The sequence below is a fragment of the Hippocampus comes genome, unplaced genomic scaffold (genome assembly GCF_001891065.2).
Source record: "Hippocampus comes isolate QL1 unplaced genomic scaffold, H_comes_QL1_v1.1 scaffold313, whole genome shotgun sequence".
NCBI lineage: Eukaryota > Metazoa > Chordata > Actinopteri > Syngnathiformes > Syngnathidae > Hippocampus > Hippocampus comes.
In genome coordinates this window covers 378,430-437,975 of record NW_017805037.1, presented here as the reverse complement: position 1 = coordinate 437,975, position 59,546 = coordinate 378,430, and the positions used below count along the sequence as shown (strand labels likewise).

The 59,546-nt window shown below is 46.3% G+C and overlaps 4 protein-coding genes and 1 long non-coding RNA gene across 10 annotated transcripts in view; 1 reads left to right on the top strand and 4 right to left on the bottom strand.

Moving 5' to 3' along the window:
• Nucleotides 1-5,840: 5,840 nt before the first annotated feature.
• LOC109512314 (twist-related protein 2-like) lies at nt 5,841-8,550 on the bottom strand. The gene is made up of 2 exons (XM_019863930.1): nt 7,639-8,550; nt 5,841-6,201 (listed from the first exon to the last, which is right to left on the bottom strand). The coding sequence occupies exon 1, from the start codon at nt 8,228-8,230 to the stop codon at nt 7,676-7,678; it is 555 nt and encodes a 184-aa protein (XP_019719489.1). The 5' UTR covers nt 8,231-8,550; the 3' UTR covers nt 5,841-6,201; nt 7,639-7,675.
• An 8,990-nt stretch (nt 8,551-17,540) lies between these two features.
• LOC109512312 (pancreas transcription factor 1 subunit alpha) lies at nt 17,541-38,350 on the bottom strand. Of its 2 annotated transcripts, none has more exons than XM_019863928.1 (4): nt 38,306-38,350; nt 30,919-31,003; nt 19,416-20,152; nt 17,541-18,633 (listed from the first exon to the last, which is right to left on the bottom strand). In XM_019863928.1, exons 3-4 carry the CDS (start codon nt 20,005-20,007, stop codon nt 18,596-18,598), a joined length of 630 nt encoding a protein of 209 aa, XP_019719487.1. In that variant the 5' UTR covers nt 20,008-20,152; nt 30,919-31,003; nt 38,306-38,350; the 3' UTR covers nt 17,541-18,595. The 2 variants fall into 2 exon arrangements, with proteins under 2 accessions (XP_019719487.1, XP_019719486.1); XM_019863927.1 differs by lacking the exon at nt 38,306-38,350 and adding an exon at nt 37,798-37,868.
• LOC109512313 (uncharacterized) lies at nt 31,715-47,937 on the top strand. 2 transcript variants are annotated; one of them, XR_002167499.1, is made up of 3 exons: nt 31,715-31,959; nt 35,318-35,425; nt 47,849-47,937. It is a non-coding gene; the product is annotated as an uncharacterized LOC109512313 (long non-coding RNA). The 2 variants fall into 2 exon arrangements; XR_002167498.1 differs by lacking the exon at nt 47,849-47,937 and having other exon boundaries at nt 35,318-35,934.
• On the bottom strand, nt 46,696-50,598 carry asb1 (ankyrin repeat and SOCS box containing 1). The gene is made up of 5 exons (XM_019863926.1): nt 50,325-50,598; nt 49,694-49,832; nt 49,173-49,475; nt 47,873-48,255; nt 46,696-47,286 (listed from the first exon to the last, which is right to left on the bottom strand). Exons 1-5 carry the CDS (start codon nt 50,419-50,421, stop codon nt 47,156-47,158), a joined length of 1,053 nt encoding a protein of 350 aa, XP_019719485.1. The 5' UTR covers nt 50,422-50,598; the 3' UTR covers nt 46,696-47,155.
• Nucleotides 50,599-51,904: 1,306 nt separating this feature from the next.
• Nucleotides 51,905-59,546, bottom strand: part of LOC109512310 (TRAF3-interacting protein 1-like) — an 11,664-nt gene continuing 4,022 nt past the window's right edge. For 3 of the 4 annotated variants that reach the window (XM_019863923.1, XM_019863924.1, XM_019863925.1), the window contains 9 exons: nt 59,447-59,522; nt 59,266-59,286; nt 58,869-58,935; nt 58,647-58,739; nt 58,407-58,530; nt 58,119-58,155; nt 57,926-57,999; nt 53,671-53,888; nt 52,957-53,562 (listed from right to left, as the gene is read on the bottom strand). In XM_019863923.1, coding sequence (XP_019719482.1) covers nt 53,400-53,562; nt 53,671-53,888; nt 57,926-57,999; nt 58,119-58,155; nt 58,407-58,530; nt 58,647-58,739; nt 58,869-58,935; nt 59,266-59,286; nt 59,447-59,522 — 873 coding nt within the window. In that variant the 3' untranslated portion in view covers nt 52,957-53,399. Of the gene's footprint in view, nt 52,900-52,956; nt 53,563-53,670; nt 53,889-57,925; nt 58,000-58,118; nt 58,156-58,406; nt 58,531-58,646; nt 58,740-58,868; nt 58,936-59,265; nt 59,287-59,446; nt 59,523-59,546 lie in introns of those variants that run through there. The other variant, XR_002167497.1, reaches the window with a different exon arrangement.

Genomic DNA, 59,546 nt, shown 5'->3' with positions numbered 1-59,546 from the left:
CCGAAAAAAACGACCAAGTATAGTAAGGCATTTTTTGCCGAAAAAACACGACCATGTATCGTAAGGCATGTTTAGCCGAAATAAACGACCATGGATACGAAGGTGTTTTGTGAATTGTTCCTTGGTGTGAGTGCGAAGATATGTCTGGAGAAGAGGATCAGAAAATGGATGGCCACGCTTGTTTCTGAAAACACACAAGAAGCCCGGAGCCGGAATCGACCCCTGCACCTCTGCAATGTGACGCAGACATACTAACCATTCGACTACCAGGCCGCCATGAACGCTTCACACAGTCCTGATACAAGACACTTTTTTTTCAAAATACAAGCCCAATAATAGTGAAGCTTTTTTTTGTGTGTTGGAAGGCATTTTTCACAATAAAAAACGACCATTTAGAGCAAGGCATTTTTTTACAGCCAAAAAAAGACGGCCATGTATTGTAAGGTGTTTTGTGAATTGTTCATTGGTGTGAATGAGAGCGAAAAAATGGATGGCCCCACATGTTTTTGAGAACACACGAATAGCCAGAGCTGGAATTGAACCGAGCACCTCCGCGGTGGGATGCAGATCCACTAACCACTCGACTAGCTGGCTGAACATGAGCAGTTGACATAGTCTCAATATGACCCTTTTTCTTTCAAGACACCATGAGTAGGCAAGCTTTTTTTTTCTTTGTATAGAAAGGCGTATTTCACAATAAAAAAACGACCATGTTCAGAAAGGAGTGTTTATGCAGAAAAAAATGCTGATGCATCATTCGGCATTTTGTGAATATCAACAAAGCATCTTGAAACAATGAATAAAGTTGTCTTGCACGTTTTGGTAGTGTGCGTCATGGGTGTTTTATTTGCACTTTATTCACGATCGCCAAGAACAGGGTGTCAAACATATGGCCCGCGGGCCAGAACCGGCCCACAACGAGGTTTGATCAGGCCCGTAGGATAATTTAAAAGTGAAAAAATGCATATAAGACACGGAATGAATATTTTTAATAAAGTGCAATTCATGGAATATCCGCTAGGGGGACACACTGTTTTGATCAGAGGAAACGACAACGTTTTTTCGATCAGAGAAGAAGACAACAGCAGCCTCAGTCTGTCACTGAGTCAGATCCAACACAGCAGACGCTATCAAGGACATTCGAATACAGTAATCCCTCGCTACTTCACGGTTTTTTTATCGCGGGTTCAGTGCATCGCGGATTTTTTCAAACATATTCATAAAAAATATTAAAATATATATATATTTTTTTCATAGACATGGAGTACAGTACTGTATATTTTGCTCTATGTGACTCGCTGTTGTTTTGCAGCTTCCCGTGGACTGTTTGCGGACTTGTTTATTGGTCGCTACTTCACGGATTTTCATTTATCGCGGGTGGTTTTGGTCCCCATTAACCGCGATAAACGAGGGATGACTGAACCCCCTTTTTGGGGCGCAGGGGCGATAGCGAACTTTGTGAATGTTCGGTTACAGTTTTGTTTTGAGTTGTCCACTCACTAGGTAGAAAAACATCCACGACTTCTCAACAAAGACGCTACTCACCTTTAAACCCGCCTCGCAAGCGAAAACAAAACATCGACCCAACACACCCGTCAAAATGGTCTTAGAACAGTCCAACATATTCATCCTACAGCACGAGTAGCTCTCACTTTCTGAAACACACATGAGCCCCCCTAAAAATTCAGAATAAGAGATATTTTCAAAAGAAGTACATCCAAGAAGTACAAGATAATTGTTTGATGTTTTCGGACACAAGAGTGATTTGCGGCGAATGCGAGACGTCTTGGTGGCGGGTGAAAAGCAACAGCTGCTGCCCTTCCAAATTTCTCCATTGAACCTGAAAAACATTTTTTATTTTTTTTATGGCACTCGGTTCACAATGTTCGCAAAGCAAACAGGAAACATGTTATTTTGATAGCAAAAAAGTTGAGCCAATGCTTGGCCTTCTGCCTCTTGGTTTAAACAAGAACAACAACGCCAGTTGTCCAAACGGTTTTTGTGTAAACCTGAACGTGAAAATTCATTTTTCATCTGCTTGTTTCACTTTTTCTTTCAGGAATTGAATCCAGGTTTTTTTTCGGCAGTCTTGTATCTGTATTTCTGCTTTGGTAAAGAGAGAGAGAGAGAGAGAGTGTGTGAGTTCTTCTGCCACCTCATTCCAAATTTGGATTTTGGAAAGAGAGCTGGACCCGAAGACGAGGTGATGTTCTTTCCAGGGGACGTTCCACCAGTCTGACTGCAACTTGTGAGCCGCAGTCTGTTTGGGAAGCTGCGTACGCGCGCCTTTGCTTGTTTTACGACGGCGTGAGTTTAGTCTGGTGTTGCACATGCGCTGGCAGCAGAAAAATAAAACCGTCCAATGAGACTAGGAAATGAAGAGCTCACCATAAAAGTGTTGCAAAAGTTCAATTCAGATCTTTGATTTGACCAGTCTTTCGGTATTTCACAAAAGCATATCATTTGATTGGTCAGCATTCACACAAAGCCTAATGTGTTTTCAATTTCAAATTCAGGAGACAGTTGGGGGTCCCTGGAAAGGTTGGGGTGGTCATCAAGGGTTGATCTTAGGCCCCTTACTTTTTCCGATGCTTCCAGTTTGAGGAAGGCTCTTTTGTTCCACCAAGGTGTTTGGTGAATTTGATTTCAAAGAAGATGAGCCACCCCCCCCCCCCCTTTTTTTTTTTTTTTTTTTGTACTTACTGTCCACAATGTCTTCCGTTTCTTCTTCAGAAAAACGAAGAGAGTCACTCTGCTTGTGAGGTACAGATTCAAAATCCTTGCAGTGGTTCTAATACGCTCACGTTGTTATTTTGGCTTCATTTCCTGTGCCCTGCGCTCCGGGGGTGGTCCGGCACGGCCTGCGAGTAAAAGTACAAACAAAAGCGAGCGATCGGTCTCCTGAAATAGTGTGACCTTCTGACTTGTGTTGACCTCGACGGCCATCGCCGCCGCAAATAAGCCCAGGGGAAAATTTTGCTCATCGGGGTGCAAGAAGCTCTGTGGACTCCTCCCGTCGGGTTTTGCAGCCCCGGAAGAAGCGCGGTGAAAACAATGCAACCAAATAGCCCAGGAGACACTCGTGAGTTGAAGAAAGCACAAGGACTGGTTTTGTTTAGGCACTTGATTGCTTGTTGCCATTATAACAAGCCTTGAAAATATTCCCCGGTTAGATGTCGTATTTCAGCCCGAGCACTCTGCTCGCAAAAACTGTAATTATTCTTTGGCTAACAACACCGATACTTAAGTTAGATCCGCTCGGAGGTGCTCGCTGCGCAGGCGAAATTGTCAGCGCGGCCGAGGGCCCTCGCGAGCGAAAATGTGCCAAAGTGGAGGCAAACAAAGAGGCTGATGAGCTTTGATTGCTTCAGGGATGAAAGCGGCGATCGTCATGGAAAATGGAGCGCCTTGATATTACTGCATCATCCTTGTGCGTGCGTGCGTGCGCGTGCAAGAAAAGATGTGCAGTGCAACCGTTGCCAACTCCTCCCCCCGCCCCTCCACAGAGTAGCAATGTCAACACTGAGACGATGAGTCATCGTCGAACTCCGATGAAAAAAAGCGTACCGTAATCCCACGCGTATTTGGATTTTTTTTTTTGTCACCTGTCCATCCATTTTCTTTTTTGCGCTGTTTCTAGATTACTCATGAGATCTGATTTTTTAAAAAATTGATTTGCAAGCAATAATTTGAAATACGAACGCCACATGCAGCCGTTTGACAGATACTGACAGATTCCAACAAGTTAAACATCAAACAGCGAGGATGACATGTGTATTTAAAACAAACACGTCACGCTGAAAGTATGCAAGATTAATGCTAAGGCGAAATCCAAAATGCCATAGAGAGGCTAACTACTAGCATCGGTGTTGTGGTGTTATAACCCTTGAAGCAATTGGTATTTGAACACAAATGGTGCAGCAACACACATAGAGAGACAGGAGAACAACAACGACTGGCATATGTTCTTTCGAATAACATTACCGCGACTTACTACGATGCTGTGATTGTCTCCATGTATAGCCGTACGTCTGGATTAAACTGCCCCCAAGTGGCCATCAACCAAAAATGTTTTAACGGCCGAGATCATGTCTTTTGCCAAGCAGTCAATAGGGGCATCAAAGCATTCGATGTATCTCAACATTTATTTAGTCGTACTCAAAAGGTGCGAGCAACCTCAGCAGGATTTCGACAGCCGCTACCTTTGCCTCCGAATCTTTGACAAGATTGGATCCTCCTTTCGCCCCAGCCGTACTGCTATTTCAGGTGTGCCGAACGTAAGCCTTTCTTCCGTTTTACTGCAAATTCACGTTTTGTAGCTTTTTCCCATCTGATTTTACAGGAAACATCTGGATCTCTGGCCCCAACAGAGCAGCGTGGCCCCGGGTGATTGTGCGCCGCTCAGCTGCGAGGGCCCGGAATTAATGAGCGGGTATCACACGGGCTCCCACCGAGAAGCGGGGGGCGGCCGGCGGCATCCGAGACCACCGCGCCAAACGTCCGCACACAATACGCTCCCACGTGTGAATATTTCAAGCGTCTGAAGGAGACTTTTGATGCTTTTTTTTTTTCACCAGTCGAGCAGGTCCCAGGTGGTGTCTGTATACGCTGCCCCATGCACTGCCGGGCCAATGGCGAACCAGGCTTTTATTAGCATGCTCGGGTGTTGCATCAAGGCTTCTACTTTTTGAAGAGGAGGGCAGAATGTTGAAAACAATGGCTGTGAATTTTCAGTCACGGAGGCAGCACTTCCCACACTTGTCCTTCAGTGTTTCGGGGCAACGTTAGCATGCTACGATGAGGCGATTGGCTTCTATTTGCTGAAGTGGAGCCAGGACTGCTGAAAAAAAGTGATTGCTTCTGACTAAGATGAGAGTATTTTCATTCATGGAAGCAGCACTTTATATACATTGATCGACTTTGTACACCTCAATCGGTGATGCGAGGGTGTTGCGACAAGGTGAGCTGCCTCTCCTTGCTAAAGTGGAGCCAAAAATAAAAGCATTTTCATTCATTGAGACAGAACTTCACGAACTTGTCAATTAATGTGCGGGGGCATGCCTGGGCATCGCAACGAGGGAAGCGGCTTCCGCTTGTCCAAACAGAGCTCAGAATGTGGAAAAAAGTGAATACCCGTGAATGGAATACTTGCGTGTTGCCACAATCCAACCTTTTTTACTCAGGGAGGCAGTTCTTCATGCACTTGTCAATCAGGGAATGCGGCGCACGCAGCAGTCACATTACGGCCGTGAAATCCAGCAAGCCAGATTGTCATCGATTGTTTTTGTGAGGATCTGAAATGCAACCGACACACTTGCAGGCTTCCCATTGGCCGGGTGGCCTCACCTCAACAATGAAGTCCTTTCAGGGGTTCCCGATTGCATCAAAGCACGTCTGGGAAAACAAGATGCCAACAATTTCAAGTTGTTTTTTCTTGTAAGCGCCTAAAGAGTCATTTGCATTGTTGTTTTTCTCTTGCTTGGTTGGGGGGGGGGGCGGGGGTGCGGGGGTCCCAGCTCATTTGGAATGATTGCCAAGCATTTAAGCAGACAAGCTTTTTTTTTTTCATGTATGCGGTCAGGCTTGAAAGTGGCTCACATTCCCTCTGCTGTTAATGAATGTGACTTTTATGATCTTTTTTTTTTTTTTTTTTTAGAGGGGGGCTGGAGAAAAAAAGAGGGGGTTGAGGGGGCTCCGTTATTCAAGGCCATGTTGGTATTTTGGCCAATCATAATGAATGCTCGTGGAAATGTATTCAGCAGAGGTGCAGGCCAGAAATTGTTTCTCAGCTTACAAATTCTGCTTGTCATATATACATTTAAAAAAAATGATGCACAACATTTCCTTCAAAAATATGTTTTAATAAATAAGCAAAAATGTACAAAAAAAAAAAAGACTCGAGGGTGACCACGTGTGGGATTGCCTCGGTCCCTTTGCAGGCTATCGGCGCACTTGGACACATTGATGTACACGACGCATTCATTTCGACATCGACAATTTGCCGGAAAAAGTCTTCAGAGGGGGAAAAAAAAAGAGAAAAAAATGGCGATCCTACTGATCGCCTTTTGCCGTCACAGCGTCCCAACGACAGCTCGTGCAGTCTGCAGACAAGCGCGCACGCGCGCAGCCTCCTCGTCTCTCGTGAGCGCGTCAAATGACGTCATGGGCTCTTCCATAGTCCGTTTGGGTTTTGGAGACAGTCTGCAAGAGAAGAATGAACGACAAAAGTTGCTCATGGATGATTACTTCGATGAGTTCGGTGACATTCACACGACATCAAACGTGAGCATTTTCTCATCCAATGTTAACGTGAAGGGTGTGTGACGTCATCGAGAGAGCAATCGTATTTCGTGCGAAGGGGGCCTCTGAAATATGGTTGCTTCTTTTTTCTTCCATTTTTAAAAAGTGTTGTTTGTTTACCTAATTGACTGCCTAAAAAAGGGAGCAACAACAGGCATGAAAGGAATTTACAAAACAAAAAAAAATTCAGGAGCATTCATGGTTGGGGAGGGGATAAATAAATAAATGGAGTGAAAGCTTGTTTATTTATTGTTCTTATTGTGATGGAATCATGCGTTAGATTCACCTTGTTGACTATTTTGATGTTCTTAGAGCGATTCTTTCTATCTCGCCTCGTTTGTTGAACGCGATCCTGCGCTTTTTAAAAATGAGGATATGATTTTGTTTTCGCATTAGTTCCTGCGGCGTGCACACGGCGCAGAGGCCCGTTGCAGCAGCAGCAGCATTTGAGTGCAGGCCACCGCCATGCACGCGAGAAAATGTCCGAGTTGGAATGAAAAGCAAGTGGCTGTGGCAAGAGTTGTGGGAAAATTGCCTTTTCGCGATTAGTCTTGCTATTAGCCTGAACTTAATGGACTCAGACCGAAAGAGAAACAGTTTGTCTCAGTGTTCTCCAGATTCTTTGCGATATTTGGCCCCATTTTCCGTTTTGCCTTCCGTAAATAACAGACACCAATGCCCAATAATATTTTCCCACACTATAATCGATGAGAAAATTGATGTGAAGCCCATGGCTTCAATAACCGTCTCAAAAAAGAATTTATTTGAAACATTTTTGAAATGATTTGCCCCCCTCCATATTTTTTTCTAATTTCTTCTTTTTGCATCCCCGCAAGAAGCAAGCACCGATGCCCCAAAACGTTCCAAACAGGAGACATAAGATGTCTCGTGATCGAAGATGATCATGTTGCTATGAAAGATGCTGAGGTTACCCGCATGTGCTTTGCAGTCTGATAATCAAAGCGCGACGAGGACAAAAAACAAATGTCATGTAGCTACACAGGGGCGTTACCTTCGAACAAAATACTGCCAAAGCAAAAAACCAAATAAATAGTACACCTCAAGAAAAAAAATGAAGGGATTCAAAATGGGTAAATGTATTTGACGTTGATATCTGAAGCTTGAAAACAAATCTATGAACGAATATCAATATAACGGTTATTTTCTAAATGACAGCATTGATTTGCGGAACATGAAAAAAATGGTCAAAATACCAAAAAGGTCCTGTGAGTAAAAAAAAAAAAAAAAAAATCACTGAACCTTCTTTACGACCGCTAATCAAAGAGAAGCACTCGTGAAAAGGGAGGATTAAAAAAAAAAGTCTCGTGCGTTACGCACCTTTTTGGCATCCCACCTGGCTCGCGCCGGGCCCCTTTTAGTGCGAGGCGGACATGGACCAGGCGCCCTCCATCCTCCACACGGAGAAGGCGTAGCTGAGTCTCTCGTGGGCCACGTAGCTGCAGCTGGACATCTTGTTGTCCATCTCGTCGCTCTGCAGCACCTGACACAGGAAGTCGATGTAGCGCGAGGCCAGCTTGAGCGTCTGGATCTTGCTCAGCTTGTCCGAGGGCAGCGTGGGGATGATTTTGCGCAAGGAGGCGAAGGCCTCGTTGAGGGACTGCGTCCGCTGGCGCTCGCGCACGTTGGCCAGCACGCGCTGGTTCTGCAGCTCCTCGTACGATTGGGCCCCGGCGGTGCCGTTCGCGCCGCCGCCGCCGCCGCCGCCGCCGGGGCTGGGCTTCTTGCTGCGCTTCAGGGGCGCCGGGCTGCCGCCGCCGCAGCCGCTTCCGCAGCTGTCGTCGCCGCCGCCGGACTTCTTGCTGGGCCGCCGCTTGCGGGCGCAGCGCTTGCTGGGCCGGCGCTCGGCCTCCTCCTCGCTGGTGCCCAGGCTGTCCGCGGGGGACACCGGGGAGCCCGAGCCCTCCTCCATTTCTCGCTTGAAGAAATGCAAGGGGAGCGAGGAGAACGCGGCGTCCACCTTAGAAGCCGTGGTGACGAATCAAAAAGATCACCCCCCCACCACCTCCGAAATAAAGAAGAAGAAAAAAAAAAGTATCCGACAAGACTGGGGGGAAAGAAGCCGAAGCCCTCCGCGCGCGCGCCCTGGGCTGACTTAAAAGGCGACTGCTGGCGTCCGAGTGCGGCTTGGCATGTCTTCTCCTCGCGCAGGAAGTTTTTCCTAATTTTTGTTGGAAACCTCATCCCGGATTGGGATGCTAAATAGTTTGGAGGCTGGAAGGGGAGGGCTCTTTTTTTTTTTTTTTTTTTTTTTCGTGGGGGGGGGGGGCCGCCTGGACTTGACGAGTCACTTTTTTTTTTTTTTTAACACTTCGCTGTGGCTGATTGTGTGCAAGTTTGCCGCATTTCTTTGGAGTTCACCTTGACAAAGTGACACTGCAACAATACCGTCGGCAAACTAACGACAACAAAGCTCACGAAAGGAAGATATTGTCATTCCAAAGGAAAGACGTTCCACAACGCAAAGCACCTTTGGCTGATTTTGAATGTAAACCTGGTCTACGCCGAGGAGAGATTTACATGCGTCGTCAGCGTCATCGGTGAATCGACTTTTACCTCATTGTTCTCAACTACAAAATTCTCGAGCGGGTCAGTCACGTGGCCAGAGGGGTCGATCAATGTTAGATCTCCAAGCTTGCAAAAGGCATCGTCACTAAAGCAAAGAACACTCGAAGGCCCGTCGCGACGTATGCTGTACCTCGAGCAGATGGCGTCCACGTTGTTTGTCAGAGATCCAGCTCTTCATCTGGCATGTCATGTTTCTTCGGCACACATGGCTCACGTTAGAGCGTCGACTACAACCGCTGCCAGAGTGCACGGTTGTCCAAATCAGCTGACCGGACTCCCAAAAGGTCCGCGTCACGCTTAGAAGTAGCTGACAAAACAGAAAAGATAAAAAAAAGAGCAATATATTATCTTTCTTTGGTTTGCGGCACGAACGACGACGCTCGCTTGACTTTGACGACGACAATGCGACAGCTCGCTTGACGCAAAATGGAAATGGGAGCTTTCTTATTGCGACTGAATTACACTCATTGGGTCTTGAATTCAATTGGTCGCCCACGGAGCCAATGAGCCAAACGCATTAAGAAGCCGTTTGGCTGATTGACACTCTCGCCTTTGCGGTAGTTCAACAAGAATGACAAATTTCGGTTGCCCAAGAAGACCGCCGGCGATAAATGAAGCGAAAAGCTGCACTTTCGACTTGAAATCTCCCGTCGCCCCTGCAGACGGGGGAGGAACCCCCTCCGCTTCATCTTTTACTCGGCCTCTTTTTAGTGCGAGCCAGAAGTTCCAAGAGGGCCCTGAATGCAAAGCGTGTGGCCGGAATTCACACAGGTAATGTTTCACACATGTAACCGTGCAAGGGAAAGGTCTTGCTGCTCCATCGCGTGATACGCCCATCCGCAGATGACGCTCGTGGGCTTTGGTGAGCGGCAAGAGGAGGACCTCCTTGCCCGGTGGGGGGGAGCCACATTCTGCGCAGTGTCGATCAGCTGCGGGCTTCCCGCGCCTTCACCATTGCAGAGGATGAGAAGAAGCAAAGTGTTACTCCGAAGGGGGCGGCGGCGAAGAACGACAACGGCGGCATGACTCGCTTTTCACGTCGACGATCCGGCACAGGGGCGACGCCGCCCCTGTGCCGGATCAAAAGGGACATTTCTCAAAGTTGTTGGGCAATTCAGAATGTGAACACGAAGGATTAGACGGACGGGTGGGTGGCTGGATGGACGGAGTGACTGATTAAAAGATAGCACAACCAATGACAGAAGGACAGATGGATGGATGGTTGGTGATGGAACAATGGATGGATGGAAAGATGGATGGATGGCTAGATGAAGGATGAAAGATGCAACAATGGATGAAGGGCCTGCATGGATGGATGAATGAATGATGGTTGGAGCAATGATGATGGATGGATGAACGGATGGTGAACACTAGATTGAATGATAGAAGGATCAATGGATGGATGGAGCACTGATGATGGATGGAATGAGAGAATGATGGGTTGGTGGAATGATGACCAGATGGGTGGAGGGAATGACAGACCAATGGATGGTTTGATGGACGGGTGCAAAGATGGATGAATGGAATGATCGACAGATGGATGGGACGATGGATTGATGGATGGGAGGAAGGATAGATTGAAAGATGTGAAAGGGACAGGACGGTTGGATGAATTATGGACGGACGGACAGACAGACCGCTCGATAATGGCTGGATGGATACCTGGATGATCAAAGGTATTGGATGGACAGCAAAAGATGAGAGAATCGATCTGTCAGACGAAAAACAAATTCAAGTGGAGCATTACGACATCTCGTGCCTCGAAAGTGAGGCACGAGATCCCCTCCGCCCCCCACCCCACTTGGTCTTTTGCTGCCTTCCAGAAAGAAACGAGTCATACGAGAGGCGGCGAAAGATGACAACATGGAGACCAGCAAGACCTAAAACCCCAAGTGCCGACGATTCGCACCGAGGCCAGACGGCCCATCGCGGAAGACTTTGAACTGGACGGAGGAACACATTGCATATGTGAGCGACGTTACGGAAGAGATGATTTGTGAGCTGCCCGCCGACCATGGACCTTTACCGTTGTCGGCCTCGCCGCCATCACTCGTTTCCGATTGGGCTTGGACTTCGACCCCTGGCAAAAGGCGGGCGAGCCTCGCCCCCCGAACGCTCTTGGCCGGGGGATCTAAAAGCCGATGCGTGCGCCCGTTCTGCGCGGACATTATCACCTGATTATCTCCACCTGTCTCTTCTTCATGGCTGCCCTCTGCTGCGTGTGTCTTTTAAGTGTTTCAAGATGCGGCCCAAACGCTCCGCGGAGGAAGCCGCCAGCTGCTTCTCGTTGCTCACGATCCACACCGTCTATTACCGGCAGCCCGATCGCTTTGCGAGCTACTTGCGGCCTCGCGGATGCTGTTACGTCAACCATTTTGTCATTTATTTATTTCAGTATTTATTTAGTTTTATCCCTACCGACCATCGCATGCTGTCAAAAAACATTCCTTTGACTTGATCATACAAATCAAGATCGTCAGACATTTGTCCATCTACCCGACTCAAGAGTGAGTGGTGGGAGTCCAGTCTGGTACACACATGACGATAATCCGTCCGATTTTCTCCCAGTTTTGCCTCTTCCCGAACCAGGATGGCAAACGTCAGTCTTTCGAAGGCAGATTATTATTATTATTATTATTTTTTGTCATCATAAAATATTGTTCATGTGAAAAATCTCATGTGATCACTCGAAAATGAAGACGAACGAACACTTCCATATGTCTCGATTTTACTCGAGTGTTTCCGAAAAGGTTCCGCGGGACTCCAGGGAAGACTTGGTGGGGAATATTCGAAAGGCGTTTCATATTTCAGATTGTCTGCACCAACCTGTTTTTGGACTCAATGATCAGGACAAACTCGGTCTTAACGCACCACAGACGTTAGGGCAATCTTTTCGGGGATAAGATCGTTGCGCACTTGGCACCCTTGGCTGCGAAGCGGCAAACTCAGGACGAGGGATTATCTTGAGGCGTTTGCTCACCGTGGCAAAAATCAAGCGAGTTGGGTGAAGCAAATCCTCTTCTAAGTGTGATTTTTGACAGGGTGAGTTGGGCAGGGAGGAGAGACTGAAAGGAGGAAGAGCAGTGTGCTTCTTTGACTTTTTTCAAACAGTTTTTCACAAGAATAATGTTAATTACTGTTCAAATTCCTCTGCGCTGTGATCCAAAGGGGCTCCCGAAACTCACACCCACGGACCGTCTTCTCCCTTCCCGGAGCGAGAGCATTCGGCTTTTGGTTGTCTGCAAAGGCGTTTGGGTGTCCGAATTTGTGAGGCGAAAACAAAGAGACGCGTCTGTTTTACTGCGCGTTGCTTTTCCAGTAAAATGTGACTCACCCGAGTCATTCCAGAATAACAACTCGCGCGTCAGCCTTGATTGCAAAGCTAATTTCGAGATCGGTTGACGTGGGAGGATTACATCACGTCAAAGCAATAACGCAGGATTGAAAAAAAAAAATAAATCGATCAAATAAAAGACATTGCCGGCTTTTAAATGCGCCGCCATAAACGTCCCCGGTCCTTTGATATCGCGAAAGCGCCATTCGACATCAGCGGCCGTGACATAAAACCAAAACGGTCTCGTGTTAAGGGGAGGCCTCGGCGGTGAATGAAACAACAGGCAGGTACCCGTCGGCCAATAAATCGACACTCCCGGCCACTCGGCTCGACTGTAAGCGAGCGGCCATTCGTTCCGACCCGCGCTTAGCTCGGGCTTGATGACAAGGTGTTTCTGAAATGGCATTAGGGGCCCTTTCATAAAGCTTTAATTGGCACCGGGGAGCAGCTTGAAGCATTTAGGCTTCGCTTAATGCCATGCGGACTCACTGCTTTGTCTCCTGCGTGGAAGGGGGCCCAGGATGGCGGGGACCCCCACTGTCAGCGTTTGCTTTGATACGTGAAGATGGAGGGGGTTGCGTGGAAGCGGGGTGGGGGGGGGGGCATAGTCACCCCTCCCTTCTCCTAAACACATATAAACATGCACCCCGCCCCACCCCTCATCCCCAAATACGACATAGCTTTGCTGGCCTACAGAGTCACGGCCATCCAATCCAGCCAACATACCAAGACCGTCTCGTTTTACATTAACCCTTCAAAGGTGACAATAGTAGAATAGTACCAAAAAAAAAAAAAACACACAGGTGGTGACACACCCCTAAAAATGTGGCCTATATTTAAACCATAAATATGCCACAAAGTGTGATTCCAAAAATATCGGAATGACCCTTATCAAGAAATGGTTTCCAGATTATTTGAAATTCACTTTTTAATAGCAGAAGAGCAAAAATCTGTACGCATGCAGCAAAGACTCGACGTAACCTCCGTTTACAATCCAGGCCAAAATTGGTGGTGGTGGGGAGGGGGTGAGTTCAGGATTGGTCAACCATGGACAGAAGCGGCTTGAGAGTCGCGGTGATTTGCAAGAAGTGTCAAGTGACAAGAGACAAACTCCTGATAATTATTATGTAGGGGCAGATGTATGGACCATGTTCTGTGGCCTTCTTTAAAAAAAAAAAAATTATTTTTGGGGGGGGGGGCTCACATTCAGGAAATCTCACCAATTGTGCCAAGTGCTGGTAAAAATTCACTTCCTGGCACAACCTACAAAAGTTTTATCCATTGACGTGACATTTGGTGGATGTAATTATTGTAAAGAGGAAACACAAAGTGTAAATTTTAAAGCAGCCCTTTCTGGTGAATTCCAGGGCGTGTCCTCCGATAAACTTCTCTTGGCAAATTTCTCCAACTGAGCCGCAAAAAGCAGGCATCCTCGACCGAAGGGCCGTCCAAAATTTGCAAAGATATGCCCCGAAAAAAAAAAACCCAGGGTCGTCGCCATTCGCCGCTTTAATTCATTTTGGCTTTGGTGCCGTAAGAGAGCAGCAACGTAACCCCAATCAACTCAAATACACTTCACCGCCTTGACAGTTACAAAAAACAGTGTCTGTGGAGCAATTATTCTGCTTATAAAGTCATTATATCCATTATGATGTACTACTTCCAGGATCTGAACTTTAACCGGACGCGAAGAACGGGGGAGGGTGCTACACTTGTCGATCGGGTCAGAGTGAATTTGTTGAACAAATGACAGAGGGACTGTGCACTTGGGTGCTGTTGCTGCAGCCTCCTGCACAAATAATGTCGCGTAATTAGCGCTGCACTTGTGACCCGGGTGCCAAGGTTAGCATGACGGTCGCTCCCACTTTCACAGCGCCATGATGGGGGGCCACGGCCAGGTGCACCCCCCACCCCGCCGACCCCGAGTGGAGAGGAGCCGCGCCAATGAATGCGTGCTTAGACCGAGTTCGGGCTCTTTGGAGGCGGGCTCGAAGCAAAAGGGTGGGCAAACAGCAGCCGTGTTGATTCTGCTGATTGAGCTGAGGACACGCGGGGTGAAGATCGGCAGATGTCAACAAAGAGGAGGCCTTGACACTCCCCTGTCACTCACTCAATGTCACCTGTGTCACCAAAAATATCCTCGTCTTCTCAAGCCTGCGATGTTTATTTCGACTGCACGTCATGGAGATCTTTAGGAGTCTTGTTTTTGACAGTCACGGTAAAAGTAATGGGACTGATTCAGTGTGCAAGATTTACACAAAAAATTAAAGGGGTGCCACATGGACCAATGTTAGAACCCATAACATTTTTCACACTTTTCAGTTACTCAGGCAGCAACAGAAATCGGACGTCATGCCACACCCACATCTCCAATTTGCTTACAGGAGCCCCCAGCCCCCCCAAAAAAAGATGGTTGTTGAGCCATTAATATTGCATTGTCACGGAAAGCAAGACATTAACGTTGGTCAACAATTTGTGAAATGTGAAAATGAATAAATTTGGAAGTATGAGGTTTCAGGATACAGCCTACGGTTACCGCTTGTAAAAATGGCGAATATTACGGCAGCTTACTAAAGAATGAGGAGTCTCCATGTGATATTTGCATGTCTGTATTATACTGCCTCCAGGTGGCCAAAGGTTGCACACCAAAACGAGCAGGACAATGTCCATTGAATTGGAGCAAAACGTGTGATTAAAAATGGTTCAATTATTTACATCCAATTTCATTCATTCATTATTGTAAGTTTTGTTGGAACAGATTCATTGCATGTCCACCAAAAAAAGAGGCCTTTCTTGCCTGAACTGCATTGACAGGCTGTTTAAGGCGGAGACTGATGGCCCTGCAAGCTCACGTTTCTAACACCTCATCGAATCCGAGAGGCGGTTGGTGTTTACTTCTCTCCATGTAGTGTGTTTGCCGTGGTTGCCGGGAGGCCTGAGTTACTCGAATCATCCAAGGAATCATTCAACGTTCCAGGGTTCATCCCAGAGGGCTTCAAATGCGCGGCCCCCCACCGCTGGAGGTCCTTGGATGCAGGCCCCCGGGGACACATTTTGAAGACGACACCGCATTTTTGCCTTGGCGCGCTCGCGGAGGCTCAATGCGTGCTCTTGTGAAGCCTTGTAATGAGAAAAGCAGGTGAGCTTTTTAACAAGGCTTTCACAGCTCTTAAAGTACCAACACAGTGGGTCACCATGGTGATGGGAGCCCGATGCTTCTGGCGAGTCAGCGTTTTTCTTCTTTCGGAGGGACAGACGTGGTTTCGCAACAGGGATTTTCATGCTTGATGTAGATTTTGAATTTTTTTGTGTGTATCAATCAATTTGATTGGATAAGCGTCATTCCATTAGTGTTGTTGTACAGTACAACAGGAATGAACCTTGAGGTACTGTGTCACTTGGCCTCGCAAGTGCTCTCAACTATTCATTTGGCAAACATGAGCAGCGCGTGGGTTAGGCCAAACGATTTTACGAGAACAAATTCCTAATTCCTGAAGTCGGCAATGAAAACCGCTAGTCCGGGCTTTTCATCTCTTTTCAACAAGCCTGACATTTTTTTTAGGTTTGTTTTTGGCCAGAAGATGAAAAACAATCGCTCTTGTGTCATCTTCTTCAATGGAGTTGACAAAAGGCAAGTTGGAGCCGAGACGAGCAAGCGACTTGGCATGGCCAGTTAATCATTAAAAAAACAAAAAATAAAAACTGTGAGAGCCGGTGTTTTCTGACGCTCTTGTTTTAAATATGGGGAAGGCTAGTTGTCCCGTTGCTCATTTCTGCTAGCTACATATCAAGCGATTTCTTGAAACCTTCCCAAGCGAGCATGAAACGCAAAGAACCCGACACACGGCTGGAGTAGAAATGTGACACAATGTACACTTTGTCATCTGGTAGATGGCGAAAAATGGGAGACGTGAATGAAATCAACGAGAGCGCGCCGTGAAGCTCTCGAGTCGGAAGCAGTTAGCTAGTTAGCTCAACAGCTAGCTGGCTAACGGCAGCGTTCATCATCATCACCGGTTGAGCGAAACAACACAGAGGGCGGTTGCGCCCCCTCAAAATTGGCTCGTTTCAGCGCTGTCGTTTTTGAAAACGGATTGCTTTGAGGGTAATCCGCCCTATAAATCAAGTGAGCTCCAGTGAGTATTGCCCCTTTTGAGGAAGACGTTTCCTTTGTTTTGAGAGATACTGTAGCTATGTGACCTTACAGCAGGTCTGTTGAACACATTTCTCGAAGCAGACGTAAATTGTTCCAGCAGGATGTGATGCATGTAATTGTATTTACAAAGGCTAGGCCCAGACTTAGACACGATAAACACACCTGCCTCGCATGTTTCTCGCTGCAAATTGGGCTGAATGCGAATCAATAAATGAGCCCAATGCACAAAAGAAAGAAGCCCGCCGCTCTTCACGTTGAAAGAATTTGACTCACTGTGGTCTCCTCGACAGCGGATTTGAAATAGACCAATCCAAACGCATTCGTGCAAACGTTCAGCTTTAATGGATGTTTCATTTAAAAAACAAAACAAAAAAAAAACAATTTTTGAAAAAGACGACAAAGTGCACCGTCGCAGTCAACGACGTGCTTGAGTTTCCGCCCTCGAGATTTCTTTGCAAGGTCCACAAAAACATTGCCACGCTGCTCGTTGGTTCATCTGGCTACCGTCACTTTTGTCAAAGGTGTTGTTGAAATCAGGCCACTGACTCGGAATATTCCGTTTACGTGCCCTTCGTAATAACTTTCTTTCGAAGTATAATCAGGGTTTGTTGGTGAACAAATGATCAAACTTTGATGCTCCGCCCGGCTGGCATAAGACGGCAAAAGCAAAAAAAAAATGCTCGGCAATTTAGTGCTTCCCATCGCTTCCAAATGGGGATCCTCTGCACAAATTCCTTCGCAGGAGTTTGTTAATGTATGACCTCTAGAATTGGCCCAAAAGGCTTTTTCCAGATAGACTCTTATGATGCACCGTATTTTCCACACTAAAAGGCGCACTGGATTATGAGGTGTACCTTCAATGAATGGCCTATTTTGTAATTTTTTCATACGGTGGGCGCATCGCATTAGAAGACGTAATCTACAATGCATCCACTAGATGGAGCTATGCTCAAGGAAACCCCAACAGATCGATCAGATGTCAGTAAAACTTATTTAATAAAGCGGCGACACGGTTCATTTAACCAACAGCAAGTTACAACATTGACTCATTAATGTTGAACTCTCTTGCCGCTGTTCTATTTCCGTGTTCAACTGCGTAACCGATCGCCTTCAGTTTGAACTCTGCGTTGTCAGCACGTCTCGAGCAAGGAGCCATTTTGGGGTCGAAATATTGCCGTAATGACCATACACAAGGCGCATCGGATTTTAAGGCACGCTGTGAGCTTTCAAGAAAATGCAAGGCGTTAAGGTACGCCTTTCAGTGCGGAAAATACGGGACCCAATTTTGTGTATATCGCTCCAACTGGAGCCAGGGAGCTCCCGAGTGAATTATTTTGGGGTTTTGAGACATGCTTAAATATACAAACAACCCTTTATACCAAAATACACACAATTGCAACATATTTGAGCAGATTTGAGATCCCCCAAGAGGCGATATTCCTTGTTGGACTTTGGGTAAAGGATGAGTCTTGGCATCTGCTGCTCCGAACTAAAATGGCCGATTGTTACATTTCAATCATGGGCTATTGAGTTTTTCTTCCTGGGTTGTTACGATGGACAGGCGCAACCATTTTGGTGGGGATCATTCAAACAGGTGTTCGTAGCACTAGGTGTGGGTTTTGGGACGCCGAAAATACAACCAAACCCCTACCAAAATGGATCCATTTCTGTGCATGCGACAGCCTACAAAAAGACGATTCGGGATAACAATAAACAACAATTCCAAAAGAGCCTTTGCACTGGCGAGCAATATTGTGCACATGAGTTTTTTTAAGCATAAATTAGCCATAATTAGGTTTCAATAAATAAATAAATAGATAAATGAGGCGAGAAACGAACAAAAGTGTCGACAAGCTGCCGTCGTGCCGTCATCTGGGTCTCACTGTCGTCTCATTTACATGATCAAGACTCTTTTCTCACACACTCCAGCGCGGGATGGAAGGGCCCCGGAAGTCTCATGCCAGCGTGCCCCCCCACCCCACCCCCTCTCTCACTCACTCTCGCTGCAATGTGACAAGTGGCATCCATTTGGGCAAACAATGCCCACGGCCTTTCCGTCCCGCCAAGGCCTCGCTGGCAAAGGTTCTCAATGACCAGTCGACCATAAATTACAATATTAAAAGCCTGAGGTGCGTGCGACCCAGTGAGAAGTCTGCAGATGTCGAGGAGAGAGCAAGACGGAGATCTCCGCATTCGGGGGGGTGCCCCACAGCCCTCAACTAATCCCACTTTATCCACGAGAGACGAGCTGTCAGGTCTGGGGACACAAAAGCGGAACAAAAAACGTGAGTTTTGATACGTTTCAATGACTGTTTAATGAGTTCTATATGGAGGCACACTTACTACTCAATGGCCACAAAGAGAGACTCGAGAGCAGAATTTTTTGAGTAGGGTTAAAAAGAGAAAAAAGAAAAGACAGCCAGAAAACGATTGGATGAAATCTGGAGTACTAATAAAGGAAACACACCTGGGAGTGGAAGTTTGCAACTAGCACGACTTGAAATGACTTTTCCATTTAATCACAAAACTCCTCTTTGCACCTAATCCTTCAATTAATTTTTGACAAGCTTTCTTTTGTAAACATTCACAATAATGCGTCAAAGGTCAACCTACATCCTCAGTGACATACCCAAAAACATTTATACTGTACTTTTGTTACTGTAGATTTTTCAGGTATCTGCGCATAAATTGAGTGTATATTTTTCTGGTGACTTTTTACTTTTACTTCCTGCACTGGAAAATTGCGCACTAAGAAATGTCATTTAGGTACAAAAATAAATTTAAAAAACTTTTTCCCCCATATAAGATAGTTGTTTTGATCATTTACCTGAATGGAAAAAAAAAACGTAAATGTATACAAAATGGTTTCCCTTTTATTAAATTGCCTCGTGAGAATAAACACACACACACACACACACACGCACGGAGGTCAGGCGCGTCGTAAACCGAGGACCCGCTAAGATTTGTCTTGCGTCACACGAAAAAAAAAAACGAGCCTCATTGTCATTGGGAAGGCAGAAAGGGATGACGATCGCTCACCACTCGTGTTCCAAATGGCGTTAGTGTGGTTCTTGTATCCGCTCTTCATGCACTCGTCCACGTAGGACTTGGGGTCGCAGCCGGACATGAGGATCTCCCTGAGGAGGGCGATGTAGGCTATGGCCAGCCGCAGCGTGTCGATCTTGGACAGCCGCTTCTCGTACGGGAAGGTCGGCACGTGGCAGCGCAGCTCCTCGAATGCCGAGTTGATGCTCAGCATCCGCTTCCGCTCGCGGATGTTGGCGGCGTGCCTCTGCACCTTGTACGGCTGCTGGGACACCTGCAGCCGGCGCGCGCGCTGCCGCTTGGCCGCCTCCGACGACTCGTCGGCGCCGAAGTCGTCGGCCTCCTCGTCGCCGGGGGACTGCGCGTCAAAGTCGGCGAAGGTGAGCTGCGCCTCGGGGAACACCGACTGGCAGCCCAGCGAGGAGGACCAGGGCGACAGTTGGCCGCCGGCCGCCGCGGCGCCGCCGCCGCAGTCCAGCAGCAACGTGTCCAGCTGCGTCTGGAACTGCAGGTTTTGCTCCATCTGACCCCAGAAGGCGAAATCCGGCGAGGCATCTTGGTCCAGATCGAACAGAACGTCCTCCATGGCGCGGTGTGGTGATTTTTGAGCAGGTGGCGCGGGAGGCCGCCGCGCTCGTGGGTGACCGAGTGACGTTGCGCGTCACCGCGGCGCGCGTTAAATACCTCCAGGGCCTCCGTGTTTTCTGAAAGGAGCCTCTTGAGAACCCTTGCTAAAAAACAATTACAAAGGGATCGGTTGATCTCCAAATGACAAAAAGAATGGGGGGGAAACACGTGTCCAATTATAGACCCCCACCTTCGCCCAGCCCTCTTCCAAGTAGTCCCGCTAATATTGACAAAACACTATTTAGTGAGTTGAGGACTTGCGCCGCTCATTAAGTGGCACAGCAGGCCCACGCCGGGCCTGTGAATGAATGGACGCGTTTGGATCTATTTAAGCTCAGCTGACTACTGTCAAAAACACACGGAAGCACTTTCAAAAGTCTTCCACATCTCATTTCATGACCAAAAGTGGGGTGTTTGCATTTATTTTAGCACGCGCAATGGATGGACAATTACATCGATCAAGAATCAAAAAAGAAGGAATTAAGAAAAATTAAATCAAGCTTTTAGCAAAAAGTGCTCTTAAGAAAATGCACTGCGTTTGTGTAAAACTGCACAAAGTTGGCTGAAATTCATGTAAATCATTGAATTATTCCCAAGTGAAATGAATATATATTTTTTTAAAGGCACGCAGTTCTTTTGGGTAGTGGGGAGGCAGCGGGTGTACCTAATGAGGTGTCCCTATCGCGTATTTTCGCACGAACAGCCCCAAAATGGATTCTGTCTTTATTATTCGTTCCACATGAATTACTGGACATAATCTGATCATGATTTGCCCATAAAAGATCGACTTGTGAGGTGCAAAATGCAAACAATGTTAAGAAATGTGGATTCGAACGTAATCCACCCGTGGGTGCTCGCAAACACGCGCTTTTTATTTCCCAAAGTCCTCCACAAAGTTAATTCTCGGCAAACCTGTTTACACTCCTGACAAAAGAAAGAACGAAAGCAAGAAGGGGGGCCGTTTTCTTCACAAGCAGCTGATTCGAAAGCAAAGACGGGTGAAGCTTGCCGCCCCCCCCCCCCAAAAAAAAAGAAAGTGAGAACGGGCGTTTGGAATTTTGAATAATTTACACGATGCAAAAGCCATTGTATTTTGAAATTGGGATGTGGAAAATGTGTTGTAATTTTAAACGAAAAGAGACAAAAGCCACACGACCCCAATCAATGGTTTGATGACGGGTCGAACATTGAACGATAATTATATTAGCATTCTTCACCCCTCCATCCCCCCCCAGTAGTGAAATGTAGGCTCCAATCCGAGCCAAATCAACACGCGAGTGTTTATTTTGAAGCCGTTCCCAACAAGTGACGATGAACAGCGATGCTAATTTGCAGCCAGCATTGGGGCATGCAACGTGCTTTTACCTCGAACGTCAACAGAATGACGCAGGAATGCAACAATAGTGAGGTCAATTTGATTTCAGTTGTTTGCTTGCTTCGAAGTTTGGCAAAATGCCGTCGTAAAGACTCGAAAGAAAAATGGCCCTCTAATATTGTGCGTTATAAAAACATTTGGAGAGACACAACAGAATGTGAAGCATAAAATCGTTTTTTGCTTCATCTCATTGGACAATGGGCTCCGCCTTCTGGTGTGAACATGTTGGCCACCTGGGGGCAGGATAATACAGACGTACTGAGGCATGCGAAGGACTTTGTTTCAATTACTCAGTAAGCCGCAGTAGCGCGTCGTTCTTCACAGAGGATAAAGAATATAGACCTGCAAGTACCGTAATATTGTCTGTCTACGTGTTGCTCCACTATTTGTAATCAAGGAGTTGTTGCTTGAAGGGCAATGAGACAAAAACATAGATGCAAATTTTTGTGATTGTTTAAACCGACAACGCGTCATACTCTTTGTTCGTAAACTTCAACCAACAGCTTGAAGCTTCTTTTTTTGATGACCGTCTTCCAAACTGCTGCTTGTCTTGAAGTGAGCGCAGTTCCCAGCCACCATAGAGCGGACTTAGCTCATATCTTGAAAAACTCTTGAGCCGGGTCACTCATATCTCAAGTCGTCACTGTATTCGGTAATTAGAAGTTTAAATAATCGACCTTAAGAAACAATGGCCACACCATCAGTTTTCACTGAGGGTTTGTTTTCGTAGGCTCTGCCGCATTGAACGAGTGATGAAGACAGAAGCAGCCAGACCGGACCACTCTGGAGTGCCCCGAACCCCCCCCCCCCCCCCCCCCCCACCCTTTTTTTTTAGCCGCCCTGTCAGCACCTTCTGGCTCCTCTCTGCCAAAGACAGCGCAACCCCAGCTGACGCTCCACGCTTCGGGTCTGCTCGGGTCCTGTCACAGCCAGCCTGGCCTCATTGTTTGTCTCACAATTCATCCGCTCAGGAGGCTCGGCGTTGCGCAATCAATGCTATTCGCACGTGTGTCAAGTGGAAAAGGCGGCCAAAACAAAGAGGGCGTGTGCTGTCATGGTGCTAAAAGTAAAATCAACACAAGACGATGGAGCAACAGACAAGCTGCCCGGGGTGGCCTGGTGAACACAACCATAGACAGTTGTGAATCTTCACTTAAACCGAGTTGGCTCTTGGCAGTCACTTGTGGGGCTACCAACCTTTCACGCACACACATTCTCACTGGGGACAATTTATAATCTTAAAAGAATCTAACATGCAAAGCAGAGTCAAACCAACCCAGAATGCATCAACTGTGAGCCAGATGTCAAAGCCAAAAGGTAAGCAGAGCTGCACCAACTATACTTCAGATTAGTCTCCTGAAAACAACTAATGGGGTGTTCTTAACCGTCCGGGAATTTTGCTAAAAACACATCACAGACATCTTAAGACACATAACGGCTATTCTAAACTGCGGGGGTGGGTGGGAAAAATAATTAGTAGGGATGGAAATTGAAAACGGCTTGCCGTAAATATTCCTACTGTAAGAACAACAAAACACACGGGTTTGAAGTTGAATTGTCGCGAGCGACATAAAAAGTCAGAGCGAAAGCAAAACTCGGCGCCAGAATGCACACGCGTGCTCACAGCGAGGAAGAAGCACGGCAAAGTCTTGCGGCCCAACAACAACAGCGCTTCATTCCAGAGTCGTGTCCTGCGACGTGCGTCGCGTTTGTTTGCGTCCGAGGATGATAAGCATCGCGCTTCCAAAGGCCTCTGGGATCCGTCTTGGCGGCCGAGCGCAATCTTTTGGCCGCTTTGATCCGCACTCGGCCATTAGAGTGTCATGGCACATTGACGCGATAGCTCAGAGCACAAGTTAGCCTTGACTACACAGCAGATTAGCATTGCGATAGGAATGATTGTTAGCCTTACACCAAGTATGGCTCGGAGCTGAGGTTGAGCCAGTTCACTACACAAACGATGTGAGGGAGGGGCTGGGGGGCTTGCTGGTCACATCACGAATCGAACGCCACGCACGGCGACAGTTTTTTGGGTGACTATCGTAAAAATGAAAGTCCATCGTACTTCAAGGCAAGAAGCGGCGCTGTTTTCATTGCAGGCAGCGAGTCTGGGAAAGGCATCACGGGAAGGTAAAGTGGGCCCAAAGCAAACAGGCCCTCCAGGGGCGCCGGTTCTCGCTCGCAGGGCTTGCAAAAAACCCCCCAAAAAAGCCTGGCGCTGTAAGCAGCCTCCGCTTTAATAAAAGCACTTATAACATGGATAACAGGTGTAAGGCCCAGCACGTGACTGCGACCGTGTCCTTCTAGCGCTGCGCACGCATGAATCAAAGCAAATGGGCAAAAGTATAAAAGGCAAGCAGAGGATGTCGCGCTGTCGACACCGTTGTGTTGGGCTTGTGAAAAACAGCAGCTACAGAAAGGATCTGGGCTGTCTCGGTTTTTGACGGCAGAGGTTCGGTATGTCGAGGGTGGCGCCGGAAAGAACGGTCACCTCCACGCGATGGCGAGGAAGGAAGAATTCATGCCGTCAGGCGGACTAACACGGGAGGAGTGTCGCAGTATTGGGTTCGGCGTCCCGCGCAAGACTCCTTTTGACGGAACAAAATGTTCTTTTTAATCACAAAAGATGGCAAGCAATTCGACGAGAGCCGATTTGCACAAGAGCGTCTTTTCGGCAAAAAAACAGATTTCAAACGGTGGAGCTTTTCACACGGCGAGGAATGCATTAGCAGACACCCAACTATGTCACCGATCAGCTCAAGTTCTTATTTGGTGCGAAAACGGGGAGTCGTGCCCGACATCCGTGCGGCATGACAGGGCACAGAAAGCCAAAATCGGCCAACATTGCGCCCGATTGCACTTTTCCCGTCAAAGTCAAAGTGACTTCTAGCCATTTTTGCAGTTGAATGAATGAATGAATGAATACTTTATTTTCATTGCACACTTGTTACAACGAAATTCTGCAGGAGCCTCCACCCCCAAGTGCGTCGAAGTATAAAAATATAAAAAAAATATATAAATACATTGCACTCCCCTAGACCCACACACAATCACACGCACACGTTAAAAATTGATAGTCAGCGTTATGGAATGGATTTTTTTTTGTTTTCAGTTTAACTTTCACATTTTGACCGGATCATTCTGATGTGTATTTCCCTGAAAATTCATTGGCGTCAGCCCGCTTCAGGGGGACGCGGACCAACCGGAACGTTGACGATTTCGCCGTGAAGCCTGCAGGTCACTTTTATGAGGACACTGAAAGCAGATGGAAATGTCCTCAGTCTGTGACGGATTCCTGAGACGAACACACAAACACACACACACACACACACACACACACACACACACACACGGATGGGATCGTACTTTCAAAAAGCTGTCTCAGGTCACTGCAGAGACTCCTAAAGACCAGCTGCTATCTTTGTCATAGTCTCATCTCTCTGTGTTCTCTGACCCGGTTGTCTCGATCATCAAGGTAGGGGAAAAAAAAAAAATACAACTTCAGCCTGTTCATCCTTTCTCCTGCATTTTCTTTTTTTTTTTTCTTCTTTTTTTTTTAGGGTGGACCCTGTCCAGCGTGGAACTTGCAACTGAAAAGGAATGCTTTCATTTCGGACCTTCACACTCTCGACGACCTTCCGCATTGACGCCGGACGGGAGGCCGTGTCCAAATCGAGCTGGTGAGGCACATTTTCCAGAGGGTTGAATTGAGGAGAGAGCACGCAGGGAGCGAGACGGTGAAAGCAACGGCAAGTACGGAGAAAGCGCCAATCCAAAAACAAAGAATGCAAACGCCGAGCATCATCGGCCAACTCGGCGCTCGACTGTGGGGAAAGAGCTGATGATCTCTTTTCTGCTGGGCGGATGAATGCGTCCACTCTGGTGACACGTGCTGAATGATCCACGGTGCGAAAAAGAACCTTCGCATCGGATCTCAAGAGAAAGAGGTGGCCAGTGGAGGGAAAACGCCAAGGTGTACAGACAAGAAGCTGTCCGTCACTAAAATAACGCGAATCTTCCCCGCTTTTTTTTTTTTTTTTAAGTCATCCTATCCTAAAATGATTTATGAACTTCCTCTTTCATCTAATATCGACATCATCGAGGACTGTGGAGTTGTTTCTAAACTGGGCCAGGGGTATGTTTCTTATTAGCCCCTGATCAAAGACACGAGGAAACAAAGACTCGGGTTAGCACGACAGCAAAACGATCCAAATCAACTCGACTAACGGCCCATCGCAACAGAGCAAAGCACACAAGCATTTCGAGTTGGGAGTTGTCACGGCGTTTCTATGGAGGACCAATCACAGAGCTGCGAGGTTCATCCTGTCCTCGCTCCAACGTCCATGAATATTGTTCTTTCGAACTTTTCATCGCAATTTGAATCTGTATTCCATTTCTTTAGAAATCAACCACTCGTTCGATTCTGACCTTTCGCTCCAATCGACACGGAGCTCGCAAACTCGGCGTCCATTCAGAAAAAGCGAAACGAAAGACTTCAGAATGACTTGGACTGCCAGTCGGGTTGTTCAATCGGAGCTTTAATGAGCTAATCATCGAATTTAGACAGCCTCCAAAATGGGACAGGAAATGCTTTGCTCATGCTAATGCTAATGCTTTGCTAATGCTAATGCTTGGCCTAAGACCGAAGCCTTAACTCCGCAAAAGTGCTCAACTGTCACCGCATGGCTCGCACAATCGCCTCCTTCACATCAGTCAGCAGAACATCTTCACGCAACCAAGAAGTCATGTCGTTTTCCCATGAATAACATGCGCCCCATTATAATTCTTGACCCCCACCCCATCACCCTTAAAAAGCGTTTTGTTGAAGCCCGCAATCAGCCGGCATCCTTTCTTCCAATGGCCCACACATATTTTCATGGTTTTGATATTTTTTGACAACGAATAGATCGATCATTCATTTGGGGATAGCGAAAAAAAAATTCTGATCGTTTCTTCCCTCAATAAAAGTGCAACAAGCTTATTGTTTATTGCGGAAAAAAAAATTTTGGAAGCGTGCCAGAACCCTTGTGGACTTTCCAAGTTTTGGAAGATTCCACGGTGGGTGTGGCGAGAATTGCGCTGTGCTTTGAATGGATTGGAACAATTCCCGGGGATCCAACAGTCACGCACGACGTCTCGTGTTGAAGCTCAGCCTCTTGTTGACTCGTCATATATCCTCTGACTGCTTACTACTGCGAAAACGCGGCCGCGCTATTTCGGCAACTTGCTTTCGCAAGGTTAGGTTTGTCCCGCCCCTCATTCGAGCGGGATGCTACACCCCAAACATCGGACACCGCATACCCAGAGAACCAATCTGGGGTATGCCGTCAAGTGCTTGGAGACCAATGGAGTCATTTAGCGATGCCTCAAGCTCAAAGTCTGCAATGGCGAGAAGCAATAATGCGTCTTTTCACGTCAACATTTACAATTTGATGTGTCAGTGCCAACTTTGCTTCTCAGCGGCACACAAACATCACAACATTCTTCTTCGTCTGATCGACAGCCAAACACGGAACCGAAAGTCAATTTGTCACGGAAACGTATTTTGTTATCAATGTTGCAAATATTTGGCCCGGGCCCGACGTGCTCCCCCTACGCCCATTTAGACGCAACGGTTGGCGTAATGGAGGAATCCAAGCGGAGTGCACAGTCACACTCGGCGTCTCGCACACCAAACGCTTCGCCATCTGAGAGCAATTAAAGGTCTGGTTTCCATGAGCGGCTGACAGTTGCGGTGGGGGTGGAGGGGGGGCTTTGGAGCGCTACCTACCCCCCGCCAATCGTACCTCCGCATGCACCAAAACATTGCGGGCGAGCTCTGAGAAAAGAAATGTTGAAATCTGAATTACACAACAAGCAGTATTCAGATCCTCCCACGCAATCCGGTGCGGGGATGGCACCGGGCGGGATTCGGACGCGGGGCTCTTTGCGGCACGAATGAACGAGCACTTCATGGATGTTGATCTGGCAAATTGCCACAGGAACTAAAACATACGAAATCCTAAAGGAGAAAGTATAACCTGAACCTGAATATGCTATTTTTTTTATCATTCTCTGTTTCCAGCATTTTGGGAAGGCCTTCTCGTTAGTCATCTGTTTCCCTTGACTCCCCCGCCGCCAAAAAAAAAAAAATCCCCTTAAATTAGTGGTTGCTACGGAGGAATAATTGCATTATGCTGACTCAAAGTGTGAACCGATTCCACCTTGCCTTGAGGCTCCAGTTGAGTTTATGCAAATTTGAGCCCGAACCTCACAGAACACGCTGCACGACGTGCATCTTAACATTCTCACCTTCAGTGGGAACTTGAAGTCTGATAAAAAAAAAAAAAGGAAGGCATTTTAGAGAGCTAAGAGCATTCACCGAGCGGCAGGCTTTCAAGTCGCCGCCCTGATGTGTACGTCGCATTTCGAGACGCATATTGGAGGCGTTGCCGTTGTCAAACGGGTTCAACTGCTGCCAACTACTCAATCTGCTTTTGTATCCTTCGATACGTCGAAATATTCCGTGTAGATAATGGCGAGCAAATCGGAGGGTTGGGGGGGGGGAGACAAAGAGCTGGGTTTGGCGGAAAGAAGGTCTAAAGAGTGGAAAACAGAAACAGATTGTTAAACATAAACATCAATCAGTTGACGGGAGCAGAAACAGGAAATTAGATTCCCAGGAGTTGCGGGGGGAAAAAAAAAACTAAACATCCATGAGCGAAAAACGAGAATCAATGATTCATTGTGATTCAACATTTAGCCGAGGAAGGTGGAAGGGTGGGCCGGGGGCAAATGACTGAGGCGAAATGAAACTGAGAAGGACACAAAAAGACACAGCGGGGAAAGGAATCCAAATCATAGGAAGAAATCAAAAACTGTATCAGGTCCAGGGCCTGAAGATAGCAAGCTGCCCAAACATTTGATGAGCTCTGGTTTCACAAGAAGCACTTCAACAAAGTTCTTCCCTCTGCTTGAATTTGTACATAAATTGAACGGCACCGTAGTCTCTCACTAGCCAAGTCAGAATTCAAAGTAAATTTTTGTTTCAGAAACTGCCCATACTAGTCCATGACGCGCCATTGGTCACCTTGAAATTTCCATTCCAATAATCTGTTCCAGTCTTCCAACCCCAAAACAAACATACACACAAAAAATGTCGATATTGTACTTTATAAAAAGACATTGTAAGAACATACTCAAAAGAATTGTAAAGAATGAAATAGTATGCGTCATGGGGAATTCATTGCAGCTCCTTCAGGTGTGCCCGACTTGGCCACCGGGTTGCACCGTCAGGCAGACAAATGAAGCCTTTGACTCAACGACTGTAATGTGTGGGATTCAGTAACCTGCAGTGAGACAATCATTTTTAACAGAGGATAAAGAATATATGCCTATATGACTATTATGTTGTCTGTCTACATATGCTACACAGTTTGTATTGAAATATCTGTACCATCAAGTGGTATAACACTGCCATGTAAATGTCATTCGTTGTATTTCCCATGACGTGTTACCTTCAATCCTCAAGAGGCGGTCTAGCCTCATGCTGTGTGCTTTTAAGAGCAGGCGCAATTCTCTTGGTTTCCTTTGGTACTCAGCTTAAATGTCTGGCTTCAGGCTGCATAGAAAAGGAATGCAGGGATATTTCAAATGTCAAACCTTTACTCTTTTCTTTTGAGGAAAGTACAGCATCACGGGTTTCTTTTTCAGAAATGGACAACGCAGACAAGGGTGACAGGGGAAAACTGACTTTGAACCCTTGTCTTCAGGAAAAGTGTAGGTGTTGAAACACCCCCATAACCCCGACGGGTGAGATGTCCCTGGCTAGACATGACGTCCGCATATTAGAGGTTGAGCTGCACTGTGTTTGTTTACAGATGAGATTTTCTGGGCTAACTTTAATGGTCAGAGTGATGCCGGCCCCCAGCCGGCCGGCCGTCCGTCCGTCCATCCATCCATCCATCCATCCATCCAGCCATTTCCTCGTCTTTGGTTCATCAGTGAGCTGGATCCTATCCCAGCTGACTTTTGGCAAGAGGCTGGGTCCACCCAGGAGCGGTCGCCAGCAAATTGCAGGCCAGAGTGACTCAGGATTCCAACAGAAATGCATCCCGATTAGCAGATCAGGTTGCCCTGCAGCTTCGGGAAGCAGACGTTTACTCAAATTCTTCTCGGGCCTTCCTTTTCATCCTCCTGCTTCCTTGTTTAATTTTTGGCCCTTCTGAGGAAACTTACAATAAAAGCGAGCTGATTATTTCGGTTTGCGCTGCGTGGCCACTGTGATCAACGAAGTCTCGAACATTACTGCTGAGTCACCTGAATGACAAGAACCATGTAACCACGTTGATGAGTCGCAACATTCCCAAAGCAAAACTCATTCAGCTTTTTCTCCGAAACTTGGGAAAACTGCTCCAAAGCAATCGTTGATGTGCCTTAAACGGGTCCAGGGTGTACCCCGCCCTGTCTGCCCCAAGTCAGCTGGGATCGGCTCCAGCAGTCTGTGACCCCGGGACAGGATAAGAGCATATTGAAGAGGGACGGATGTCTCCGGGAATCCTAAAATGGAGGTTAGTCCAACGCAAAACAACACTTTTGAGGGCCATTATGGTCAAAAATGACCACAAAGCTTGACAAGCGTCGCTTGGGTGAAGATGGATTGGACACCCCCATGACTTTAAAGAAGTCCATTTAGGACCTTTACTGTGATATACAACCCCAAGTTGCTCGGTGGAGTCAACAACGGGCTCACGCGATGACCTTCCGAGTGCCACCTCACGGGCGGGAGGAAGTATGACCTTACAACCTGGACGGCCATCGCGAGGGCCACGAGGCCAAGCCGGCCAAAGTCGCAGTGTTTTGGTGGTAATGAAAAATAATTTCCTCCTGAAGATGAGCCCCGGGGGAGCCGGCCTGGCCCGCAGCAAAAAGGAATGAGACATGCTGGAGGAATTTGAGGGCGGGGTGACTGAGAACATCAGAGGGAAATGGCAAAGACAGACGGCCGTGTCAGGCGGCCGGACTCTGGACCTGCTTATGCGATCCGTGATTGAAGTGCACATAGAAAGACCTCCGACGCTTATTTGTGATGCAGATGCAATAGCTTTTGGAATATAGCAGCAGTGTCGTCATGTCAACCAGCGGTGACTCCCCAACCAAACGGCGATGTTTGTTTCTCGTCGCTATTTTTATGGGTACGACATAATAAAAACTGGGATCATCCTTTCATCATTTGTGTTTCTCAGTGATTTCCTAAAGAGTCATTTGCCCTCATTGGGCCTTCTTGGAAGTTGTTTCGATAATGCTAATCCGGTTCGGTTTGTTGCGTTGGGCATTTCGAGTCAACCACACACACACCAGAAGAGCAATTGGAACATATTGCGAGCAATGTTAATGTCACATGTAACAATTTGCTTCAATGATTATTTTTCACAAATCAACTGTTTGTCAGTCTGTACTTGAACCAGCAGATGCAGCTCAGGAGCTCTCTCACGACTCGTAGCTTGAAAAACTTACCAGATGGTTGTTGAGTGAAATTCCACTTCACTTGGGTAAATTTGGCGCCCTGCTCCTCTTCCATGTGGGTCCGGCCATCAGTCCCCTGGGATGCAATAAAATAGAGAGACCAAAAAGTCACATTGATGGGAGGGATAGATTGATACGTGGATAGATAACCGGCAAGACAGATACTAGCTAACTCTCTAGCTAGGTAGCCCGCAAGCTAGCGAGATACTTCAGTCATCCACGAGGAAAATTCACTGTTCCAGTCGTCTCCACCATGAAAACACATCAATAAGGCATAGCAAGCATGCCAAATTATTAATATCAAAGATATGAAAACATGGAAACATGAAATATCAGCTACATCAAGATACGGAAAGTATAACATTATATTTCAAGTGTGATCTGAAAGTCCAAAATATCTATCATTACACAATACATGAACTTTCTCAATGGAGGAAAAAAAAAAAAGTGCGCCTGTTTAACATCACTCACTGTCTTATGTTTCCAATCAAACCAACCGCCCCAATTAGCTAAGTCAAAGTAACAAAACGAAAATATTTTTGCTAGAGCAGCAGGAAGAATTCAACTGGTCTGAGTGACCTTGGCTTCCGTCTTCGAAATGGATGCCCTGGTCTGCTGCTGTTAAGACAGCTTGGGGTGGAAAATGAAAAGACCGGCATGGAAAATATTTCCCCTCCTGACCATCGCTCTCTCTAACTTTGTTATGAGGAAATGGTGATTGGTGTTTTTACAGAGCACTACCATCGTCTTGAGGTCTAATCAGGCCTGGCAACAACACGGGGGGAAGTTTTGTTGTGCAACACTACCAGCCAAACGGCGCCGCGTTCATACCGTCTGACGGGGGTCCAGGTTGTGAGCTGACTTCATGAAATGGAATGCAAAGAATAAAACAGTTTTGGCTTCAATTCGACGGACATTGCGCTGCTCCGTTTGGGTTCGTGTGTCATAGAAGAGACACAGGAACATACATGCAGACATCAATCCCCTGTAACTTGTAATAATAGTTGTTCACAGAGGATAAAGAATATGCAGGTGAGTATTATTGAATGTGCTGTCTCCATCTTAGTTAGCCTGCCTGTGCCGGTTTGCGTTGTTTGTTAGCATTAAGATCAACGGATTCATCAAACGCAAAGCTGTCGGTTTGTTTCAAATATACAAATGTGTGATTCTCTTTGTTTGATGTTTACTTTGACAGTAAACTTCAACGGTGTGGCGACCAGCAGCTTTTTTTTTTGAAGAATTGCTCACCATCTGCCAAATTGGTGCTTGGGAAGTGAATTGACTTTACTGCTGCCCGTACTGCACAAGGATCTCAAATTTTTGCTGGCAAGTCATAGCAAAAAAAAAAAAAAAAAAATTGCCGAAACGACGGCTCGTAGCTCTTAAATCTTGTAAAAAAAAAAAAAAAAAATTGCCTAAACGACGGCTCGTAGCTCTTAAATCTTGTGCGCCAGGTCACTTATATTTCGAGCCACCAGTATACAGAAGCCAGAGCTCCGGTGTCCTTAAGTCGACATCTTTCATTTTCCCAGAACTGCGTTTTAAGGTCCAGACATCAAAGCGCACTTGAAAAGGTAGCGCTATCTATCTCCAGTACCCCCGACTCCAAAATCCAGAATAGCGCAATGTGGTTCGTATTATTTGATAAGCACCCCCGTCTTCGCAGAAGTATTTTAACGACTGCGGCTTTCATTCATCTCCTCGGCGGAGACGTGCTAAGGTCTCGACTTTATGACACACGACTAGTCCGCGCGCGGACGTTGTTGCGTACGACGGCTCGGCTCGGCTTTCCTTTTGCTCACAACACTGGAATTCATTATGCGCGCTCCCCGCCTTCTTTCCGTTTATTTTTCACTGTCTGGAGATGTCAGCGCAAGCGTGCGCCGTTGCCGTGCCACGACTGTACAAGTGTGTACTGATGGCCGTCAAGAGGGACGAGCTGTGTATTATTGTAGGCCGCCTTGCATGCCAGCTGCCACGGATGACCTTAACCGAGGTTTTCCTAAGGCCTCCGTGTCGTTTCTCACTTGTTCTAAGTGCAGTCTGTGAGGTCCGCAGCGCCCTTCCAAACAACATGGCGATAAGTTCAGGCGAAAAAAAAAAAACAGCAGCGAGAAGCCGTGGTGGGGTTTCCAAATGGCGGCAACGGCCACCCAGGATCGGCTGCAGCGCACGTATTGCAGAACACGAGTTATCCACGCAAACGCGGATGAACACATTTGCATATCGCTGTTTTCTTTTCAAGAACGGTTTGCTTCCAATTTGCTAACGTTGGTATATTATTTTAGTCAACTTTTGTTTTGGGGGAATCATTATTTCAGTCATGTCGGGCTCTCGTGCATTTTTGAAATCGGTTTGTGATGCTTTTACGACAGCAGCAAAGTGGCTGTAAGTGATGGGCCGTCTGACACTCACGATGTTCTGTGCCGCTTAGTTTGACCCAAAATAAATAAATACACAAAAATAAAATAAAAAAGCGATCAATCTCGCTTCGGATCGTCGGGCATGTTTTAAGCCCACTCGTGTTAATTTTAAGCCAAGTGTGTCATCCTTTCCCGTTTGCGGCATGGTTTTCCTTCCTAAAGCGAAACCACAAAAGCTAAGTGTCACCCTTGGGTGTTCGGGTTTCAGGGGGGGAGGGGGGGGCTCTTTTTTTTTTTTTATAGACATGGGAGTTTGTGTTTGCGGTTGAGTTATGGACTTACTCAGCTGCTCTGTTCTTTTGCGGTGATCTCAAAAAGCCCCATCGTCCAACTAGGGCGACTTCCTCTAAACTGTCACACAACAACTTCTTTGTTTCAGAGAAACTTGAAGGAGGTTCTGATTGACAGTAAACGCCTCGCGTTTCTTAAATGGCAAACCAAAGTGACAATCTCAAGCCCTTGCGGCACCTTCGGCGAACACTAAAAGCTTCCCATCCAAACATCGGGGTCACCCAGATCTGGGATCTGGAAAACCATTTCTCATTGCGGCCGCTTTTCAATGACTTGTGGGAATTCAAATTGTTATTTCTCCAGAGAAGCATTTGGCCAGGGAAGCCAAGATTTCTCATGTTTTTTTTTTTTTTTTTTTTTTTAATCCTGCCATTCTTTGAAGTGTTTCGAAACATTCAGCATTGTTCAAGTGTGGCCCAATGCGCTCTTTAGAGCTTGCCGCTTACTTTGTTCTTTGTTTTATGCGGCTTTGTCTTCTGGATCGGCCCCGGCAGCATCCTTTCAAAACTAAATGTCAAAAATCGACGCGGTGACGGATTTGCATCGATCGAGAATAAACAGCTCAACGCGCAGCTTTGGGAACAGACGTCCTCGCATAACGGTGCGTTATCATCTATAATCATATTTACATTACACCATGTGATCGGTTCTGGGAGGATTTAACGTGGCCAAAAACTTTGTTTCATTGTTCACCATTAGCTTCACTCACTAGCGCCTCCTGGAATGTTGGGGGAAAAAAAATCTCTGTGGGGGAATTCGGCCACATGGTATCCTCAAGAGCAAATTCGGGAGGAACTTTTTTTTTCCTTCGTCTAATGTGGGTGGCGCACGGCATCAACGTTTGATGATGATTTTGACCATTTGCCACCTAAAAGTGGGTTACAAAAAATTTAAAAAAAAAACACCCGACACCACTTTCACAAATGAACAAGAAATTGGGTGGTCATGCCATTCATTTTTTTTGTGGAGCCACGCCAAAATTTCAACAGGACAAAGTCCAGGTGTCGTACTTTGACAAACTCTTACTCGGGAATTTGCCCAAACGAGCCAAAAGTTGAAGGAGGGCACGCGCGCGAATTGTGAAGCGTTTTGCCAAGAAAAAGTGGGAGCCAGGGCCCATTCGCTGCCGCTTGACGATTTGATTTTTTTATGATACGCTAGTAGAATGGAAATCTCTTTCATGACATCATTCGATTGCAAGGATGATCAAGTTTGGTTCTACGCGTGGTACACAAATGGAAATACAGCCTGAGAGAAGCCGGGCCATCTGCGTGTTGTCTCGCGTTCCAAAAAAAAAAAAAAGAAGACACTGACATGAAGCGTTCCGCTAAATTAGACCGCAAAGTGCACTCTGACCGTAGAATTATGGAGCTGACACAGCTGCGTGGTGTGATCCCGCTCGCAGGGAAGCAGGTGGAGGTGAACTCCTTTTGGAAGCGAGCTGCCGGAGCCGCGTGTAAATCAAGCGGGCCGCACGTGCGGCCGATGAGCCGCTTCATGAGCTGCAGAGTTCGAGACTTTCTTCTTTCTCCTTTCATCCTTCCGTCCGCGCCCTGCGCTCAGTCTGTCTTGACTTTGGATTGCCTTTGTTTGATGCCGAGAGCCGCCATGTCCAGAAGGAATAGATTTGCACGACTTCTTTGATCCTCCTGTTATGATTCTTTTCTTTTCTGCAGTCACATCCTACGCTCATCCCCACAAGATGCTTTGAATTAGGCGGCGACACGAAGAGAGGCCAGACGGACTCGGTCCTCCGCTGGGAGCGTGAGCGAGGTGTTGCGCAGGTGAGAGCGGCATCTTCCTGGCCTCCATCAACAGCCATCCTCAGTGCGATTGATTATCTGTGCGGGCGGCACGGCAAAGCAGCGCTGAGCATGTTTGCCTCGCAGTCCTGCGTTTCGGGGCTTTGAATCTCGGATCGGGCCTTCCTGCGGTGAGTTTGCTGTTTGATGATCCCCAAGACATTCTGTGGACTGATGAGTCAAAAACTGAACATTTTGGAAGATGTGCGGCCCGTTACATGCGGGGTGAAAAATGGCACGGCGTTTGATAAAAAGAACATGATGCCAACAGTGGAGCATGGTGGTGGCAGTGTGATGGTCCGTGGCTGCTTTGCTACCTCAGGACCAGGACAACTTGCTGTGATTGATGGGACAATGAATTCTGCTGTCCACCAGAAAATTCCGATGGAGAACGTCCGACAACCAGTTTGCGCCCTCAAACTTAAACGCTCTTTAATCATGTAGCAGGACAATGATCCAAAAGGCTAAAAAAAAAAAAACCCAAAACAAAACAAACAAACAGCAAAATGAGGGTTTTGGAGTGGCCAAGTCTAAGTCTAGATTTGACTCCAATTGAGATGCTGTGGTGTGACCTTAAATGGACAGTTCATGCTAGAAAATCCTCCAATATGGCCGAGTTGAAGCAATTCTGCAAAGAAGATTCTTCTACATCGATGTAAAAGACTTATCACCAATTATCGCAAATGTTTGATTTCAGTTATTGCTGCCAAGGGTGGCACAACCCATTATTCGCTTCAGGGGGCAATTACTTTTTCACATTGGGACAGGTAGGTTTGGATTGTTGTTTTTTTTTTTGTGCCTTAAGAAATTAAATTGCCATTTAGAAACTGCATGTCCTTGGATTGTCTTTGTATGATTTTAAAATTGTTTTGATGAACTGAAATCTTTGTGTGTGAAACATATGCAAAGAACACAGAAATCAGGAAGGGGGGGCAAATAGTTTTTCATGACACAATTACCGAACTCCAATCGAAAGAGGAAACGTCTTGCCCATTCGTGGCTCAAACGCATGTTGAAAGTTTTGCCATTCAGCTCCATGTGAGAGAACAGCAAGTTCACAACGACCGTAGAACCGTTTTAAGTTGTGAAGAGCGAGCACAACCTTTGAAACCAGACATGTGCGACATCTTCAGAGCCGATCAAAATGGCACACACGACTTGATGTCCCAAAGAATGCTTTGCAGTCTGACATCACACAAAGGGACTGAGGAGATGTCCTTAAGTGACTGTTGACATGCGTGGTGATCCTAAAAGTGGACTTGTTTGGGTACAGATGTGGCAGTAAACTGGAAAGACGAAACCGCAGCTGGATGAGTGTTTTTTTTTTTTCAGCTATGATGATGCGCAATGTTGAATTTGCCCTTCGGTGTGGTTGCGCAGCTCTGACGTGTCCTCCTCTCACTGGATCTGCATGCAGAAAAATCCATGTGTGTTTGTTTGTTCGTTTGGCGGGTGATTGGGATGTTCTTGCTTGTTTTCGCCTCCTCTTCTTTATTGTGTGCATGCAACATGTACAGAGTATTGTACAGAGCCACAATGTGGAATGCAGACTATAATTTAGAATGTCTTATTGTTATGAAAGAGCAACAGGGAAAAAAACAAAACTTGCTTTCAGGTTCATTTCAGGTCTCGGTGTTCCTCAGGGACGCCTTTTAGTTCCTCTTTTAAAATGAACTTGAGGATCAGGTGTAGGGAGGGTTTGACTGACGAGAGCAGGGGTAGCCAACGTGGCGTGGGGCCCGTGGGCTTCAATACCGCATCCACGTCCTCCAAAATGTGTCTTGTCACTGTTTACACTGCCCCGCAGTTTATCAAACGCTCCCTTACAGACCTGCAATTTGAATTATGCTTATTGGATACAATTCAAAGATCAGCCATTCGAGTCCCAGTAAAATGAAAATAAAAACAGCGCGTTGTAATTCGGCTCACCACAGAAAACGGCGTTGCCAACAATCCTGGCAAATTGAAGTGATTTACACACAGAACTATCGCCAAGTACTTAAAACAAGGCTTCAACTGCAGCATGTTTGCAGCACTTACCTTCAAACATTTCGACGCAAAAAAATGAACGCACGTTGGAGGCTCCTCAACACTCAATCAAATTATGAAAAGAAGGCAACGTATCTAACTAAGAGTACTGGACCATCAGGGGAGGTCTACAATGTTTGCTTTTGAACATTTTTTTGTGAAGCTGACCAAGGAGAAGCCCATGTCTCTTTGAGACATGCGCTAAGCTAAAGCGTATGCTAAGCTAAAGCAAGTCTTTAGTTGTCACAACTTTGTTCTGGGAAAAGAGGTCAATGGCAAGGAACCTTTTTGGGCAAACAAATGGATCAATGTGGACGCGGGCTTACCAGATTTGGGCATTGAAGCACTTGGGATAAGAGGTGGTAAGTTTCCAGGTCGAACTGACAAACTGGTAGTGGACTAAACCAAAGCGTTTTATAGCAAAGGTGACCTGGACTGTACCATGTTCAGGCAAAGTGGAGGGAGGTATCTTTTGGCTTCATTAACAGGCTACAATCCGGAGAATTCATTTCGGTTGAAATATACATATGAACGGGACACATGTCTGTTATGATCCGTTTACAGGATTGATATGGGAGTTTGACATGACTTCTTAATACGTAGTTTAATATACATTTTCTTCATAGAATATTCCATAACAAAATAATGATAAGAGTCATGAAAAGAATAACAACATGCAAAACAACAACGACAAAATTAGAATCAAATCAACGCTAAAATCTCCTGATAGATTTGGAAAGCTGCTTTGAATGTTCTCAATTTCATTTATGGTGTTAAATAGGGAGGTATTTCTTATGTGTAACATTAAGTCATGTTATTTTGACGCGGGCTTACCAGATTTGGGCATTGAAGCACTTAAGCTGAGAGGTGGTAAATTTCCAGGTCGAACTGACAAACTAGTAGTAGACTAAACCAAAGCGTTTTATAGTAAAGGTGACCTGGACTGTACCATGTTCAGGCAAAGTGGAGGGAGGTATCTTTTGGCATTTCTTTTTTATTTTTGTGGACAGGGGGGTATCACTGAGCAACTCACGTCGGCTTCAATAATAATCATAATTATTATTAATATTATTATTATTATAAGAGTATTAGAAAATGGATGGATGGATATATGACATAACTTTTGTGTATAATACATACAATACACTTCTGGGATGGTGTATGAGTCAAGACTATCTCTTAAAAAAAAAAAAGGCTGCACTTCATTCCTCTATTCACTCACACACAATCCAAAGCGTGAAGGTTCATTATCGTCGTGGCCGTGCACGCAAATATGCTCTCGAAAAGCTCAGCCTAAACGCGACGCCGTTTACTTTGGGGTTGGGACGAGCCGCAGACTGTAAATAATTCAACAATTCAAAGGTTTTTGTGAATTAACAGATTTTTTTAAAAAAGTATTATTTCTGGTATTCAGACTAAATGTAATCATTTTAATTGAGGGGATTCCAATTATAATAAATTAAGCAAATAAAAAGTGGACCGAACAAAATCAGTTCCAAAAGATTAAAAACAAGCGCATTGCATTTAAAAGGCAAATAGAACTGAACTGTATTTCATAAATGTACTGCAATGGATTCAAACAAAAAAAAGCAAAAAAAAAAGTAAGATCATAAAAGAAGGAAAAACTGTACCAAGAATAATTGTTTAAAATCAAACCGCACTTGAAGACCAAATGCCAATGTGTGAACTTAAAAGTGAAATCCAACTTAACTGTGCTTAGGCAGTGTTTTTTATTTTGCGAACCTATTTCATAAATGTACTGCAATGGATTCAAACAAAACAAAGCAAAAAAAAAAAAAAGTCTCATCCACAGTAAGATCATAAAAGGAAAAACTGTACCGAAAATAATTGTTTAAAATCAAACCGCGCTTGAAGACCAAATGCAAATGTGTGAACTTAAAAGTGAAATCCAACTGAACTGTGCTTAGGCAGTATTTTTTATTTTACGAACTCCACACTTGAGAATCACTCGGCGACACAAATTGACAATTGGACTGAGGTGAGGAAGTGCTGCCTCCGTCGGTGAAAATGTCTGTCGTTTGTCAGAGTCTGGGCTGGTTGGCTTCGGGTAGTTACAATGCCCGGCGGTCGCCATTGCAACAACAACAAAACAAAACTAGAAATCGTTTTTCGATTGACCAGATGGCGACAAGTTCCTGCTGAATCGCCCCTCGGGAATAAGCGCAGTTCAAGGCCACTTGGTCGACATGGAAACAACTCACGAGCTGAAATAGGAGCCCGCTGTCGTGGAAATGTAAACCAAAATGTCTGTCGTTTGTCAGAGTCTGGGCTGGTTGTTGTTGCAATGCCCTGCGGTCGCCATTGCAACAACAACAACAACAAAACAAAACTAGAAATCGTTTTTCGATTGACCAGATGGCGACAAGTTCCTCCTGAATCGCCCCTAGGGAATAAACGCAGTTCAAGGCCACTTGGTCGACATGGAAACAACTCACGAGCTGAAATAGGAGCCCGCTGTCGTGGAAATGTAAACCGAGCGGCCCAGGTGATATGTTGCGACCCGCTTGCCAGCTTTTATTGCGATAGAGTGAGAAGCGCGCGCGGGAACGTGGCTTCCTTGAACCCCGTCGAATGGGCGCTCACGCCCCGAGCGGCAGGCTTTTCGTATTCTCGCCGCGTGACTCATCACGATCCATCTGCTCAATATCACGTGCAAATAAACAGCCTTGTTAAAAACGTGGGCTTATTGTTTCTGTCAGATTTTCTGGTGCGCGGCAAGCCACAGATTCCCTTTCATCTTCTCATATTTGAATGGTTAGTTACGCCCCGATGTTTCCCAGGAAACAGTGACTAAATTGCTAATCCAAAACAGGTTTCTTTGGAGAAAAGTTGCCCCGAAAACACGAATGAATTCTGAATGTTGTTTCGTCCGATTCGAAAAGGAACATTTTAGGGAGAGCAAAAAAAAAAAAAAAAATCACTGTGCACAAATGGAATGTTACATGAACCAATTCAATTCTTTTGTTCTCCGCCTGTTCCCCACAAATAAGAGCCGCTTCTTATGCAACAATAAGCGCCGCGACATCATTTCTCCCCAGGTGGCTATACATAAAAAAAAAGTTGGTGGTGGCTTCACCCGAGCGCAAAGAGGTGAAACACAACACTGAAGCCCAAAGGTATAAGCAGAGCTGCATTGCATTTTGTTGGATGGCTAAACGAGCATTTGCTTCCCATAAGTGAGTACAAAATGTACAACGAAATGTTCAAAAGAACTCATGGAATGAATCTAGAAAGCAAAAAGCATTTGGAACTTTTGACTCGTTAAAATATCCTCCTTTGGGAAGATGTTGTGTGACAGCCGAACACACTCGTGACATTTTTTCTACAATGAAAATCAAATATTGTGTGTGTGCTTTGTGTTCATGTTTCTGTCAGTTCATCCCAAATCAGCTCGGTGGGGTTTAAGTCTGAAGATTGTGCCTTTTTGTTCAATTCTGAAATGTACTTTATTTTTCAATTTGATGTAACCTTCTCTGTGTGTCTTATTTTGAACTTGTAGCGGTTCACCGCATGTCTTTGTACAATTTCAACTGCGTGACTAAAAAGAAAAAAAATAAGGCTGCTTTAAAACTTTTTAGTGTACTTGATTGTTCTATGACATCGGGGCCATATTTTTATTTGCGGATGTCTCAGCTGGATCTGATGCATTCATGGATCCACACACACTCCTTGACAAATGTGGCTGCTTGCTGATGAAGTGCTGCCTTTACGAGGGAAAATACAAACCACGCTGTTTTTCTAGAAGCTACCATAAGGTGAGCTTTTTTGCGGCCCATAAGCGGCAAGTACTCGGTATTAGCGTTATATGGGTTGGGATGAGGGCTGGATCACTCACATGAGACAAGGCCGCCCCCCCCCAAAACCAGCTAATTTAGGCTAAAGTGTCCTGTAATGTGAAAACAAGTACCGTAATAGGCATATTATTAGGACACCTGGTGATTAAAAAAAATTTGTCGACTACTCATCACGGTCCACCACCTGTCCACCTGCTGCATTCAGCAACCCCCCCTGCCCCCCCCCCCAACAACCACCGATCACCCAACCCCTGCCCCTTCATCAGTGGGTGTGGCGGCGGCGGCGGGTGAGAAAATAAGAGAGGAGGCATGGAGTGGCATCCCTTTCAGGCAGGCGGCCGATTAAAGAGACCAGCTAAGCTAATTGGTACCTGGCAGCAGGAGCGCACAGCAGTGGAGCTCGTCTCCGTTGATTTATACATGTCGCAAACTCCGCGAAACGTATCTCCTGTTAGCGGTCGACTGGAGATAGCGTCCTCTATCATTTCGTGAGGTGAGCTATATCCTGAGTGGGCGTCGCTTGCACAGATGTACTAAACATAACTGGCGAGGCATAAATCGAATGCATGAGATGCTCTCGGGGAGCTCGTAAACACACGCACGCACACACATGCACACACACACGCACACGCACACACGCACACACACACACGCACACGCACACACACACACACACACACACACACACACACACACACACACACACACACACACACTCCCAGTAAATGCTTCACAAGCCAAAAGGAGCCGCAGCGTCCTCTATGGAATCGAAGAACAGGAAGTTGACGTCATCCAAATTTGACACTCATGATGTTATGACGTAACGCATCCTACGAGTATCTTGAAAGCCATTTTGTAGAAAGGAAAATGGACTTTTGAATTGCTTGTATGCAAAGTGAGTGGTGCCTCGAGAGTTCAGTTCCATCCGTTCCGTGAGCACGTTTGTAATTCAAAACACTCATATCTCAAATCATCTTTCCCCATTGAAATGAATGTAAATGCCACTAATCCGTTCCTGCCACCCCCAAAAATTACCGGCAGGGGGCAATATAATACATCCATGCACATATGGAATCATAAGAAGAGTTGCACAACTACTGTGCATGGGACAATATCGAGGATCATTAGTTCTAAGCACATTCACAGCTCGGGGCACAAATTTGAAGTTGATTTGTGCTTACTCATCCTTTGATGACGCACTTGGAGTTTTGTGTGTGCGTGTGTGTTTATTGTTTATCCCGATAAAGAATTTATTGCTCGCGTTTGTTTAAAAATACATTGTAAGAAAAAAAAATAATCAGATATTTGAATTCAACCTCATTCAGCCCAAGAACGTACACGTACTGCCTCTCCTGCAAAGTCATCTGAAATGGGCTCCAGTTGCCCGCGACCTACTCAGCAGGCGGTTTACAAAGTGGATGGATGTCGTCGATTAAGCTGTTACCACATATGTGTGAATTGAAATATATTGAGTGACTGATGGCTGCCCCCCCCCCCATGGCCCCCCAACCCCACTGCCTTTACCTTGAAATGAATGACACTTCCTCTCATCCGACAGGCAAACATCCGGTGCTTTGTTAGCCGTAACCCTGAGTTGGCGAGTCTATGGATTCCTTAATGACCTCATTACAATGTCCATGACAGTAAACCACCCATGTTTAACTACTTCCGTCGACTCGAGTTACCCATGGGGAGGATTTTCCGCAACCAAGATCCCGCGGCAAGGAAAGCGGGTGGACGTGGACCAAAGCTGCGAAGCTTGCCATGCACCGTGGAGTGAGAAGGTCTCGGGGTGGGATTGCGAGGAGGAGGGGTGGGTGCTCTTCCTCCTCAAACTTGCCCCCCCCCCCCGATCCCCCTTCAAAAGCGTTGGGCAGCTTCCCAAACCGCTGACAACAAGACGGCCAAGCCAAAATCCCAGCTTAACAGCCGACCGAAGAAGAGGAAGAACGTCGTCCAGTGGCCGCCACTGTGGGAATGTTGTAAACTGCGCTTTCCTGAGGGCTTGGGAACCCCACACCAGAGACCCAACTTGCGGGCATGGAAAAACGGGGGCCTGCTCGCCCCTCCCGACCCCACAAGACCAAAAGCTTGAAAATAACGACGATTCCTCAGAGCGAGGAGGGAAGCTGACAGTGAGACGCTTAACACGGTCGAACCTGGTCACAACGTCTCTCGAGGGACATCACGAAACGTTCTAACGGTCGTCCCGTCGTCACCATTTCCAATAAAATGGCCGCCAACTACAAGGTATCAGGCAGTATGAATATTTAGAGACGTTAAAACATGAACGTGTAATACGCTGTCAACATGTCAGTGGCAAAGGTGAGTATATGAAAGCGAAATGATTTTATATGCCACGAAACAAACAACTGGAGCCTTCCGACTTCATCCCAGCAAACGTTTAGCCGCCTGATGAAAGCGGCCAGAGCGGAAAGGTACGCTCACGTGTTTTGGGTTTGTTTTCCGACCGCGGGAGCCCAACCTATTCATCATGTCTGACGGGTTACTTCTAATTTACAGTAGTTAACATTGACACCACTGGAAATGGCACTTGTTAAAAGCGTTTAACCCCCCCCCCGTCCGCAGCTGTTTCCCAACACTTTTCTCTTTTGTTTATAAAGCATCATTACTCGTGCCAGGGGAACGGCCATACCGGACAGACTTTATTACGTGCACAATAACGACGACAGCAGTCAAATGGGAGGGAACCAATTAAGTATAAGAGCTGCGTTACAGACGGCAAGAGTCATTACATAGGCAATCACTTCACATCCTTCCTGCCGCATTTCACTATTACTGGCTCTTTTGGAAAACAGTCAAATTAAGTCTCATTAAGCCGCTTTGAGGTTTTTTTTTTAAATTGAAACGCAGTCTCCCTATTCCCTACTATATACTTTCTAATTAGATCAATAAAGTGGAAGGAATTTGCCTCGTGTCGCATCAAGAGCAGGAAGCGAGCCGTCACTCTCGCGTGCAGACTTACAGGATGAAAAATAATGGGCAAGATTTCCAGGCCGGCTAAATCCACGCCGCTTGAACTGATGCGACACGAGCGCAAACGGAAAGAGGATATTTCGCTTGGAACGCTTCACGACATATTCACTTTTAAGTCGTCCGGAGTTTTTTCGCAAATGGGACCTCGACGATTTGTTTGGACAAAGTCCACCAAGCTTGCTATGTGGTGAGAGAAAAAAAAAAGGGGCTTCATGACATAATTGCAGCAGAACAACCGCGTGCATGCATTTGTGTGTGTGTGTGTGTGTGTGTGTGTGTGTGTGTGTGTTCTTGTGATGCTCTAATTGGGGTGAAACGAAGAGTTCCGGACTGCCTTTGGAATGAGATCATTCGAATTAAAGCACATTTACCAAATTACAATTACCAAACGGTAACAAGTTAGTGTACGCTCAAAACGGCGGCTTGATGAGAGCAGCACAAATGAAAAGTAATCAAGTTTGCAAACGCAATTTATACGTTTCTAAAATCTTGTGCGTGTGTGTGTGTGTGTGTGTGTGTGTGTGTGTGTGTGTGTGTGTGTGTGTGTGTGTGTGTGTGGTTAACAGCAAGTTTGGCCAATGTTATTGCGCAAGGCCTAATATCTTCCTGTCCCTCCAGTTTTTGGTAGTCTGCACACACCAGAAACAGTCGAGACGATCGAGTTCATTTGCAAACTTGTGACAATGTTACCTCAATCGCAATGGGGCTGTTGTGATTGTCTTCGAAGACGTTTTGCCTGTCATCGGTTCATGGCTTAAGGCTTGATCGGTTCATGCCTCAAGGCAAAGTTAAGACCACGTGAGCCTGCTAGTCATGTTGTGTCTTCCAAAACAATCAGAGCAGCCCGGTTGGGATCGCAGTACGTACATCGCAGCCTGTACAGTCGAAGCATTTGGAAGCATGTGCAGTTCCACTCCAACCCTGTTGCTAGCAGCATTGAGCATCAGGAGCCGGGGTTGCTTTGCTCCATCTGGCACGGGGTGTCTTGAATCTGCACAGGGTACAATGAAATCACTAAGATTAATTCTGGAGCAAAATGTACTGACCAGAGACAGAAAGCTTGGCCCGTTTATGATCTGGGGTCGCTTTGCTCCATCCAGCATAGGTTAGGGTTTGTATCTGTACGGTGAACAATACAATTGCAAGACTATCAAGGCAATTCCGTAGCAAAATACGTTGCCCGGTGTCGTAAAGCCTGATCTCTGTTCTGTTCCGGGGCTGCTTTGCTATTTCCGCCACGAGGTGTTTTGAATCTATTGTGACCACAAAAGGAACATCATCAATGATGAATCACAGCCTGCGGTTTCTTCTTTAGCCCGTACAACTTCCCCGCAGAAGTTATCAACATTAAATGTTTGTCATCCACAACGAGCCTTGAAGAGGATTGACTTTTTCACAAATGGACCCAAAAATTTCCTTTCGACATTCGCTGCATTTCTCTTCACTGCCCTCTAATTTAGCTGTAATGAACGCTTCCACATCAAGCAGCCTCATAAAACCTGTTTGAAAGCGAAGCCTTCCCACAGGAAAACAGCGGTTTATCAACCACGCACTCAGCACTGGTGCAGAGTTGCTGATCCTGTTTCGTGTCTGGGCCGTCCTAAAAAAGTCCGGCGAGCGTGTCACTTTGTGCCTCTTCAAGACAGATGCAGAGTTCTTTCAACATGAGTGGCAGTGCACGAGTGATGACGGGGAGACAGAAGGGGACGGGAAGCCCACAAAAGAGAAGACAGGCAGAGTGTCAAGTGATGTGGCGCAACTCGGAAGGAAGACAGTGCCATCTAGAGACCTTGGAGGACCTGCCACCAAGCAGACAAGCATCTCGCCGATTTTTGATGAGTTGTAGAAATGGAACTGGAGTTCTGGCATTCAGCGCTGACTGCAACGTGCCAGTCACTGTTCACATTGTTCCACTTGCTGGCTACCATGTACTTCAGTGTCTGTCTTAAAATATTTGCACGAGTTATCATTGAACTCATAATATGCTTGTAAACCAGAAAGATCTTTAACGCCAAGGATATTTTTAATGCCAAAATAATTAACTTTAAAAACTAAATAAATAAATTCAAATAAATGGAGAAGTAAGCCAAATTATATTCTGGGGCTGCTTTGCTTATTCAGGCAAAGAGTGTCTCAAGAGATGCTTGATTTTTCAGTAATTAAAAAAAATAAAATGATTGTGAGGCAGCTTCATGTCGCTTCTGTGCCCATTGTGGGTTTTCGTTCTGTAAGGGTGGTACGAGCAATTTCACATTTGCATGTTGAGTTGAAGCAAATCTCAGTAAGTGCCCCCCCCCCCAAAAAAAGAAAAACAAAGAATGCCAACTTACTTGGGAAGAATTATTTTTCATCCTGGTGATGCCGAGAGCCATCCGTGTCAATTTAGACAACGAAAACAAATAGTAGCAAAGATAGCATTAAGATGGGTTTTACTGAATATAAATAAGACAGACAAGACAACATACAAAAGAAGAGTCGGAGCAGCACACATTCAGTAAACACACTAAAAAGTGATATGCTGCACCTTTCATAACCATTGACCTTAGCATAGTATTAAATGTGCTTTTCAAAAACAAAAAAAAAACATTCATGGCTACATGAGCATGCGATAACATTTCAAAGTAATGTATATATAAAACTGAGCTTCCCCATAGCCACTTTTCTTCCAGGTCCACACTTAATTTGATGATTGCACTGCTTTTGATTGCTTAGCTCAATTGTATAGCGTGACTACATACTGCACATACATACATTCATAACCACGAATTTTACCGACAGTCAATACAGTAATAAAATGCATTCAACTAGAAATAAATAGTGTTCGCCAGAGTGAGAAAAGTCACGGTTAAAGACAGCCAAGAAGCCCCGGTTGTCAGTTTCGGTGAAGCAGGAAATTCTTGATGGCTTCCGGAAGCGGCAGTGACGGTATATGACGCAGACGCTTCTTGCCCATGACTCTGCGGATGGCGACGCGGCACACGTGGGTCAACCTGCGAGGGTAGCCTGGCGGAGACGCCAACAAGCACAGATGCACATGACCAATCATACTACTTTAAATTCAGGTTCAAATAACTGAAGTGAAACCTTAGCGGAGTTCACCGTTCACCCGGTGAGAGACGGGCTACATACTGGAAACATGTAGACGCCCATGACAGGGCTTATGGAAATCCAGCTCAGCCGCTGAGAAGATTGAAAACGCGCCAGACCACAGACCACTGGATAAGATAGTATGACACGTAACTCTATTGTGGTTGAGGGTGGCAATGCAGCCAAGCACATTGGTCTTCCGTTGTCAAATGGGATTTAACATTGCCGTATAGACAAATAGGCTCAAAATCAGGACATTTCCCAAGAGCACTTTGGTGTCGATTTCAGTCAGCAGCAGGGGGCGATAGTGGTAAAAATGAGCAGCTGATTGATGATTTAATCATCTGCATTCTTATGCCATAAGCGCAATATGAATTAACATACTGTATTTAAATAAGCAAATTGATGTCCTGAAAGCCTCTCTGGATATTATTTGGAGGTGATGATTTTTTTCCCCACTTCCGACCTCCCCCCACAGCATTAAGTAAACAATTTGACTCACTCCTGGCTTCCAGGAAGGTCCCGAGGGCTTCGGGATCCACCTTCCTGCGGTAGGAAGCGTCGGCCTCCGACTCGTCCCAAGCCACGTGCGCCGGCCGGGCCCCGTGGTCCAGCAGCAGTTGCACGAAGGCCGCCTCGCAGCCGTGCCGCAGAACGGCGTCCAGCAGGCAGGAGGCCAGGCCCCGGTTCAGCGCGTCGTGGCAAACGGGGCCCGTGTAGTTGAAGTCGGGCTGCGCCCCGGCCTCCAGCAGGGCCCGGAAGCAGTGGAGGTGGTGGTAGGCGGCGCTGATGTACAGCGGGCACACCACCAAGGTGTTCAGGGTGCGGGCACTTAGCAGGAGACGGGGACCCAGCAGGTGGTCCATGTCCACGTCGGCGTTAAACCTGAAACAACATCACGTCACTTACTAGCAGGAGATGCGACTGACACGACTTTCATCTTTTCAAAATACAAGCTGCTGTTTGGGAGATTTTTTTTTCTTTGACTTGTGAGCAAACATTTGAGATAAGCACTACATAGTTTACTGTCGAGCTAAACATAAAACAAAGATAGCAACGCTTATATTACAAACAACCAGATAATTCCGCCTTAAAATACACTAGCTTAATGCTAGCACATAATGAGAAATGCCATAGACTGGCTAAGGAATAGCATCTGTGGCGCGGGGTTAGGCAGCAGATATTTGAATACAAACTTTGGGGCAACACATGTACACAGATAATATTACAGCACTCACACAGGCATCGACCGTATTCTTTATTCCTTGTGAAGAAGGACTAATATACCAGCGGCTTACTGAAGAGCTCAAGTTTACCCGTATGTCTGCATTATACCGCCCCCAGGTGGCCAAGGCACACACACCGGAGGGGCGAGCACAATGTGCATTGAAACTGAAGCAAAAAAAATGTGGCAAAAACTGTCGAATTCTTTACATTTCATTTAATTATGAAATTACTATTTGTCACAATTAGTGCAGCTTTAATATTACTAAATATAATTTTGATTTAATACAGAGTAGAAGTTCAATTGCAGAAATACTGCAACTTGGCTCATAATCGTGATTTTTTTTAAATTATTTTTATTTAGTACAGAGTAATTTTGTTGTACTACTCATTTATATTTGATACAGACTCGAGATTCAATTACATTGATAGTTTAACTTCGTATGATTTTTTTCAGCAAATGGAGTCCATTTTATTTTGAGAGTGTACCTGCCAAGCTCTCCCTATCCTTTCTCTGCTATGCGGTACAGTGGAGTGAGTCTCTAACAAATGGAACCCCGACCCTCTCCCAAGCGAACCTGATGAGTTCCTCCAGCACATCAAGCCGCCCGACCCGAGCGGCGTGGTAAAGCGGCGTACTGCGGTGGTGGCGGCTTCCGTTGGGGTTGGCCCCGGCCTCCAGGAGGATGCGCACGCAGTCGCGGTGGCCGTTGACCACGGCCACGTACAGCGCCGTCTGGCCCTTAACGTCCACCAGGTCCACCTCGGCCCCTCGAGCGATCAGGTAAGCCACGCAGGCAGCGTGGCCTGCCGTGGCCGCGATGCGCAGAGGCGTGCAGGGCAGACAGCCACAACACCACACCGATTTCTCATTGATACGCCTGAAAAGGGAGAGGCTTGGATGATATTTGGTTGGAGAAGCAGCAATTGGTCGCCAGCTAATCGTTTTCAGTGATTGCACATTAAACAACAACATCAAACCGGTGACATTTCGTTTTTTGGCAAAACTCTGTCATAAACAAATCTTGTTTGCAATGTAGCTGCCTCGGCTAACGTCAAATCTTGCTAGCATCTACAACACGGCAAATGTCACACTTACTGGCGAAAGGTTTCTTCCTGTAGCAGGTTCCTGAGGGTGTCCAGATCCCCCACGTAGGCGGCGTTGTGCAGCCGCATGTCATCCTGCTCCAGAGGCTTGTCACAGAACTGCTCTTCCAGCCATTCTTTCAGGTTGCGACCTGTGCCGCCGGACACATCATTCACGTCCATTATTCGTCAAGAAACAAACTCATGTGCATGACAATAACACTCTTCACTGTTAACAGGAGTAAGGCTGAATGATTTTAAAACATTTTAACAAACAACAGGCAATAGATTATTACAATAAATCATTTTAGATTATACACACGTGTTTTGGTTTTATGAGTCAGGCTTATGCTAAATAAAGGCAAAAACACTATGCGTTCACTAGGACGGGTTCACAAAATTTTTACCAAACACGTGAGGCGGAAAATTAAATAAAATGGGCCACATGACAAAAATAATGCAAACAATTCAGTGTCTTTATACCTTCATTTTTTTCACGTTTCATGAAACAATGCTATGTACAGTGAACACGAGCATTGTGGTCGTTGACGTCATATTGTGATTTGCATCTTACATCGTCTTACCAACTTCAAGTGACTAAATATCTTGCGTGAACATCTTGTGGGTTGCTGTCGCCGAATTACCTGCTGCGGTGGCACCGGGCAGATCAGAAACTGTAATGAGCGGAGCTAAATGACAACGAGGCGGCTCGTCCACATCGGCCTCGGGAGTCTCGGCCATGCTTGGCTGGTGCGAGTCGAATTGCTGCCGTGGGGCCTTGGCTCTTTTTCGGTGGATGATTGAAACGGGGAGCCGCGGACGAGACGATCGAGGGACATGAAAACAAAGTTGACGGTGCGGGGGCACGTCAGCCGAGCTCACGTCGGTACTTCCGCATCGAGCTCAGCTGCATTTAAAGAGACAGCGCGCGCCTGAAAACAATTAAAGCGTTTGGGGATCGAAAAGTGAAGGCACGCTCGGTTACAGCCGTATAACGTTTTTTTTTTTAAGTATATTGAGAAACAATCAAGTACACTGTTTTACTCAAGTGTTTTATGATATAACGTTTTTTTTTTTTTTTTTTTTTTTGTGGGAGATGGGGGGGGGTAGTCGTGTTTCTCATATAAATACTGCAATTTTGACTGTTATTGTGTTATTGAACGTGTCCGGGCGTGGGTCGTAGGAACGACACAACGTCGTAAACCGAAGACCACTGGACAATCGACACGCTCCAATGAGAATCAATTCCGTTTTACATGATCGGGTGGGCCACCAGTCAGCAACCCCTTTTGAGTGTGGCCAAGTTTGAGAAAATTCTACATTAAAAGTATCCCAAAAACGAAACACGGGTTTGTCCTAATTTTTATCTCATGGTTTGGCACCATTTATCTGCATGCTAACACAACTCGAAATGTGGAACTTAAGAATTCATAATTGCGGCGAGAAGCTCTCCGGTCACCACCAAATTTCAGGTGATTGGTCAACCAAATCGACCACTATATTCTTTGTGTAGTGTGGCCTGTTCACTACGATGGGCGGTGAAAATATACGATGCAAAATTCCCATTTTGCAAAAAAACTATTTACACTTTATCAAGAAAATGAATGTAAATCAGTGCGGATGGTCATAAAACAATTATCATGACTCAATAACAAACGGATTTTTTTATTCGGGTGACATTTCAACAACCGTCTACGCGGCTTTTGGAGAAAGTAGACATGCAGTTGGGGTGACCTTCGATGACTTCTCCGCAGAGGTTGTTCATTCTGCAGCAAATCACACCCACAAAGCAGGCTGTTACTTTGAAGTGAGGGCCATGTTGGGAGACCCAAGTGGAAGTCAAGATAAACGCTTAAAGGATTAGTGCGGCTGCTTTACTGGAGACCAGATGCATTGAAAGGTGTAGTCGCTCATTAGCAACCCGAAGCATTGTGGATGACCAAAAGGCCAAATGAGCTTTTTTGGGGGGTCATTCGAGCGGCTCCGAGCCCTCAGGGTTCTCGCTTCTGTCTTCCACTCCACCTGTTGAGCTCATAGCAGGTGGACATTCACTTCAATCTTTGACTCGCAGGTCAGGATCTGCTTGAAAAAGTCGCTCAAGTGGCGTTTCACTCCGTTTTGTGCGTGGCAGCAGATGTTTTGTGGCTCGCTCGGATGAAAGTTGAGGAAACAATATTTTGCTCAAGAGTTCTAAGGGTGGGTTGAAAACGAGTCAGATATTTAATGTAGCCATTTATTGTTGTACTTCACTACAAAAACAAACAAACAAGCTAAAATACAATCTCCACATGTACATAATATACAGCCGAATTTCTTCGCGATAGACTCGCTGTTGTTTCTACCAGCAACTTTATGTACATATAATTTATGACGTAAGAGAAGTGAGTATTCAAAGTTATGAATCAGCGCTGTGTTGACAATATGAGAATAAAGACTAAATTATGAAAATAAAAACGACATATTTTGAAGGGGGGGGGGGGTTAGAAAACACTTGAACGCGCACGCGCCATTCAACGCCGGGTATCAATGCTACAGTATTTGAGCATTCATATATATTCGGTATGTAAGATAGCTTTTAAGTTTATTTTTTTTCCCATAGTTCATTTTTCATCAGTTATCGATCCTCTACCACACTCTCACCACGATGACGCCGACTTTCCCTAAAAGCACATTTCACTCTTGTTTTAATATGGACTCCAACGCTGGGTTATTTTAAAAACATGAACACGCCTTCAAAACACTGCGTTCACTATTTACACACAAGCACATTTCACTCTTGTTTTAATATGGACTCCAACACAACACTGGGTTATTTTAAAAACATGAACACACCTTCAAAACACCGCGTTCACTATTTACACACCTCAAAGTGCAGCTGTGCCTGAAAAGTGGACCCGCAAAAACATGACATGAACGCAATGTGAAATATCGCCGAGGAAAAGGCGTGAAGTGAGAGCCTATTTGGAAGAGACGATGAAATTGTTTTGATAGCTTTTTACATGACGAATATATGTGAGAGCACATTTAGGAAAAGATCCCTGCCAGGTGAGCTATTTGGATCTCAAAGGGAGCAAGTCAGAGTTGCCCATCCAAGTGGATACATTCATAAAGATCTGATAAATAGCAAAGAAACTCTCAAAAACGGGAAAAAAAAAATCATTATTGCTGATTTTGGAATATCCGTGACTTGTGCGCATGTGGTAAATCTGACTTTCAAACCTGAAGATCGCCCATCCAAGTGGATACATTCATAAAGATCTGATATTGTATGTTATTGCTGATTTTGGAATATCCGTGACTTGTGTGTATGTGGTAAATCTTACTTTCAAACCTGAAGATTAAGATTTTTGTCACTCAAAGGCACCAGAATATGAGAAGAGTGAAGCGGGCAATGAAATCTTGCAATATTTCGTTGTGTGAAGATGCTAACCCTTCCCAGCACAACGCTATTTCTTCGCCTGCAACTTTTTTTTCTTCTTGTGTATTTTCCGGCAACGTGGATGCCCCTGTAGCACCACGCTGCCTCTCACAGGTCAGTGGTGGTACTACGATGACAGATATTGTCTGTGTGAATTGCAATTGAGTATTCATCAACTATTTGTGGCTTTTCCACTTCACAAGAGAATGGCGCAAAACCTCCAAAACCGCGATGGGGTCGGTTGTGTGTTCCATGACATTTTCCTCTGTAGTTTTTCAAAGACGGTGAAAGAGTTCTCACTTCAGGTCGAAGAGGAGATGATTCCGGTCAACTTCTTCTGAATCTTCTCTTCATTTCTCAGTATATTGGACCTCACCGCACAAATTTTGTCCTGGTAATCCTTGATCATTTGGTCCAGTTCATAAAGTTCAGCCTTAAGAGGTTCTAACGCCCAGTCTGTGGCTCTGTACAAAACACAAACGCAAGTGAATCGCATGCAAAAAGCATCTCGGGCGAACATTTACGTCCGTTTGAAAACAAAAGACGTTGCATCGCTTAGCGCGCTTCCTCACTTCTGCTCCTGCAGCAAAGCCTGCGCGTGCTCCTTGTTTTCCTTGCGCCAGCTCTGCAGCTCGGCCTGCATGGCGTCGATGTCCTCCTGCACGTAGTCCATGATCTTGCCCAAAGGCAGCGCGCTCTGACACACCGACTGGATGGAGGCGCGCAGACGCTCCACCTCCCGCGTGACCAGGTCCTGCTCTTTCTTCAAGGCTTCCCCCGACACCGGCTTCTGGATACGCAAGAGAACGTAAGAAAACAAGGGGTGAGGTTAACGGCAACGCTTCGGCGCAGAAGGAAGCAGTCGGCCACGAAGGTAAGTGTGCGCAACTTCATTTGCGCCGAACGTTATTGCTTCCTCATTGAACGTATTCCATTCGTTGTGGCTCTGCGACCTGTGAAAATGACGTCACCAGACGTTTGCGTCAAACAACGCGGAGGCGGGGGCTAAGCATAGCCTACGTCGGGCCTATCAAAGCCACGGCTCTCTTGCTGTAATGCGGAATGCCAGACTAGGGGGCGCCAGAAGTTAGGCGCTGCAGCTTCAATAGCGGTCATTTCGCAAATGTCAGGATTCCCTCCACAGCGCACAATTGAAGTCGAACAACACGATTTCCCAGGCGCTCGTATCTACTCATGGGGAAACCCTCTTTCCAAAGCAACCGCAGCAGCAGCAGCAGCGTTTCAACGCCCGCTTAGAGTGAGCCCGCATTTCGGATTTCAAGGTTAAAACGTTGGGCAGGAATGTTACAAAGCTCGCTGTTAAAAATACATGAATAAAGATCAAATGTTTTGTTGAAATATGTGGGCAATGGGGCAGGGGGGAAGCGGGCGGCGAGATGGCGAAGGCCTCCCGGATGCTGATTGGTTGAGTGGGCGGGGTCGGGGTGGGGTTAGAAGTCGAGGTGCCTCTCTTAACACGCAGCAAACCCGAGGATGTTTGCTCAGCTGGCCTTGGCCAAAAGCCTCCGCACTGTCTAAGTGTGTGTGTGTGTGTGTCATGTGAAGCCACACGCACACGTCCAGGCAGACATAAACACTCATTTGCGCAGACACACACATGCCCCGCCTGCACTCGTCGTCCTTGTTTAGTTTCGTAACGAGCTGTGGCGGCGGGGTTATTTTACTCCAGTATTGAGTAACAACTGCCGCACTTAGTCCTCCTTTCAAGGCGGACACGTGACTCGGTTCCGCCGCTGCGCGACATCTGCCGGGACGAAGCGGTGGACGCTGGGCTTGGGACAGCCCGCCCACTCGGGGGAAAAGTCGACGTTACGGGAGCCAATAACGCCGCGCTTGCAGAATGGACATCGAGCTTGGGAGTTGTTTTTTTTTTTTTTTTGTGAGGGTTGAAAAGCCCCAGCCCCGCGGTCCACCTCCGAGGTGGGTGGCTTTGCGCTGGGTGACGAGAAGCCTGCAGCTACACAAACACCGTGGTTCCGCCAGGTTTTTGGTTTGGTCTGTGTAGCGCAGACGATAGCCAGGTCCTCATTTCTTTATTTGCTGGCACACGTTGACCCTCTTTTGCTAACAAGAGTGAGAAAGCATCAACTTCACTTCAAAAGTCTGCCTGGACCAAGGTCACTCGAGGTCTACATCGGGGTTGCCTTAACGGGTTCCTCCAGAGGGCTGTGAACAGAAAAACTGAAGGATACAAAGGCTGCTTTGAAATTCTTCAGTCGGTTTTGGGGGTTCCCCACGGCCCTGTATCACGCTAGAATAGATCCTCGCCTGCACTACTGTTTCATTCATGAATATTTTTCAGTCTTTACAACAATTTCTTATCAGGAGCAGTAACAGTCGTCGTCAGTGGTGCCCCCCCCCCTCCCCACTCCATGCCGCTAAAATAATGGGATGGCTGTCCGCCAAAGGTCCCCAGGCCCGAGTTTGGACACAGCTTTTTCATAGTTGAAGAGACAATATTCCTTTTCCTGCTGTACGCTATGCCATCAAATGCAAAGCCAACACTATTTCATACATCTAAATGTATTGCAGTCATTTTTTTTTCCCACCATGACTATTTGACAAGAAAAGGAGCAAGAGAAGCCCGGCAACTAGCGTGTGACCGAATCACGTCTAGACGGTCAAAAGAAATCACTTGATGAATTCAATGTCAAGTTCATTTCCTTTCGTGCACCCCAAATTCAGAAAAGGTCTGCCCCTCCATATTTATGAAGTGTTGCAGAGCAGAATATTTGTTTTCTTGACAAGTCGACAGAGTATTCTGGGCCCTCTGCCCTCGCTCTGTGGCGTTCATTCAACAGCCTTCCACTTGTGTGCCGCGGGGTTTATTTATATGTTGCAAACCTTCATCAAGTTGAATTTGAGAGGGAGTTAAAAAAAAAAAAAAAGTACACAAAATTCTTCGGAAAATCCAGCTGCTGCCAGGCGCAAATTTTGTGTAAATAAAAGAAGTATTTTGAATAAATATACAAAGCGGCCAATAGGGTCAAGGCTCGGCCAGCTCCCTCAAATCTGCAAGAAATGTCTTACGACGTATGGATTTGCGCTCGTGTAATTGAATTAGTGCAAAAGGTACAATGTGGACTACTTCTTAATTAAAGACACAAACGTCAGCGTTTCTGCTCTCAAGTCTCAGCAGTCAGTGGGTCGGTTTGATGAACTGCGGCAGCTGAAATTTCAAACCTGACACACAACATGGAATGAGCAAGTTCAATATTTACATTTTTCAGCCGCCGCGCTCGGCCGTGATTACGCGAGGAAAAACGACTCCATTAAACTGACCTTGGTGCACTTTCATGTCAGGAAGGAAGTCATTTGAGTTCTTTACGCAGCTGACGAGGGCGGGGTGGCCCCAAAGTAACCTGCGAGTGCACATACCTGCTCCGCTCTATCTTTGGAAACCGCACGGGATCGTCTAAGAGGTGTGTTTTGACTCTGTGGAAACTGAGAAGCTTGAGTTAGGGCAATTAATATAAACCCTACGTGGTTACTTCACATTTAACAGAGGCCTTTTCTATTTTGGCGATGAAAAAAGAAGCTTGGTTGGAAGGTAACTTCATATTTAAAAAAAAAAAAAAAAAAAAAGATGTTCCTTGGTAGCTCACATTGTGTCTTATGATGGTTGATGTCAGAGGCCGTGGTCTGGGTGTGCGGATTCTCTACATGAACGACAGTCCAAAACAGCTCAGCCATCAGTGTTAGGGGTGGGCTAGACAGCGACGCAGAGGACCACCCACACAACGCGGCCTTCCGTGCCCACAACGCAGACAAAACTCTCACGCGTACAACAACAATGAAATAATGCTGACAGAGGCGCTCACGCGCGAGTCCAGACAATGATGCAGAAATATACGACATCTTTTTTTTTTTTTTTTTAAACACAACCGGACATGCAAAAAGCAGCAGAACCAACAACTACACTGGCAGAAAACATGTACTCTAATGTCAGCACATGGCAGAATATCAATAGTTTTCAACAAGGCTTCAACAACGACACTTTTCACCGCTATGCTCATCCACAACCTGGACCAGCGCAGACGCAGGCAGAGTGACGCCTTTTTACCCAGACACTTCTTCAGAGCACCCTAGTCTGACAGATGGGCTTTTTTCTGTTTTTTGTAAATTGGCCAATAGGAAGACAAGAGGTCAAAAGCTGGATTTGTGATTAGTTGACTGAGATCTGAGCATTGATGCAGAGTTGTGATGTCACTCACTCACACATCGTTAAGTGTCAATGCACAGCACGACCAACGGCCACACCATCCGAAAATGTGTCCACTTTCATATCCATACGTGGAGCGCGACGAAGAAATCACCTGCGAGAGCAGTTAGGAAACTCGAGGCCAAATTAGCAGAGATGTGATCTCACACACTAAGCAGGAGTGTTTTTATTTGGGCCTTTGTGAAGATATTGAGCAAGCCCAGAGCTTATTTCGCTCCAGACATCTTGACGTGCGTGTGTGTGTGTGTGTGTGTGTGTGTGCGTGTGTGTGTGTGTGCGTGTGGTCTGCGTGAAGCCACGCTTGCTTGTCAGGATATTAGACCTTCGGCTTGGGTGAAGGGGAACATTTTTGTGGTTTCAAGGCAGCGTAATTGCACCTCGACACTGCTTTTGTTTACATCTCCCCCAGTGATAATAACCAGGGTTGCACGGCACATTTCAAAGCGGCCCAGGCAATTACCATCGGGAGACTTTTTCACAAAATGTCTGATTCAAGTCATCGATAGGCCTGCCGCAGCACATTCATGGGTTAAAGGAGGCCCTCTAGTGGGCAAATAAGGAAACGTGAGAATATGGTACGCTACCTCTTTAGATTTCGTGGAGGATGGTGGCGGTTCGAAGTCTTTTTTGGTCTCAAGGATCTTTTTTACGAGACCACCTGCATTAATGGAAACATTCATTGGACGGCATTCATTTGGGAGATAAATATTCATGGATATAAACACTAAAGGAGGAAAACAACATGGGAAAGAAAAGAGGAAAACAACTTAAGCGTACCGTGTTTTTCATCACCGGTGAGGTCTTGCGCATATTCCTGGAACATTAAAAAAAAAAAAAAAAAGGCAATGTTAATGTGGCAGCAAGTTGGCACAAAGGTGAGCGCGTATGCCAGGAAACGGCATTTTTAATGGGGGGGAATTCAAGATGGCATTTTTGATTGCCTGCGATGTCGTCATTCAAGTAGTTGCAGGTGGTTAGCGACTCATGAACCCCGCTTGCAGAACAAATGTTTGAACACAACGCTGATGTTTCCGCTTTGCTCGATTGGTTGTGCTTCTCACTCGCCTTCTCCTGAGCTTCTGCAGGTTCAGGGGCCGCCTCCGCCACGAGAAACTGCTCGTCTTCCTCATCCTCATCATCAGACCGCTTCTTCCCCTCTCTGATGACCGACGACTTGGCACTTGAAAGTCTGCAAAAGTGACAGCAACAGAGTCCATAAGGTTGCCGCAACGTAACGAGCAAGCAGCATGTAACAAATCATATGTGACAATTATGTTGGGGGGGAAGAATGTGCAGAAAGATCACCTCTCAGCTGGGACGCCGTCATTGAGGCTCTCCTGTTTCTTGACTCGAGGGGGGGCTGCACGAGCACTGCTGGGCCGTGCCATTCGTTTATTGCTGCACAATCAAACGAGCATCAAGTCCACTGCATTAATTAAGATGGCGATAGAACTTGCAAACTGTCCAGGTTGTAAGCGCTACGCAGCACTGTTTCAATCAGGGGGGTCCAAACGTGCTGCTACTGACCTGGAGGGCGTTTCGGGTGGAAACGAGGCACCCGCGGCATCTCCGCTTTCCTTGGGGGGATCGGCGTCTGTGAAAGGCCAACGCCTGCTGTTGAGTTCACCACCTCATCAATCTTGGCAATTTGACACATTGACTGGAAATTCCCTCGGGGATCAATCGGATTTCTTATTTGGGTGGTGCGGGGGCGATAAGCGCTGTAGGTCATGACGCGGTTGTCGTATTACTTTGGTTGAGACAAACCGTTTGCTGGGGAACGCAAACGAACTTGATGACCACATGCAGGCTCTTCTTTCATTTTGGAATATTTCAGGCGCGTTTCATGATCGAACGGTCGCACGTCTACTTGAGCATCGGTTGATGTCCGAAGTGAATCTCGTCTGAAAATAGAACCACTTACTGCCCTCGCTGTCAGATTCATCTGTAGGCCGGGAAAGAAGGAAAGAGCAAGAATGAGAGGCGGCTTTAGACCATCTTGGAAAAACAGAACGAAGCAAACGAATGAACTTGCAGCTGAAAATGTTTTCCACAGTCAAGCCTCTAAATTCAAAATGTGTTTGGTGAGCGGGATGAGCGCTCACCTTGTCCTGCGAGTCGAGGTTTCCTCCTTTGCCCTTTGGCAGAAGACGGCCGCGGGATTCTGGCTGGACTATCAGACTGCGAGGGGGTGGAAAGAAAACA

Coding starts and splice junctions, on each gene's coding strand:
- LOC109512312 (XM_019863928.1), bottom strand. CDS start 20,007: ATGGAGGACGTTCTGTTCGATCTGGACCAAGATGCCTCGCCGGATTTC. Junction 18,634..19,415: donor CGCCATTTGGAACACGAGTG/GTGAGCGATCGT, acceptor TTGTGTCCCCAG/ACCTGACAGCTCGTCTCTCG.
- LOC109512314 (XM_019863930.1), bottom strand. CDS start 8,230: ATGGAGGAGGGCTCGGGCTCCCCGGTGTCCCCCGCGGACAGCCTGGGC.
- asb1 (XM_019863926.1), bottom strand. CDS start 50,421: ATGGCCGAGACTCCCGAGGCCGATGTGGACGAGCCGCCTCGTTGTCAT. Junction 49,833..50,324: donor GCCCGGTGCCACCGCAGCAG/GTAATTCGGCGA, acceptor CCGGCGGCACAG/GTCGCAACCTGAAAGAATGG. Junction 48,256..49,172: donor GTGCTGGAGGAACTCATCAG/GTTCGCTTGGGA, acceptor ATGTTGTTTCAG/GTTTAACGCCGACGTGGACA.